The 72,089-nt window shown below is 37.5% G+C and overlaps 1 protein-coding gene across 3 annotated transcripts; it reads left to right on the top strand.

Annotated features, from left to right (window-relative positions):
• The first annotated feature begins 12,273 nt into the window (after positions 1–12,273).
• Positions 12,274–71,127, top strand: ERCC6L2 (ERCC excision repair 6 like 2). Of its 3 annotated transcripts, XM_009471728.2 has the most exons (19): positions 12,274–12,753; positions 16,128–16,552; positions 19,924–20,043; positions 21,501–21,694; positions 23,888–24,049; positions 25,285–25,492; positions 26,920–27,060; positions 28,652–28,765; positions 30,262–30,381; positions 36,649–36,720; positions 37,880–38,025; positions 43,046–43,141; positions 44,518–44,617; positions 47,581–47,733; positions 48,866–48,946; positions 50,290–51,487; positions 52,204–52,358; positions 67,725–67,909; positions 69,902–71,127. In XM_009471728.2, the coding sequence occupies exons 1-19, from the start codon at positions 12,735–12,737 to the stop codon at positions 70,869–70,871; spliced, it is 4,659 nt and encodes a 1,552-aa protein (XP_009470003.1). In that variant the 5' UTR covers positions 12,274–12,734; the 3' UTR covers positions 70,872–71,127. The 3 variants fall into 3 exon arrangements, with proteins under 3 accessions (XP_009470003.1, XP_087597521.1, XP_087597522.1); XM_087741395.1 differs by lacking the exon at positions 16,128–16,552 and having other exon boundaries at positions 12,275–12,753; XM_087741396.1 differs by lacking the exons at positions 12,274–12,753; positions 16,128–16,552 and having other exon boundaries at positions 21,529–21,694.
• The last annotated feature ends 962 nt before the right edge of the window (positions 71,128–72,089 follow it).

The following is a 72,089-nucleotide window of genomic DNA, read 5'->3' as shown; positions in this document are numbered from 1 at the left end:
CTGGTCAAGTTTTAAAAATCTCTGTAACAATTACATTTCTAAAATTTAATGAGATTTGTCATCTGGGTAGAGAGGTCAATATAAGCGGCATTGTCAAAGGAAAGGCAGATAGGAGGCAGTTCATACACTTGTTGCTTGGCTTCTGCTAGTCAGCTGATAGCTGATATTATTATGGCCTACAAAGGAGCTGGCAAGAAAGAACCTGGTGAACATATCAAGGGAAAAAAACACACTTCGTTAAGTCTCCTGTTTCCAGAATAGCTTGAGAAAATGGAAAAAGCCCAAGATGGTAAACAGAATATTCATTTTTCAACTATTTTTTCACTCATGAAATGTAGTTCCACTTCATGAACTGCATTTTCACATTAGAGATATAAGAAGCATATATACGTAACTGGCCCAGATTAAGAAACTTTAATTGCAGACCTCTTTCAAATAAATGTAAATGACCTAGATGGATTTTAACTAGAATTCAGTTTATTTTTGAAGGCTGAATTCAGATGGGCAGGTCTGTTTTTGTTATGTACTGTCTAATCCTGCAATTCTTTCACAAGTCCATCACTTTGCCTGATGTAGCAGAGTTCATTTAGAAAAGCATCAGAGCAAGAAAGCATCAAACACTACAGAATGGATGTCAGCGTCTCTAATGAGGTTGTAACATGCATAATTCTGTGGATTCATACAGATGTACTAAGACTCTTCTAAATCTAGCTAAACATAGATTTATAAGCAAATGTCATAGAAGAGGCAAAAAATGGCCGTTTGCTCTGTTTATGGTTTTCATCGGAAATAAAAACATTATAAATGTAATATATTATTATCATATCTTAGAGACTGTAAGACATCTGGACCTCTGAATGTGCCATTATAGCAAAAAAATACATGAAGGTTTATTGAGTGGGTGGCTGGCATGCCAGTTGTCTAGCAATGGAAGACAAAAATCTTTCTAATGCAGTTTTACCTGCATATTTTATTGCACTCTATCAAACACATCTGTCAATGAAAAACCCTTACATTATTTGATATAATTTAGTACATTACATCAGAGGCATTAACATAGTTAAAGACCTCTCCAAAGCAAACAGCTTAGACAAAATTTGTTTTTCAGACTGATTTCATTGCTGTTTAAATTGGTACCTAGCCTCTAAGTATTAAAGAAAAATAGCTTAAAATGATAGAAAGAAATCTCAGTATAGAGGTAAAGGCTTACATTCGAATGACCCCAAGAAAGAAGTTGTACATAAGCATGGTAACTGTGGTGTCTGCATACCAGCACTGCATCCAGCAATACTTAGCAATCCAGCACTATATATTCTTGAAAGGGTGAGTGATATCAAAACCGCTAAGCATTTCAGGGATCCAGTAATACAGACTGATTTCTTCTTATTTCAGATGTGGTTTGTTTAACTGACAAATTGGATTTTATTTCCTAGTCAACTATATTTTTCAATGACCGATCATCATCCATCCCTGAAATAAATGTTACCTGATTAAAGTAGTAAAGGTTAAAACATTTAAAACACATGCCGCAGATCTCAGAAATCAAGTCAAGATGTGTAAGGGTAAGAATTATTAGAGGATTTATGAAATTCGCCCCGAACAAATTAATTCATCAGTTTAGCCAAAGGCCTGTCAATGAATTCAAGAGCTTTTCAAAAAATGGAACATCTGTTGCATATTTAAAGGTTCTGTTTATATGTGAACGTAGTGGATTATTCTTTCTGAGGCAGGATACACAGTTTACATAAACGTATTCAGAAGTTAATTTGGAATTGCTCTCATGTCCTTGAGGATCAGGGGTAAGCCATGGAGGATTCCAGCAATCACTAGTCTTCAAGTAATTGAGGAGAATTAGATCTTGAGTGAAGCTGCAAGATACATCCATAAATCTGGACAATGACATTGTCAAAACAATCTATTACCTCACAAGAATTAATAGAAGCCTTCCTTTTTTTTTTTTTTTTTTTTTTTAAGGAATCAAGATTACATAGCTTTTTAGAAACAAAGTCTAAGTCTCTCTGCCTTCTGTGGTCTTTCTGAGATGACGCAATAACCTAGGTTCTCATGTGTCCTAATATTAAGTACTGACTAACCTCATTGTGTTTTAGAAAATCACCCAAGCTAAGGCTTAAGTCCACTCAGCTAAAAGAATTTGTTTTACTGTCTTTGTTGTGAAAGGATGGTACTGATCAGAAAATGTGTGTTAAACAAATGTTTAAGCACTTAGTTTCTTTCTTCTGTATATCTAAACAAATATTCTGTTGTAAATGAACGTCCCAGATTCTGTAGAAAACTGACTTGATTGTGCTACTTTGCACTAGCTGTATTAACTTCATATACACGCACGTATAAGTGAATATAGCCACCTACTAACTGAGAGTTTTTAATCTTTCTATATTTTGCCTAAAGTATTCTTAGAAAACATTACACCATTAAACATGAATGCAAATGCTATTCATACCATACAAAAGACACAGATCCTCAAGACAACAATCTGGTTTAGAAGACCTCTCCTCTGCCTCATTTTCTGTGGTGGCTGCTGCTATTCCATTGATTTTTATGGCTCCAGTAGTTGTATTAGTTAGATGATAAACACCAGTGAAGTAATAAAAACAGCACAAACAGCACACCTGTCTTAACACAGAATTATTCCCTCTCACCTACACACATAGAGCTGGGTACAGGTGGCCAAGAGGGCCAATGGCATCCTGGCCTGTATCAAGAACAGTGTGGCCAGCAGGACCAGGGAGGTGATAGTGTCCCTATATTCGGCACTGGTGAGGCTGCACCTCGAGTACAGTGTTCAGTTTTGGGCCACTCACTACAAGAAGGACATCGAGGTGCTGGAGCGTGTCCAAAGAAGGGCAACGAAGTTGATGAAGGGTCTAGAGCACAAGTCTTATGAGGAGAGGCTGAGGGAGCTGGGGTTGTTTAGTCTGGAGAAGAGGAGGCTGAGGGGAGACCTTATTGCTCTCTACAACTACCTGAAAGGAGGTTGTAGGGAGGTGGGGGTCAGTCTCTTCTCCCTAGTAACGAGTGATAGGACGAGAGGAAATGGCCTTAAGCTGCGCCAGGGGAGGTTTAGGTTAGATATTAGGAAAAACTTCTTCACTGAGAGGGTGGTCAAGCATTGGAACAGGCTGCCCAGGGAGGTGGTTGAGTCTCCATCCCTGGAGGTATTTAAAAGAAGGGCAGAGGTGGTGCTCGAGGACATGGTTTAGTGGTGGACTTGTTGGACTCGATGATCTTAAGGCTCTTTTCCAACCTTGACGATTCTATGATTCTATTCTATGACAAGCTAATTTCTTCTTTAAGGAAAAAAAAGATATGCAATATGAATGACTGGCTGTGACAAGAATGCTCTTGGGGAACATTTTTTCTGCTATTTTTTTCTCTTTTCATTACACCTATGACTGCAGATTTGGATTTTTTCCTTGTCTTTTTTTTTGGTGAAAGTCAATGGACTACATTTGTCAATTGGCCTGGGGAGTCAGTTACTTGTGCCTTACACTTGCAACCCAAGACGTACAGGGACAGAATCGGCCCCTCGGACTGACCCAGAAGGGATGTATGAGTTTGAAAAGGGCTTAAGCTCTGAACTGGCAGTAGTCTTGAATGTTGTGGGAATACCCTGGCAGGCCTGCACAGAAGAACAAGCAATTGAATGCTGTATATTTTTGTCTTTCTCTCTGGCTTTTTTTTTTCTTTTTGGCTTTATTTACTTACTGTCCTTAAAGCATGGATCTTCTTTGGTTTTGGAGGGCAAAATGAAGCATTCAGCATGAGAGAGCACCACACTGAACAAGGCAGGTGCATTGCTCAGTGCTGCCCTGTGGCAGTGTAACTAACTTCATTACAAGTCTACTTAAAGTCAGCAAGCAATCATCCTCAGAAACAGAAGTATTCTTCCAAACTCCAATAAATGCTTCCCTTCTTTGGCCCTGGTCTGTTCCTTAAAATGTACTAGCAAAACCAGTAATTTAAAACTAATTTCATAGCAAATATTACCAAAAAAATATAAATCTGTTCTGTTTAAAAATAAGAAAAAAATTAAGGTTGGGGTCCAATCCCAGAGTAAGACTTAATATTTGGTTTTTATTTGGTTTCAAGAATTTTTTTATAAGGAAGCCTATTACCTGTCTTTGAGAAAAATTAAAGCTAGAAAACACATGTATGTTTTTAACAGTAACAGTAATTCCTTTTGTAAGCCATATTGTTTCTTTCTGTGGTTTATAATAACTTATTCTATATGCTACATCTTGAAAACAATCTGGTATCAACTCAGAATGTACTGGATAAGGTGTATCACAGAAAATAAGAGAACACTGCTGTTCAAAGTAACTAAGAATTTACTTACAGCTGAGGAAGCTATGGATGTTTGATTTGGACAGTAAGATTTAGGTATTATGGCATATGAATCAAGTTTACTATTCTGTGGCTTTATTAAGTTTTAATTGCTGATACTTGCCTTTAGAAGCCTTAATTACAGACTAGGAATGGGTTTCAGTTTGTTTGGGGGCCAATGACACAGCACATGTACATGTATGTGTACAAACTGATAGATAGGCCATTTTGAATAAACCTAACAGAGATGTTACCTACTACAATGATCAGATACCTGACAACAATTTTAAGTGATATCAACTCAGTAATACGCATGCATGGCAACTTAATTTTTCATTTAATATACAACGTATTTCTGACGATTCCTTTAAATTAAACTAGCTTTTAATACAACTGGCTTAATAATTTCTTTGATGCTTTAGAAATCATGCAATGGTAGATCTCCTATTTTATCTTCGATGTTATTCATAAGCAAAGACTTGGAAAAGTCTACCAGTAGTTTTACAAGTATTGTAATGTGCTGCTGGTGTCAGAAAAAGTTTCTTTTTTTTTTTTTAACATAACAGTGATCATGGGGCAGGGGCTCAGAATTTCTCTAAATCAAAGATATACTTCGCAGTGCCGCTCCCATTGTGTTGTGAAATGCATCTGTGCTTGGGTTACTGGTTTAATGTATTTGTTATATTGAGAGCTGATTCAGCAGAAATAATCTCTGACATACTGGTCCCAGACGTTTGTGGTTTCTGGCACCAACGGCAGTCTGATCCTCCTAGTAAAAGAGGTTAACTGACTTCACAGTTGGGGAAAAATCCCCCAGGAACAAAAATATCCCTGCCTTCCACATGAAAACGCATCATTCTTACATGCTTTAGGGGAACTGACTGGTGAATTGTTTGACAAGCCCCCAGTTTATCTTGTCTAGCTCCAGTTTACATCTTTAACATATTTGTACACAGTTACAATATTCCCCTAAAAGCTGCCACTTCATCAAGTTACCCTATTTTGCTAGATGTGTTGTATAGATAACACAAAGAAGAAAAACAGGAAATAACTTGTATAAAGCACTGCATTCTACTCACAGTATTGCAATGGGATTTTTTTGTTTAAACAGGAGTTGTATCTTCTTAACAAAGCTTGAGAATTGCTTCCTAATACGCCTTTTTGTGTGAGTATGTCTCTGCGTGTTTCTTCAAAAGTGTAATAGATCAGGTTATGGCTCACACAATTAATGAGGTAAATTGCTTAAAACAAGTCAGAAAGAAAAAAAAAGATTTATCTTTAAGAGGATAACTACATAGAGTTTTTCTTTATTTTTGGATCATCATAGGAGCCTAGCAATTCACAGCTGGCATCACATTTCCAAGATGACCCTACAGTTTCATGTGATTAGAGATGCTTCGGCTAGGTTGGACCTGACGATTAAGTCAGATGGCTGTTTAGAAGGGTTGTGTATTCCAGGTTTTGTGGTTTTAGTTATGAAAGTTGCATGTTCCAGTCTCCCACACCAGAATACATTTGCATCTTACCTGCTTAGTATCTTTGCTTTAAATCATGACTTTCTTATCTCTTGAGGATAGCTTGCCATGTTACCCCCCCAAAAAAGAAAACAAAACCTGGTATTTTTCCAGTTTTAGGCTTTTTTTGCTCTCTTTCTGCGTGTGTGGTGCTTTTAAGTCTTTCCCTTCATGCTTTGCTGTCAATCAAAACTCAAAAATGTGAAATCAAACCTGAGGAAGCAAATACTTTTTATTTTTTCCTCAAGGAAAAAAGGGATTACGGGAACCAAACTCAACTGTAATCTCCATAAACCATTTCTATGACTACTACTCCTAATGGAAAGCTCTGTTCCATTTCTGAAATAATTTTTATTTGTAAAGTGAAATGTGTAACACATAATAAAAGATCCTCTGAAGAACAATTACGCTGATTTGGTTTAACCAGACCCAGAACATAACTGAGACTGGTCCACAAGCCTTTCAAATGTTCACATATTTTTCTGAAACATTCAAAACTGCTCTACACAAATATCTGCTACAAATCCAATGGAGCTGACAAGCCTCATTATCCAGTTCCCACTCCAGGCAATCATGAAATCTGAGTGTTGCTGACATGATCCATTTATATACAATATTTATTTAAGGGCAAAACTTTACATTTTCCTCAAGTCACTCTTTAACCAGACACTCGAAGGAAATGAATCAATACTTTGTAACACTTGTGGAATCAGTCTCTCAGGTTTATTCAAGTGAAGTAACACATCATCTGGCAGACAAACTTTAAAGGACAATTTTGCAGCAGGTTATAAGAATTATACTACCCTGGCTTCCAAGAGTTAGTAAGATTTAGGACTGGCTAGACTTTTTCTAAGAATGAGTTAACAATACAAGAGATATCTGATTTATTGAGTTAAACTCTCAAGGTGTTATCTATTTTTTATGTGTTGTGCACACGTTTAGGTGTTGTGCAGCACTTCCAGACATCCCTAGTTAGCATTTTCAAGCTTTTATTTTATGATTGACAATACAAAACAGAAGAATGACTCGAAGATCTTACAAGTCATTAAGAATAACAGGAAGATGAGATTGGAAATATGCATATAGCTAGGTAAGCACTGGTGCCATGTCTTTTGGCATTGGGCTATAGGACAAATGGGACTCTGGCTAAGCAATCTGCCTGGCATCTAAAGTTCTTAATTTTTAAATAATAGACAGCATACGCAGTTAGCCAGAACTCAGTTTGTCCTATATACTTTGTCAGAGAATCACAGAATGGCTGAGGTTAGAATGATAGAATCATACAATAGTTTGGGTTGGTAGGCACCTCCAAAGGTCATCTAGTCCAACTCCCCTGCAATGAGCAGGGACATCTTCAACTACATCAGGTTGCTCAGAGCCCTGTCCAACCTGACCTTGGATATTTCCAGGAAAAAATTTCTTCCTTATATCTAGTCTGAATCTACACTCTTTTAGTTTAAAACCATTACCCCTCATCCTATCTCTACAGGCCCTACTAAAAAGCCTGTCCCCAAAAGATGGAAGGCTCTAAAGAACATCTAGTCCAACCTCCAAGTAGGGTCACTTAAAGCAGGTTGTTCAGGCCCATGTCCAGTTGGGTTCTGAATATCTCCAAGGATGGGGATTCCATGACCTCTCTGAGCAAACTGTGGCAGTGTTCGACCACCCTCACAGCTGAAGAACTTTTCCTTATATTTAAATGATATTTCCTGTTTCAGTTTGTGCCGATTGCCTCTTGCCTTGGGCACTACTGAGAAAAGTATGGCTCCACCCTCTTTATACCCTCCCATCAGGTATTTATGCACACTGACAAGGTCTCCTGAGACTTCTCTTCTTGAGGCCAGGCAATCACAGCTCTCAGCCTCTTCTGGTACAGTCAGACGCTCCAACCTCTTCATCTTCATGGTCTTGGACTTTCTCCAGTATGTCCATGTCTTTCTTGTCGTGGGGAGCCAGGAACTGGACATGGTCTCACCTGGGCTGAACAGAGGGGAAGGATCACCTCCCTTGACCTGCCGGGAAATGCTGTTCCTAGCACAGCCCAAGGCACTGTTGGCCTTCTGTGCTGCGGGGTGCACCACTGACTCATGGCCAACTTGCAGTCCACCAGGACCCACAGGTCTCTTTGTGCAAAGTTGCTTTCCAACTAGTTGATTCCGGCCTATACTGCTGTATAGGGTTATTCCACCCCCGGTGCAGGACTTTATTGAACTTCATGAGATTCCCACCTGCCCATTTCTCCAGCCTGTTGCAGTCCCTCTCAGATGGCAGCACAAGCATCTGGTGTGTCAACCACTCGTCCCAACTGTGTATCATCTGTAAACTTGCTGAGGATGCACTCTGTCCCATGATCCAAGTCATTAATGAAATGGTCAGTATTGGCCCCAGTTTCAGACCCCAAAATACTGCACTAGTAATGGGACTGCAGCTGGACTTTTTGTGCTGCTGGTAACAATCCTTTAAGCCCTGAAGTTCAGCCAGTTTTCAATCCACCTCACTGCCCATTTATCTACCCCATACTTCATCAGCCTCTATTCAGAGGATGTTATGGGCGAAAGTGGTGAAAGCCTTGCTGAAGTCAAGACAAACAACATACACTGCTCTCCCCCAGTCCATCAAGCCAGTCATTTCATTGCAGAAGGCTAATGAGTTGGTCAGGCATGAGTCTGATCTCCTGAAGCCCAGGGTTATGATTCTGCTATTTGTCCTGTTCCCCTCTCTCAAGATCCTGGACTCCACCATCTCACGGTCACTATGGACCAGGCAGAGCTTCAGGTATCCCTGCTGCTCTCACATAAAACACCAGTTTTGCTCCCCACTGTCCTGGCTCATCCTTCCTGGCCCAGGTCTGTCCACAGCAGCACTCCAGTCATGTGAGCTATTCTGCCCCTTCTCCATGATCCCAAAGGGACTAGCCCTGCAGTGGCACACAAGGGCTCAAATGTCCCTTCTTTGAACCCTGTGGGGTGTACATTAGTGTACACACACTTCAGAGCATCGCTGGTCTGATTTCCACAAAGAACTCTCAGAGCCTCTTGAATACTGTTAACGGGTAATGTGTAAAGTACTGTGGCAAATGAACTGCTGGAGAGAAAAAAGGCCTTCCAAAATGCTAATTCAGTGCACACTGCATTACCGAGTTCCTCTCTGTAGCACTTTTAATGCTGCCATGCTTAACTAATATCACTGAATTGAACCACCTCTTCTTTCTTCTAGCATAGAATTAAACGACTGACTAGCATTTTCAAAAATTCTAGGCGCCTGTACTTTCCATGCGTTTCAGTTAGACTTGCAAATGCTGAGTGCATCTGAGAATCACTAGCATGCCTTGTTTTCAGACATACTGATGTGCAGGGTGCTGTAAATGTAACTAAGCTGCCCTTTTTAGATGCACATCAGTGAATTTATCTCCTCTCTCTGTCAAAGAAGAGTGAGCAGGAAGGCCACAATCATAGAATCGTTTAAGTTGGAGAAGACCTTTAAGATCATCAAGTCCAACCGTTATGTTGTAACCAATGTTACATGTCAAATGCTTTCAGGGATATAGCACATACTTAAAAAGTGCTTATCCCCATTATACTATTCATTTTCGTTGTTATCTGAACCTAACACTTCTCTTATGAAATCTAAACTAGGTCAAATATGAGCAGAGTTCAAATTTTCATATGGAGTTTGGATATACTCAACTTTTCAGTAATGGCAACAGCTTTTCAAAGTGAAATCCTTTTACAAACCTTTCCCTGTAGAAACATGGTGTGAGACATTTTTGACATCCTAGCAAATAACTTCTACCCTGAGCTAGAAAGATTTCCTGAAAGGACTTCTATATGTCAAAAACTTTCAAAGATACATGACAGAACAAAATAATTCTCTGGCCTCTAAAAACATTTCCATTATGGGCCTCGTCCTAATCTCAGTGGGCCAGCTTGTTTTCTAGCTTTTTCTCAAAGCGGTGTAAAGATACAGAAACCTCTTGTTATCTGCCAGAGGAATTTTAATGACAAGAGGAAAACTACCTGTTGAAGTGCTAACCAGCTGCTCCTGTTAAAGGTGTGTTCTTCCCTTTATTCTCTCTCCTTAAGGAAGGAAGAGCTACAAGACTGTACCTAACTGTAATAGGGACTCATCCTAGTGACTCCACTGGGATTTTCAGGTGCAGTTCTGTTTCCAGCTAAGCTGCTGAAGTGTTATCACTGACATAAAAGCAGAACAGGATCCTTGGAGTGCAGGCAGAATTTTACTGCCTGTTTATTAGAAAAATTAAAAGTGTTTAAGCAAGACTTTAATCTGTTTCTTATTTCCTTCTATTGTGAAGTCATAATATTGTATTTGTGACTATAAAATAACAGCTATAGTCTGCATGAAAGAGTCCTTATTAAGCACAAATATCTTGGTAAGAATCAAATGCAAGATAGTATTCATTAAATAAACACCTCGTGGTATGAACACACACTTATCTTCAAACACGATCCACTTTAAAAGCTTGCCTTAGAATCAGGGCCTATGTTCTTAGCGATTTTTCTAAGATGCTCTGAGGGCTGAGGTGTATTAAGTATCTGAGGTCACGGTAACGTTATATTGTGTTTATTTTGCCAAATTTTAAAAATCTGAAATGTCATCCTGTTTTCAGCTTTGCTTTTATAATGGTATAGTTCTTGTCACATTCCTTTGGAATGAATGCAGTTAAGTGCATGACAACATGTATATTTTTAAAACAATGTAATCTATTGGTTCTATATTGCTCTTTATTTTTGAACAACCTTCCCCAAAATATGTGGTGCCTGATATTCATGTAGTTTATTGTTGCTGCAACTGTATTAGTGCTTTTATGTCCCCTATTCTCTGTTTACTCTAATATAACTGGCTCATCAAAAACCATACATCTTTCATTAACTTCTATTATAACAAAATTCTAGCTAAGAGCGCACAACTTAAAGAAGCAACTTAACATTCCTCCAGGTTGCTAAGTCTTCATTACTCCCAGAGCAGGCAGGTAGCTGCCTGCATATCAGCTGCATGCAGAAACAGCACGTAGACCCACATATTAGAAAATTTATTGCCTTGCCTTGCCTTGTTTCTGAAAATATTGTACGGTGTAGAATTTTGATCAGCCAGTCTATTCATCTTCATTGTACCAAATTTTATTGCGCATGCCAAATGGATCATGTTTTTTTCTCTAATGCTTAATCCTCCTTAACATGTCATTAAAATGATTGAAGTTATCAGATAATTAGAAACGAGAGATTCATCCCAAACTGATGTCTCTCCTGCATTAAAAAAGTAATCAAATCTGCTCTAAAAATAGATCTTGCATGGCATTTACACACTCTTTAATTTTAATGAAACTACTTAGCACTGCGCTATTGAATGCATAAGAAAGCATGTTGTCAAAGTAATAGCAAGCATCTGGGAACTCATGCCCTTCATGTTAACGTTCTATTAAGTTGCTACCGAGATATGAAGTAACCTGGATAGATTTCTTGGTGGGGCTGAATTTTTTCAGCAAGAATAAGATGGGTGTTACTGACTGAGTTTATTATTTGCAAAGTGCTACTGCATCCAGTTAAGCTCTTCTGAAAACAGGCAGAGGTAGAACAAGGTCCTCTCTCACTTCAGCCTCTTCCCCAAATGTTCCATCTTGCTGCACGTCTGGTTCTTACCATGCTCCAATGGCCTCACTGCAGCTGACTCCTCTCGTACCATGCCAGCTGCAAGGCCGCTGCCTGCCAGAGCACCGGTTGCACCTTCCATTGCACTGTTCTCCCTGCTTCCTTAACCGCACAATTTCTTAGGAAGTAACTTTAGGTCCCTTTTTTGCCCCTCCTCTACAGTTTGTGCTACAAACAAGGGTCGCATTAGGAGGAAACACAGTTACAGCATAGCCAGCGTGGGTCAAGATGCCCCCACTCCGGCTGGAGTAGCGATGCTCCACGCGGGGGCTACATTCAGGGCCAACGCCGCACCGTTCGGCCGCCACAGGCCTGTACGACACGGCCGCCGGCACCAGCCTCCGCCGCGGCCCTGCCCCTGCGGAAGCGCCCTGGGTTGGGTGCGCCTAACACGGCCCCGCGGCACCGCCCCGCCTTCCGCCCAGCCCTGCGCTGCGCTGCGCTGGGCTGGGCTGGGCTGGGCTGGGCTCTCCCGGGGGCTCGCCCCGCCAGCACCACGGCCGCCCTCAGGCCCGGCGCCCTCCGGGCCACAGCACCACCGCTACCGGCAGCGCCGGGTAGGACCGGCCCCGGCCGCGTTGCGCGCGGCATTTCCCCGCCGCGAGGCCCCACGCCCAGACCCCGCCCCGCCCCGCCCACCTCTCGCGACACCAGCAGCAAAGCTCGCGATACTTCCCGCTCCTCCCACTTCACCGCCGGCTCCTTTAAGAACGCGGTCGCGGCGCGCCGCTGCTCTCGCGATAGCCCTCCCCGTAGTGCGGCTGTGGCCGAGGCCGCCGCGGCGGGGGCGGGGCCGGGGCCGGGGCCGGGGCGGCACGCGCAGGGGGCCCAGGGGCCGGTCGCCCCCGTCCCCGGGCGCGGTTGCTGCCCGCACCCTGGCGGAGGGGGTGAGGGGAGGCCGCTCGGCCGCCATCGGGGCCGGCAGTGGGGCTGGGGCGGGGGCGGGGGGTAGGCGGCAGTTTCCCTCCCTGACCCGCCGGCTGCGTGCTCGGCCGCCCCTGGGTCTCCTCACCCCCGTCCCCGCTGGGCCTTGCCCGGAGGAGCGTCTGGCCTCCACCGAAGGGGTGTGGGCCCTAGAGCGGCCCGCTTCCCCCCTTCTGTGGCGGTAGGCCCCCAGAGCGGCGGGCTCGGCTGGCCGCTGGTCCCCGCCTGCCCCGGGCGCCTCTCCCCACGGGCTCTGCTGGGCTTTGCACGGCCAAAAGTTAAAATGTGTGATGATGTCCCAGGTAAGCGTCTTCCGTGTGTCTTGCCAGAGCGATGTTCAGTTTTGCCCAGGTGGAAAGCGAGAGCAGGTGTGGAAGTTAGGAGCTGCTTGGTAATTGACAGTAGGAGCTCGCTGGCAGTGCCTCGTGTGCCCATCTGTGCGCCACAGTGCTGCGAGGCCTCGCCTGACCGCAAAGCTGAGGTGTTTGAATGTAAGAAGTATGGTGGCATATATGTTTCAGAAATATTCAGGGAGAAAACTGTTTTTAAGTGGGTCCTGTTTATCAGAACCATTGAGTTTGTTTCTTGGGACAAGTGGAAACGTGGTTAAGTGAACTCAAAACATCTGTTTTGGAAGACAGCGTTGTAGGTTTTTTTAGCCTCTTTTAAGAACAACTTTGTAGTTAAGCTTTGCAATTTAAGAAGGGCGGTGGTTTTACGTCATCGTATCCTTGAATTTTGCTGTTGCAGTCATTTATTGGAGTGTAAAAAAACCTTTGCGCTCTACATTAAGTGGTCAAACCTCAATAGTTAGAAAGCATTCATGGTGCGTAATATATATAATGGCACATTTTTTTCAACTGTGATAAAAGGGGTAAGTATAGCCAGGCATCTTAAATACCAGCTTTCTTCATTGATGGCAAGTGTACTGTACCCGTGCTAGGAAGCCATACCAGATAATTTTCTTCATTTGTAAAGATGGTACCCTACATAAATTATAGTTCTGGTCCAAAACCCAAGAAGTTAGTGAATCAGTCTAGTTAAAGTAGCAATTCTTGCTTTGGCTTGTACAGCATTATTTTCTGGGGTTTTGTAGCAATGGTGTCCTTAATACCATTGCTTTGCTTTTCTTTCCCTTTTTTTCTTTCCGTTACTTGTTTCTCACTAGGTTTGCAGTTTGGTAATACTGAAGCTGTTGTCCAGTGTGATTTATTCCACTTTGCACCTGGAACCCTAACTCTGACAAGTCATGTGCAACTCATTAAACTCAAGTAAATGCTTAGTTAAAAACCAAGGCACTGCCATCTTAAATCATAGTTTTAACTTGAGAGTCTTTAAACTAATGTCCCATGTCACTTCAGATATTACTGTAAAAGAAAGTAATTACGAAAATGCTCTCTCTTATTTTAAACTTTGTTTTGCATATTTAACAGTGTGGTGTATATAGCTGGTTTTGTTTTTTCAGTCTTGCTTCTTGATTTTGAGAAATTGCTCAAAGACTTAGATGCTACTGGGAGAAGTTCACGTGCACATTTTTTTGCATGGATTTGAGCATGTGTGAGAGACAGTACAAATGCCTTAAAGTTTCAGAGATGAGTTATGTATGATTTGTTGAATATACTGTCTGTACTTCACCCTGTACCTCAAAAAGATACATTTGAGCTTCAGGTCTCTGAGAAGGTCAGTGGGAATGGCTGAAGGTATGGAGCGACTTATGTACAAGTCACAGGGTGTGGGTTGAACTTACCAAGGATGATGGGGGGGGCGTTATGAGAGAGATCTGCAAAATGATGATTCTAACGGAGAGGTCGTGGTTTATGATCTTGTTAGCATAAGAACTAGTGGGCCATCAGTTTAGGTAGTGGGATCCAAGTTCATAGCAGGCAAAAGCTTTTCAGGTATTAGCAGACCTGAGAAATCCGTGGTCGGAAGTTGCTGAATGCAAGAAATCTGCATGTGTTGAAGGCAGACTGGAGCTACTTGAAAGACAGAGGTCCACTGGGGTTTGCTAAACAGACAAACCACACCTGGCCCAGGAAATATCTGTAGCTAAAAGAATAGTTTGAAGACAAAGAATTTTAGAAGAGAGGTATTCTGTATGCTTGTGCTATTTTTATTGTTACCTGGATGTCAACTTATGGCCACTGCTGGTTGCAGAATAGTGGGCTCCGTGGATGATTTTGTTTTCTTTTAGTGTATATAATTTAATTAATTTTTAAAAATGATGTATAATTATCACTGATCTAACTAATATGTTTTGGAGAATAATCCTGTGAGCGTACACTTCCAGGACCTCAGGAACTAGTGAGAAGAACCTATCTTCTCCATGAGATTTTCGCACTGACACATAAAAATGGGGGAAGGTGGAGTTTCTTGCCTTCAGGACTTCCTCTTTTCTTTTCCTTACCTCTGAAAAGTAACTGGGTTGATGTGCCCAGAAAGGTGTACTACCACTGATCATAGTTACGAAGTACGAATACTTGCTCTGATGCAGGATTCAGTCTCGCTACTTCCCATAAAAACCTTAGGTGCCTCTCACTGCTGCTGCTAATGACATTCTCAGAAGTACCAGAACTTATTCCAACAAACAGATATGAAACAATGAAAGTTCTGAAATAAATTGTGTATGTTCCTCTCTTTGTTTTGGGACGGCTTAGCAGGGGAATGTTGGAAGTTGTTTCCACAAACGTAAAAGGCAAACACTGCCTCAGTTCAGATCTGGAAAACTGTGAGTGCAATTGTTATTTACTAGGTCTTTCTGTTTTTACTATGAAGAGTGAAGGCCTTGTTTTTTCTGATAGAGATATTTTGTTGTTTTTTTCCATGTCAGTATGATGTGGATTCTTTGGACTCTGATACACTGCTGTTCTTATCTTCCTCTTTCTCTGTTAGCAACATACATACCATTTAAAAAACTATCTTTGTGCATGAAATGTAAAACCTGAGATAGCTGAAAATGAAGCAGTTCAGTCATCTCTGTTGTTAATATTTGATATGCTCTATTAAGGCCATAGTGAGACCACACAGAGGAACAGATTTTAACAGTTCCAGACTAGACAGGTATGTAAGTAGTTCATTAAGTAATTAGCCACTTTAATGAGCAATATAGGCAAATGTTATGCTACTAAGTGTTTTTAAAGTACACTTCTGTTGTTTCTAACATAAGGTTTTTTATCTGTTCCAGACTTTGTTAGGAGAAAGGTGATGTTTTTCCTATGCGATTATATTTGTAAAACAATTTACTGACACTGCATTACTAGATTAGGTAGATCAGAAGTGATTATGTACAGACGGCCTGTTTGACCAGTTCATGTGTTAATTGGACACTAAACTTACAGGCATCAGCACATCAGTGTTTGCCTATGTGAAGCCACTGTGGAACAACTTAATGTATCAGAATATGGCTTTTACGTGAAATTTTCTCCTATAGACTTTCAGATATTTGAAAATAGCAGCACTTCAGCAAATTGTAATTTAATATCTAGCTCAGGATTTGGTTCTAAACAGGAATCAGTATCGTAATTCTAGTGCTACCTTCAATAAAATCTTTTATCTTAAGTTGTATGCATTTTGTCACATAAATTTATATCCAATGTTTTATTAGCGTGACAGAATGAAATACTTTGCCCGTTTGGCTAGCTTATCACTGTGTCTGTTTGTTTGGTTTTTTTTATAGATAATTGGCATATTGGGGAGAAATGCCTTGCCCCTTGTCCTGAAAATGGGAAACTTCATGAGGGAACAATATCCTCTATTGAAAAGGACAAGAATGGAAAATCATTTGCTGTTGTATCATTCTTGGAGTCCGAAGAAAGGAAGATACCAATAACTAAACTTTGTAGAGTCGAAGCCACTAGAGGACCCTGGAAAAGCTTAATATTTCATGATAGTGATCTGGAAAAGCCTTATTTTCCTGACCGAAATCTTCCATCTCCTGCAGTTCCTTTTAAATTATCTGACAATGGCGATTTTATCCCATATACAATTAACAGATACCTGCGTGATTATCAAAGGGAAGGAGCCCAGTTTCTGTATGGACACTATGCTAACAAAAGGGGATGTATTCTTGGAGATGATATGGGCCTTGGAAAGACAATACAGGTATTCTTTTTGATTGCTATATTGAGAGAATAGATAACTTTTTTGGCAGTGTGTTTTCTGTGAGGTGTAAATCTTTTTTAAAAATAATGTATTTAAGAAAAGCCACCTCAGAGAGCTTAACCTTCCTTTTCTGTTGTGGAGTTGGAGGAGGGCAGGACGTGACTGTCCAGGACACCACTTAGAGCCAGGAGCCATTGCTGTATTTAAGATTCATTTCTGACAGGCCGCAAAACTGGGATGTGGCCCCTTTTAGTGCACAGTACAGTTACTGTAGTTAAAATATTGGTATTCATTTTATGTTGAATGTACTTGGAGGATTGCTACCTGTGCATCATGGAAGTAATTTGCACTGGAGTATGCTAAAACTACTTACAGCTCTTATTTGACTGCAGCTTTTTAAATATCTTTTTTCCTTTTCCCATGGAAGCCAGCAGTTTGACTGTACTGGGAACGAGAAGCAGCAGATACATGTACTCCCATCTCTGAAAGAAGTGCTTAGATGTTCCATGTTATTTTTATCACTCTTTTGGAAATACAACTTGGGTTGATGAAAGGGAAAAAATATAGCTGGATTTTTCCATTATGCTTTGAATCAGTGTGGCCCAAATGATTTATTTATTTTACTAAAATTAGGGTGGTTTTATGTTTGAAAATTCTCTTTAATCTGCCTGGTTTTAAGTTAGCAGCTTGAATCTTACGGTGGCTAGCCTTTGTCTCCCTTTCTTTTCTCCCTCCATGTGTCAAATGCAAGCTCATTCCTTCACTGACAAACTCTGGCTGTAGCATCTGTTGCCCTTCTATTTAGGAGAAAGTTGACAGACACCCATCAGTGCAAAGAAGTATTGTTCTGTAGCAAACTTGACAAGAGGAGTGAGTAAACTGAACTGGCAAAACTTCTCTGGATAGAGCATTTAGAGGTGCATCATGGCTTTGTGTAGCTGCTGCTGATCTGTTAACAGACGTTTATCAAAACTAAACAGCATCCATTTACCTTACATTTTACCTAAGCTTGGCCGTGTTTCTTGTGCATGGCAGTTTAAGAACTCAGTAGTTACGGAAGTTTGTTTCTGCTCAGAACTGCAAATACCTGATTTCATATAGTAAGAAGCATCTATATAAGGTAGTGGTAAACTGGGGGGAAGTGTGTGTGGGGGGTGGGATTGAGTTGTCTTGCTTCCAGCTCTTGTATTTTTTGAATCTTAGAACTGATTCTGTAATGACCTGGTCATGTTTATCACATAGTGACAGTGTGTTCTTGTGTGGAATTCACATCTGATGGTTGTTTCTTTTAATCACAGTGTCAAGTTTGCAGAAGAAAGGTAGAAGTTTTGAAGAATATTTTGTGCATTTCTTATAAAAACAGTATTTATGTTTTTGTGAGTTCAGTATGGGAAAGGCGGTTCAGTGGATATGAAGTGAAAGGACTTCTCTTGTTTAGAAAAGATTTAGTGTGTATGAAAGAATAAATATTAGTTAAACTGCATCAAGTAGCAAGTAACTGATTTAGTCTTATAGAAAATTTGTCTTATGTTTGTTGGTTAGCTGAACCTTACTGTTTCTGAATTATAGGTTGATTTATGAGATAAAGACTTTTCTAAAAACTTTTGCATTTTAATATTCTTTATACTTCTGAACTGATTTTTGCTTAAATGGCCTGACTCTATGGCTCTTTCATTTCAAGCTGAAGTTGAGGTGGAGGCAAGGAGAATGTTGTTTCTTAACGTGATTGCAGTAAGTTAATGTTTCCTATTAAGGCCTTTAGGTTCCTTCCTTCTTTATCTGGAAGAGTCAAAGATTTCTCAGCAGAGTTGCCCTTTTACAGCCTTTCGCTGTTGTTACAAATTTGTGATGCATAATTCTTCCAAAAATGGAGGATCTGGAAGACACATGGAGATTTTATGTTCAGTTGAATTTTATTCTTATTCTTGAAAGGATTAAAAAAAAAAAATTAAAGTCAAACAACATGTGCAAACTTCAGTTCCTCTTAGCCTCAGTTTATATGAAATATTATGTATAAAAATGTTTGGTTTTCTTCTACATGTCTCTTTCCCACCCTGCAACCCTATATATGATGTGTTTCCTCTCTCTTCTGTTCATCTACCTTTACTCTTCTCAGGTATTTTTCCTGCATTTCTGCACTCCCGCTGGTCCTTTTCCCTGCATCGTTAGAGGGAGAAAGCTCTGGAAATTTCCTGGTTTTTGGAAATCAACAGATGGCAGCTTTACCTCTGCCCTGCTATGAGCAGCTGTGCAGCAGCTGCAAAAGGAAGCGGCTGGAGCTGCCTGCTCAGAGTAAAGGGGGTCTGTTGAATTTTTAAAAGAAGGGCACCTCTCTGATGATGCATCTGGTTCTTGCTGCTGCATAGCCCCATAGATACCAAGTGGGTTTTACAGATTTGAGTGTACAGATCTCTCTCTGCCTTCTTCCTGTTTTGGATTACCATGGGAGCAGCTTGGAATAGCCTGTGCTGGGATGTTTGTCCCCACCATGGTGTAATTATAATAAGTGTCTTCTCATAATCAAAGGGAAATCACATTGACTGGTTTGAGGCAGATGAGAGAATGGTTTTAAACTAAAAGCGGGTAGATTTAGACTAGATATAAGGAAGAAATTTTTTATGTTGAGGGTAGTGAAACACTGGGACCGGTTGCCCAGAGAGGTGGTAGGTGCCCCATCCCCTGGAAACATTCAAGGTCAGGTTGGACAGGGCTCTGAGCAACCTGATGTAGTTGAAGATGTCCCTGCTCATTGCAGGGGGGGGTGGACTAGATGACCTTTAAAGGTCCTTTCCAACCCACACTATTCCATGGTTCTATGATAATATAGACCCAAACACAACAGAAAGAACTGGTTTTGAAGTTAACAGCAGCAATTGGAAGGAATGGAACATGCAGGAAATGACATACTAGTAAAAATCTGACCTCTAGTTTAAACCTCTTCTCCCTTTTGCAGAAGTAGTGTTGGGAGTATAGTTAGGAAAGTGTCTCTTCCTTCTGTTTTCTCACCCAAGATTCAAGTGTCCTCCTGAAAATGGAGGCAGATTGCAAGGCATGCTTCTCATCTCCTTGCTGGCTCGTTCATAATCTCTTCTGTATTTTGGGGACTTCTCCACTTAGAGGGTGAAAGACTAAAGTAGAGCAATTAATTGTTCTTATAATGAATTCAGGATTCTCCAAGGGAAGGGGTTCCCATTTTAAAAACATTGATTTAAAACAAAGAAACAAAAAAACCCCAAACCAAACAAAAAACCCAAGCCCCCTTTCTAAATCCCATCCAGGATTTTGTCCTAAATGTTTATTTTCAATGGAACTAATTCACTTTCTGTTGGCATATTTGTACATAATCACTGGGATTTGTTTTCTTTCTCAAGGTCATTTCATTTTTGGCTGCAGTGTTGCACAAAAAGGGAACACGTGAAGATATTGAAAACAATATGCCAGAATTTTTACTGAGAACAATGAAAAAGGAATCAAAGTGTAACCCCAAGAAGGTACAGCCTCTAGTGATACAAGCTTAAGGATTTTGGTAAAAGGCAATACTTGGGTTTTTTGTTCATTTGTTTGCTTTAGGAGTTTATGTATATTCATTTTTAATATTCAGCTACTTAGGTAGATTAGGGGTTCATGGCCTTCCTAGGGGTGTTAGGGAAGCCTTCAGTTTTCCAGACTGTCGTAGCGCATTATTTAGCTCTTATTGTCTATTCTGTTCATACTGTTGATCTGCTCTAACACATAACATTTGGAAATGTCTGGATGAGATTTGTAGCTAGAATACTTTGAAGAGCCTGTGTCATTGAGTAGAAAATCAGTTTTGTGTGATTGTGTTTCTAAAGTACAAAAAGCACATGTGTTTATGTTAACATGATATTTAAATAATTAAGGCAAATGCATATATTTTGAAAATTTATTGCCAATATCCTTGTGACCTAGCATATTTTCTCAAATGACTGTCATGTCAGAAGCAAAGCTGACTGATTATCTAGGTAATCAAGTACAGCAAATAAAGATACCTGTAAAAGTTCTGTGTGAATGAGAGAAATCTGAAGATAATTTCAATTTTACTCGTCACAGGACCTATGCAATTTCTGGTTTTGCTGTTTTTATTTTATTGGAATAATTGGAATATTTAACTGGCAGAATGGTTCATATGACACTAGCTCTGTGAATAATGGATACAGGGTCCTCAGGAAAGACAGGCAGAGAAGAAAAGATGAAGGGATAGCACTTCATGTGAAAAAAACCAGGAATGCTTCTGACTGAGAATAAGAGAAGAAGAATCTCACTTTGAGGACAATTAAGTATTGGAACAGGTCACAGAGAGAGGTTGTGGACTGCCCATCCTTGGGGGTTTTGAATACCTGAGTAGGGAAAGCCCTAAATGTCTGAATTCAGTGTTGCCCCTGCTTTGGCCAGAAAGTTGGACTAGAAACTTCCTGAGATCCCTTCCCACCTCATTGATTTTATTATTCTATGATACTAAATGAGTTGTACGAGCCATCTTAAATTTTTAAACCCTTTCAGGTCTTTCTGTTTTGAAGTAATATATTGACTAGACCTGTGAATTGAAGGAAGCTGCTTGCCCTGTTTATTCTTTTGTTTTCTCCATCTCTAAAACATTTTATGGTACACAGATACAGATGCTATAACAAAGCAAAGTGATAGTATCTCATGTCTTATTGCAGTTGTTAGACTGAGTAGCACTACTCTGGTATCTTTTATAATATTACAGTATTTTTCTTCTCTACTATTTACATAATCTGAGTAAACGGATTACTTTTGAATTTGTATTGCCCCTTCAGATATTTTCTATACTGTGCTTTGAAGCGACAGAGTTAAACAATTCAAACTACAAAGCACTGAAGTAAATCTCAAGATTTTCACTTTTCTTGTTGAGAAAGTGCTATGTTCTAGTTTTTCTGGTAATACTATAACAGCTATTTGTTTTCAGACTTTCCTCATAGTGGCCCCTCTTTCAGTGCTGTACAACTGGAAGGATGAGTTAGATACATGGGGATACTTTAAGATCTCTGTGTTACATGGCAGTAAAAAGGATGATGACTTGAGTCGCATCAAGCAAGGGAAATATGAAGTTGCCCTTACAACGTATGAGATACTTCGCCTGTATTTGGATGAATTTAACAGGTACTGATTTTAATGTATTTTTCTACACAGAATTTTGACTGTCTGTCTAAGTTTTGCATTGTTCTTTGCAAGTACTTACTCTTTCTGTGTAATGTACTTCCTGTTAAATCCAACGACTCATTGTGTTGAAGATGAGAATCCCATTGAACTATCTTTGGAGAGTTTACCGTGTACTGTCTTTGTAGTGGGATGCTTGGGAGAAGTTTGAATAGTTTTCATAAAGCTAGTTTTTGCTGTTAAATGGTTCATTAAGTGTTCACTAAAAGTTGCATGAATTGCCTGCCTTAAAACTGGTGGTAGCTAAAAAGATATGCAGAAGATATTTCTATCTTTCAGTCCAATGTAAGGAGAAAAAAAAAAACTGGAATTCTTAGCAAATTTTCAAAAGGTATTTTCCTTGTTATTTGCACTTTTCACCAGCTCAAGGAAATTCCTGAGTCCTAAAAACAATGAGATATGTGTATATGTGTCTCTGTGTGTAATTTTAAATACCTGATGGGCTTACCAGAATCAAGGTCTTTCTGTCAGCAGATTGTGTTAGAAATCCTACTCCATTTGTTCCATAGCTGTCAGCATTTTCAAACTAGGAGTGTTGCCTTTCCTTTGGCTGTGCTCAGGAGTACTTAGCCTCTCATCTGATCCTAGTGGTCCTCTTTCCTTACCTCATCTTTGAAGCAGGGTACAACTTGCAAGAATAGCTAGTAGTAGCAGCCTGCCCTTAGCAGCTGGTGTTGTCAGTGGCTCTGCAGATCTTGGTGTTGGGAAAGGTCCAGGCCCCAGTGAGTGTCCTGGTGTTCTGGACAGCCGTCACCAAAACAATCAGATCTCCAGCTCTGTCAGTGGTCAGGTCTGAAAAAGAAGTGCAGATAGGAGAAGACTAAAGTAGTTGTGTTCCAGTACCCTAATTCTTGCTGTTGACTTTCTGAGGAACTCTTCAGGCTTGGTCATTGAACAGACAGTGATCAGGAAATAGGTGCATGTGCAGAGCAGGTCTGATGTGTGACTGACTGCTTGCATACACATTATTTCAGCGTATAGATTTACCAAACTCTTCTGCAGAGCATGTGACTGGATGGGCCTATGATCCTCACACTGGGAGAAGCTATGAGTCTTGCTTAGCTAGAATGATGGATTGGCTTCAAAAACTGGTGTTAAATAATTAATTTTCACTAATAAGAATACGTAGACTGTTATGCATGTAAATCAGCGTAATGAGAGATTAAGTTGAAGGATCTAGGGTCATCTGTTAGGATTCTTTCAGAAACTCTAATTTTTCGCAGATGTTAGGAATGTAAGGGACTCAGATAAGAATGAATGTATTTAGCCGGCATCAAAAATGCCACAAAATCAGGCTTCAGATGAGTCAACTAAATGCAGCTTACTCAGGAGAGAGGTTTCCTTCTAAACATGTCTGTTTCAGCTTTTTGCTGCTTGAAGTATCATCAAAGTGGATATGATTTTGTTCTGAAATATTCATTCCTATATATAAAATGGTCTCATAAAGTTAAATCTCTTCCTAGCAACTTGATGACTTAAATTAGTATCACAGTATACAGGTCATTCTACCTCCAAGTTTTGTGCTTGAACTGTCTGCAAAGTATCTTTTGGTCCCTGCTTCTAGATATGTTCCTAGTCACAAAATCACAAAATATTAAAAATCCTCTGCCATATTGGTATCATATAGATATTCAAGAAGTTGAGTGGTGCTTCCATGTAGAAAACCATGTGGACTGAAATGCTTTCAGTCTACTTCTGGTTACACTGGATAGGTTTTGTGGGAAAAATGATGCACACGTGTGTTGAACATGTTTCAATAGTTTACCTTCAGAGATTTATTTAGTTTTTCTAAATCTTACTTATGAGTGGAATGAGTGCTAGTGCGATGTGCTGGATTGATTGCTCCAGAGATTGAAAGCTGCATTCTTCACACAGAGCATTTGATACAGTTAACAGCAGTTAATTTGTTTGGCTATATACTTTAACCGTTATATTCAACAATGGCAACTGAATTTACTAAACAAACAGAATATAAGGAACTGAGTAGTATAATACAATGTAAGACAGGAAAACCAAAAAGTAGTAGTGTCTTATAATAATCATGGCCACGTGTATGGCTGACTTCACTTTGCATGTGTATGTGGGGTGATGGGTTAAGTAGTTTCAGTTAATAGAATATGTCTTCTTGATCTGCAGTGTAGAATGGTCTGCTGTCATAGTGGATGAAGCACATAGAATCAAGAATCCAAAGGCTCAAATAACTCAAACCATGAAGTCATTAAAATGCAGTGTTCGCATAGGCCTAACTGGAACCATTCTTCAAAACAATATGAAGGAACTTTGGTGTGTTATGGACTGGTAAATAAAATATCTTTTTTTACTATTTAAATGCCTCTGTATGTTACCCATGCAGTAGGACTGGGATAGGGCTGGATGATTTGGACCCATCTGTGTCAAAAAACCAACACCAAACCACAAACCTCCCCCAAAAAACCAGCAATGTTTTGTGAGCATGTAAATATGTTTTTCCATAGATGTACTGGAGGTAAGCTCCTGGTAGGTACATCTGCAGCGTGTATTTTGCAGTTATTTAGTGAATTTGGAGCTCCTCTTTGTCATCTGGCTTCTTTGGGAAATTTGGGAAGCAGTTAAAATTATTTTTTTTTCCCCTATGTTTACCTTTCTTTTTTAAGGACACTGTTGTCTTCTTCGTCTATCCTCCACAGTAGATTGAGAATCATTACACAGTTTTGAACAGCATTGTGCCTTTGCTCTGTCCAATATGTGCAGGTCGTTCTGACTTACTTGAAGTTGAAAGTAATAATAATTTTCTGTTTTTCAAAATGCACAAGTGCACATATTTGGAAAGCAACAGTCTTGTCCAGGAAAACTTCTAGTGGAGAGGGAGAGGTGGAGATAATCCTAGATATAAATCTAAACATAGAAGACTTAACTGGGGATGCTTTACAGAGGAGCAACAAAGCAAACATGCCTTAAATACAAGGAAATACAGACTGAATTGAAATATCAGGAAAGAAATACTTTTAACAGTAAGCTTAGTGTTGCATCCTATGCTGATATTAATAGATTGTTCCAATATGTAGTGCTGCCAATGATTACCAAATTCTTTTTCCTATTGGGTTTCTTAAGATTTTATTCAGTGAATTGCAATATCTGCATAACCCGATTTTAATAAAAACAATAAAAATTGAAAAAATGACTGCTTAGCTTCCAATTTAGGCTCCCGAACAGTAGCAGCCTTGTAGTTTAGAGGTTCTATATACTTGTGACTTCTATTGCTCAGCTAAGCTTTCGTTTTTCTGGAGGTGGCAACCCTTTCCTAAGGGGACTCTTAATATTTGAGGATCACAGTAAGTAACTGAAAAAATGACATGACTGGAAGTAGTGTATGTTTCTATTTATATACACAATTTTTATTAATTTCTCTAGTGATTGTTAATTTAAGATCTCTTGCTGTTAGCCAGAAACAATTTATGGTATGCTTTTAATCAATGGAAAAGGATAGACTGCCTTGGAGTAAAGAAAATGCTGTTATTCCTTCACACCCCACCCCCCCTTTTGTTTTTTACTAGGGCTGTACCGGGACTTTTGGGTAGCAGACTACATTTCAAGAAGAAATTTTCTGATCCAGTGGAGCATGGCCAGAGGCACACTGCAACTAAAAGAGAGCTAGCAACAGGTCGTAAGGCCATGGTGAAGCTAGCAAGAAAAATGTCTGGCTGTTTTCTGAGACGTACCAAAGCGCTTATCAGTGATCAGTTGCCAAAAAAGGAAGACAGAGTAAGAGCGCCTGCACGTTTCAAATACAATGCTACTGAATATTCTCTTCTTTTTTGTTTTTGTTGTGTTTTTTCCTCTTTCATCATGCCTTTAGTAGTTTATGGTTTTCTTTTGGACTTAGGAATTTAAGAAGAATCCAGAGCCTTGGAAAAAATGCACATGCAGTAGTGTGCTTTGTTCACATAATTACTATGATTGCGTGTTGAAATGGAGTTAATCAAGCATGAAAATGCTCAGCTAGACTTCTGACTAGTGATTTACACGTCTATTTTATGTGCACTTTTGTATTTATCTGTGCAAAGCCAATGCAATGTATGTAAATCTCCTGAAATTCTATGCAGGACTTCTGAATTTGCAGCTTGACACTTTGTACACAGAACAGTATGCTTTTCATTTTTAACTCCCTCATTTTTGATCACTAAATAAAAGAAAACCCCCAAACCTAAAGCTGATTGTTGATAGGTCTGTAATCCTTGTCATCTGATGGTATTGTAAACATTATATAAAGTGATGATACTTACGACTGTAGCTAAGAGTTCTGATAAATTCTTATTAGATATATTTGTGCTTTCCTTCTAAGTAGACAAACACGTTAGTTTGCAGCTGGTTTTGTTTTCAAAATTTGGTATTTCTTCTTCATCCTTAGTGTATAATAATGTCATCTAAACTGTCTTCTGAAGGAAAGATTAACACAAATGTCAGTCAGTTGCTTTTCTAAATCTAGCAGGTTTTATTCTTTTCATTCTCTTGTTAATGTGAGTATATGTTCAAGTTACTGCTGTATTATTATAGCTCAGCATGGTGCTGGTGCTGTGTGGGTGGCCTAGGTTAAGGAATGATCTCGGGATTTCTGTCTCCTGCTGCTTAAGACTAAAGATGTCATGGAGATGCCACCCGTGGTCTCTAAGAAGAGGGATAAGAGTTTCGGCCATAGCACTGTGTAGATCCTTGCCTTCTCATTGCTTATTCTGTTTGTCCTGCCTGTGGTAGTGCCCTACAACAGCTAGTGCCTAAAAAGAGGAAAGAAAGGGTAAATAAAGCAACTGGCAAAGCAGAGGGGAATCCTTAAATTACAATTATGCATTTATTTCTCTCATTTTTCCCTCTTCCTCCTATCTCTCCTCAAAAGTGATACTGAAAGCTTTATAGAAACCTAACAGCACATTGTTGTAGCTTGATATTGATGCTCATAGAATTTTGGGAGGGAATAAAATAACTACACATACATTTTTTGGCTACAATTTCATACTACTTTGGTGTCAAGATTCAGATTTTTTCATTTGGTGGTAGAATAATTTCATGTAACTATTTCAGCAAATATATTCTTGTTTTCTACTTTATTTTCAAAGTTTTATGTTTTTTGATGCAGTGCTCTTTGCTTTTCATTGTATGCTGCACATAATTGTGGTTTGGGGGTTCTCTTTCAGATGGTGTACTGTTCCCTGACCGAATTCCAGAAAGCGGTGTACCAGGCTGTGCTAGAGACAGAGGATGTAAGCTTAGTATTACGAGCAGGAGAGCCCTGTAGCTGCAACAGCGGCCGTAAAAGGAAGAACTGTTGTTACAAAGTAAGAACTTGCACTGTTTGGATTTTAGAACATAGTCTTTCTGGTTTGAATGGTAGGTAGGTTTTCTCAAGACACTCTCTGCAAAAGAAGAGCTGATTGAGATGGCTGTGTGGTTGTAGGCCACCTGTTTGGGAAATCCCGACTGGAAACATGGGCGATTGCATCACAAGCACGATGGAGCTAGGCACTTTGGGACTACAGCAAAGCTGCTCTGCATGTCCTGAGCAGGTGGTTGTTATTTATGCAGTAAACTCTGGTTTTGTTGTATTAATAAGCGCACCTGTGAAACAGTTGATGTTGGCATGGATATCTTATTGGGATGTTCAGTATGTGTCAGGCATGCTGCTCCCATATGCCTGAGGTGGTCAGTGCAGAAGCTGCAAATCAGAGGCATCCTGGACCCAGCAGGTCGTTTGGGCTTTGCTTGTGTTATAACTGCGGTTGGATTGTGTCTCTCTGTGGCACTAAACATGTGCTTTGCTTTGCTTCATTGAAGGGAGAACTCCTGACAGTAGCCATACAGCACAAGCAGAACTTTGTTCATGAGTAACAGCTCTGTAGCTTTCTTCTATCGTCTCTGGACTTCATTAACACTTGATTAGTCTAGCTTTGTATTTGCTTTGTCCATATCACTCAGTAGGCTCAGATTGAGTATGTCTTTTTAACATTTAGAAGCATATGTCTCATACTTGCTTCTCCCTATTTTCTTTTTGGCCTGTTTTGATTCTTGTATAGTGTTCGGTTGTTTTGTTTTGTTTTTTTTTTTTCCTCCTTCCAAATGATGTAGCTTATTCAGTCTTCTGCATCTTTCTTTAGAAACAGTCACGCTATGAGCCTGTTTAATACTCCATGGATACTAGTGTTAGTTCTTTGCAGGCTTCTGCTTCTTATGATATTTTGTAGAAAAAAAGTAAAATGCTGTTGAACTTAACTCACAAAGGGCATTAGGCAGGCCTGCAGATACTTAGGTGCTCTTATGGACTGTCTTATTCCAAGGTTAGCCATGAAATTTAGTAACTTGAGAGGGGAAAGGAAAACAAATATCGGTCGAATCAGCCAACCGTAACCAGAAAAATAGCTGATGCTGTTGCTGCTGCTGCATTTTAGAATGTTTGAAGTTGTTTGAATTATGTTACTTGAGATGTTTATAAAACTTTATACATTTCTGCTGCAGAGAAAAGTAAAGTTAGCAGTTGTAGGGTAAGAAGTCACTCAAACAGCTCTGGTTTGATTTACTTTTAAATCAGTTGTAAAGTTACTGTCTTTTTGTCTACCAAGGAATTCTTGGTTATCTTAATTTCTGCAGCTATCACACTATCTGAAATGTTTAGCAAACTATGAACGTAACTGTGGGTTTTTTCTCTTTTTAAGAAGATGTTTTCTGTCAATAAGGTCACAAAGTTGAGGAAAAAAACCTTGCTGCATTTTGGTTAGAAATACAGTATGCATCTCTTTGGGATCAATTATTGTACTACTTAGAATTGCTAATGCATTAAACCTTGTAAGAATAGCAGTTGTTTTAGATTATTTCTTATTTTCAGGAGCATTTGTTTGCATAAACATTCTTTCTTTTCTTTTTTTTTTTCTGTAGGTAAACGCTCATGGTGAAACAATTAAGTCACTGCGCTTCAGTTACCTGACAATCCTACAGAAGGTTGCAAATCATGCTGCACTGCTGCAGACAGACAACACTAGCAAGCAGCAGGTTAGTTTCAGAAGTATCTAAAAAATACTTGTGGAAAATGGGATGAAAACTCTTGAATGAAAATTGCTGCTGGCCTCATTTTTAAGTCTTAACTAACTGAAATTAAGATATTTTTCAAAATTCCTTTTCCATTCAGTAATTCAGAATGTAGCCCTTATTTAATAGAGATGTTACACAACAGTCTGTTCATTTAGTTGATGCATATCTGAAAATAAGGGTGATAGAAACATTGGAGAGCTTTAGGGGGAGGAGTAATTTTTAGTGATTTCTAATAATGCCATTTCTGTTCCATTTATGACAAGTGCCTAGTAAGAGGAATGTCTTTGTGCAAATAAGTAAATAACAAGGAATTTTCCTCTAGTATTTTATATTCAGAGCTGAGCTTCTCTAAATAATGAGAAACATGTTTTAGTAGAAAATGCACAAGGGGAGAACAGTATCAGTTTATCTTTTTACTGTGGTAAGTAACCTACAAGACCCACAAATGGCAGAATTTTAAAAATGCTTGTATGTGATCCTTAAGATCCAAAAATGAGCAAAGGGATTTAGGGATGTTCCCACTTTCTCTCAGAAGCCACAAGGAAATGGAAATGAGAAAATCCTTGCTAATTTTGGCCAGTTTGTTCCATTAAAGCAGCTGTGATTCTTAGAAAATGTTACTGTTAGTGTCCAGGGCCTTATACGCAGTAAATACCCAAATGTTTTCAGTGTTGGGTTTTTTTTATGTTGTGTATGTAGTTTTTGTTGCAAAAACATTTGAGAGTTTAAATAGCCACTGAAATTACAATATATGAGTATATTGAGACTCAATATCTTTTATGGCATATGTAATTATTAACCTCTCCAAAATCTACTGAAGAAACGGATATTTTGTAGTATTTCTTATCTTTAGTATTAAAGTCCATCACGTGTTATTCTTAGGTGAGAGATGAGATCTTTTCTGCTCCTCTGGAAAAGTAGACTTAAAGGGTGTGGTCACATTCAAGTTCAGAGCTATCCAAATTCTAGCAGTGGAGCTTTAATGTGGCTTTTGAACAGTTTAAATGCATTTCCCATCCTGATTTTTGTTATATTGGTGGGTCAACATGTAACTCTCACATTGGCTTATCATGCCAGAGGGTCAAGAGAGATGCTGGTACACAACGGTTGAGTAATGCAAACCTCAAGTCAACGGAGTTCTTGAGACTGACAATTCTGGCCAGTCCTATTGCAGTCTCTGCCCAGGAGAAAAAGTTTGGGCATCTCTAACTCTAGTAACTGGAATCCATGGTTTCAGATTAGGATCCTCTTTCTTTTTTAAATGAAGCAAACCAAAACACACAGGACATGTTTTATCCAGTACTTCTGTAGCGAACCAAATAGCACATAACTCTTTCTGTTTGAGTTACTTTGGCAGATTACTTGTTTCAACCTGTTTAACTCCTTGTATGGCTTACTGGTATCCCAGTGTAGCTCTAATTTTTAATGCTTGTTCAAACTTTCTGCTTTTCTTCCAGGAAGCACATATCAAACGGGTGTGCAGCGAGGTATTTTCCAATTTTCCCGATTTTGTGCAGTTAAGCAAAGATGCAGCCTTTGAAACAATTTCAGATCCAAAGTACAGTGGAAAAATGAAGGTAAACTTGTTCTTTAGAGGAAAAATAAGTAGTAGTAGTAGTAGTAATAGATCTGCAGCTGTAGTATTTGGATATAACAAAATGTACACCTAATAGTTGTGGGTTTTTAAACATTTCTGTTTATGGTGGTGGTATCACAGCAGAAATCTCCTGTCCTGGCTCATGGTGCCTCTGGGCAAAGACTGGATGAGTGATCTGTGATGCTAAGATATCCTAAGATGTTAGCTTCACATGAAGTGACGGTCATGGAAATGAACCTTGCAGTCAAGGGGGTTGGAGTCATAATGTTATGACAGGCAGTTCCATGAAACCATCAACTCAGTGGCAGTCAGAAATGTTTGGGGAAGGAAAAGAGAGCCAAACAAAATCCTTATGGACTTAGCGATTTGTGCACATCTTCAATATTGTGGGTAGTTCCAGTCCCTCCTCTCAAAAAGCATGTGGTAGAACTTGAAAAAATTCAGAGAAGGGCCACAAAGGTGATCACTGCTGTGGGACAGAAGCAACCAAGTAGGCTGGGACTCTCCAATCTGGAAAAAATGTCTTAGGATGAATGTGAGAGGGACAGTCATGAGTAGCATGGAACTGGTGAAGATGTACTGAGTGCTTACTGTCTTTTCTAACCCGTTGGACATCAAATGAAGATAATGGGAGCCGGGCTAAAGATGAATAAAATAAACATGTTAAGTGTAAACCTGTAAAACTCCTTTCCTCAGAAACTGGTTTCAGAGGGGAACAGGATGAATAACTGTAAAAGATGTCTAATGTAACTAATTAAAAAGAAAACCATATTAGGTTTAGGAGTGTTCCTGAGCTGAGAGTAACTGGAGGGGAGGAACTATGCAGAATGGAGTATACTATATTTTTGCGGTCTCTATAAATCTGGATATTCACAGTTGCTGGGGGGGAGACGGTGGCTGGGCCACATTTTTTGTAACAGTAATGGTTGTTACCACTTTATTGATTTGTTATTATGCAAGCAACATCTTTCTTTTCTGTTATTATGTACATGTGAGAGGCCTGCATATTACCTTTGTTACATACACTTTGTTATCTCATGAAAGTCAACTTTATTGTTAAATTAGCTATCAGCAAATATTTAATACACACCTGTAAAAACTAAGACCATGATGTTCAGGGGTGCTTATGAAGCTCTTCTTTTCTTGGTTAAAACGAATTTTGCTTTCTCTAGAAATTTCTCTTGGAGCTATTGCATACATCACTCCAGCACTGCCTTACAACATTTCCATTATCTGTTTTTTGACCCAGTAGTGAATAACACAGGCAAGCAAAAATGCCTGAGTTAAGGCAGAGGTTCCAACATTTTGTGCCTTTAAAGTCAGCAGCTTACGGAGCTCCCTGTTGGGAGGAATCTGTTCAAAACTGTGGCCGTAAGTCTGAGTTGCTTCTGGGACAGCATAGACTGCAGCATCTTCTCAGGGGTGCAGCTGGCTGTGTCTGTGGGTTGGGTGTAACCTTGGCTGGTAGCAGTAAGGCCCTTCTCATGCTTGTGTGCAGTGGGCCCTGGGTGGTAAGGAAGAAGGTCCTGCTATATTGCCATGTCAGAGTAAGAGCATAACCAAGGTGGCAGGAGAGCAGAGGCTGTCATCTTTTTAAGTATACTGAGCTTGTGCTGATGGCTTGATACTGATGGGATGTCAGGCAGGTTGAATGTTTCCTTTTGACATTGAGAGATCCACATGGTTAGAAAAATGAATCTCTGAGCTACCAGTAGGTAAGTGCCAGGCCAATTTACATTTCTGGGTAAATTGCCCAAACATAAATAGAACCATAGAATAGTTTGAGTTGTAGGGGACCTTTAAAGGTCACCTAGTCCAATCCCCAAGTAGAATGAGATGAGAAATACGTGATTAAAAATAATGACCTATTATCAAGGTGTTTACTGCTGTTTTTTTTTTTTTTTTTATTGTTAGTGAATCTAATGCTCATCTTCATTCTGTGTCACTAGAGACTTTCCTGATTGTGCTTTTTTATTTAATTTTTGATCTTTTAGCTTGTTATCAGTCTATACTGATCAATATTCCTGTATTTCAAGGTATTTTTTATATAGATTGAAGATAACTGCAAAAAAAAACCCCCAAACGAAAACAAGACCAAAAAACCCCACAGCCCGCCCAAAAAACAAAACCCAAATCCTAAATAAGCAATATTCTTGAAAAGAGCCTCGATATGGAGAATTTCCATTTTTAAAAAGTAGTACAGTGTATATCATGGGAAACTGGATTTTAAAATCCAACTTTATGTTTTTGAAGTCGTATTTATATTGCAAAATGCTTCTTCAGTGTGTTTGGTAGATGAGAAATAAGTGCAACATAAATTTCCGTAGAAAAGTAATAAAATAAATAAAAATAAAAAAAAATTGCTATAATTCTTTCACAGAACATTTTATTACTCTGACCTTTTAAAGTCAGATCAGAGACTACAGTGCAGTAGTAGTAGGCAAAGGTACAAAGCAATATGGACCTTTCTTTCCTCCAATGTAAGAAACTATGATCTGGTATTTTTATGAGGGGTTCTGCTTGTTTGGTTTGTTTTTTACGTTATGAATTATAGAGTAGAAGCATTTTCAAATGCTGCATTCATGCCAGCCCAGTAGACTTATAGAATATTTTTCCACTGATGACCCCTGGTTTTGTATATATGATGCTTTATTTTAGGAATCTATAGTGTCCATTTCAGTCCATTGCAAACTGGATAGAATTTATCTAAGAATTATTGAAAGAATTGCTTACTTTGAGGGAAATTGGTCTGATTTCTCTTTTAAGGGGAAGTTGAATTTTGTGGTGGTTCATGAAATACATCTTAGTATAAACAGAATATTCTGAACTGTATGGTGGTATCTCTCTGCCTGGAAGGAGGAGTTTTATGTAATGGGCCAAGTAGCCATTATTGAGAAATAAGTGTTTTTTGAGTCCATTAAATTTCATTTCAGAATAATTGTGATGCCAAATTGATTCATATCTGTCTGGTATTGTGGTGGCTTTTTTTTTTTGTGCTGCTGATTGCATTGGAGGTTTGTCTTGTGAGAAGAGATTCTCTCTCTCTCTCTCTCTCTCTCGTTTTCTGTTCTGAATTTTAAAACAGAAGCTGTTTGGGGTGATTTTGGTTTTTATGCTGGGAAGGAGAGTCATTCAGAAGGTATTCCATTTAGAAGGTCCTCTTACCATCAGAAAGTAATCAGAGGAGAGTCATTAGATACTAGAGCTTGGAAACTACTTTATATGTTTTTAACATGTTTATTTGGAAATAAATGAGACAAATTATAGTAAAATATTTCTAATAGCCATGTCCCACTGTAATACTTTTCATTTTCTGTTCTATAAATAAATTCTAAAAACTAGTTGGAACACTTTTGTAACTTTCATCTGGTATTATAGACTGCATAGGTATTATTTAGTCATTTAAATTAAAATTTAGTACAGACTACCCAGAAATTTTGGCACAGGTGACTGTTCTTTTGTAGATGAGCATATTTGCAAAGGAAAAGTTTGTGGCATTTATTAAAAATTTATTCAGGATGGGGGCAAGGCTGGGGTTTGATGATGAAGTTCACAAGCTAAGCAGTTGTAACTGTTTTGAAGGGTTGAAAAGGTTAACCTATCTGCTAAAATATCTTCTGTTCTCTCACCAAGCAGAGATAAAACACATAGGGAAACATAGCTTTTTGTACTGTGGAATATGCCTCCTGCTACCAGTAAAACTAGAATTGCTTGAATGGAAGTCTGAGAGTTTGTGTCCTACCTTGTGCTGTGGCTGCAGTCATCTCTATGTGTTTTGCAAGCTGTAGCATTTACAACGTGCCACCCCAGGTTTGCTGTTCTGAATTTAAGATTATAATGAGCCTGGAAAAAACAGTTCCTGTAATCCAAATGTACACTTATAAGCCTTGATTGTATACCTATGACTCTAATCCTCGTTGTGGTGGGAGGTGGGTAATAACACATTGATGTGATCTGAACTTCAGCTGTTTTTGTGGAATTACTCCTTCATTTTCAATCATACTGCAGAACATAAAGTTTTCAGAAGACTTTGCTTACCCTTTCTATTGCAAGGTGAATTTCATGCCTAGATTTTTAACTTTCAATAGTTGAATATGTCAGAATTGAAGTGAAAGGAGTGTGCTGCCTTGTTTGGAAACCACCCTTTTTCCGTCACAAAGTAAGAAAGTGGGGACCTGCAAAGTGTAAGGACAAGTGATTTCATTGCTTTTTAAACACAAAGATTGGTGATTGTTCACACAGAAGTATTGGGGACTGCTTGGAAAAGAAGTAAGAAAAATGAAGGTTGTTTTAAAAACCTCCAGTAATTCTTGTTACTACTTTTGATTATTTCTACAGTTCTGTAAAAATTCTGGCTCAGGGAGACTCTGTATGCTTTCTAAGTGAAAAGGGCTATTAAATGTCTGGGTGTTTAAAATAACTTTTTTTTTTTTAAGTAGAGGTATAATATTTCCACAGACATCCATTTGTGGAGTTTTGAAATACTGTTCTTAATTAATATAAATGCTTTAGGAATAAGTATATTGGATTGATTTATTTATTTTGCCTGGAATATTACAATTATTTGAGTAGAAAAATGGAAGTCTATTGGAACACCTTGCAAATAATAGTAACTTCCCTTATTAAACATAACCGTAACCCAGGCAGGCGTGGTTTTGGAGGCTTAAAAACATTCTAGGCTAGCTTGGACATCTGTATGCAAATAAGGTGTTCTCAGATATGAGCGGTAAAATTTCATCACAGTCAAATAACTCACAATACGTAGTAATGGGGAGATATGCATTTAAATCCTTTTGGGACTCTTACAAAGAGCATGTTACTTTTGCTTGAGTATGATCAAGTATTTCTTTTTCAGACTAACAACTTTCAGGATAATACTCCGGTGTGCAAGCATAGCATTTATTTCTCTTTGGTGCAAAACCATTCATTACTTTTCCCTGTTCATCAGAACCGTTCTTTACTCCAGAATACCGAAAATCCCAATGAGCATAACATTGATCCATTTTGTTTAAACAGACTGGGTGGATTTGTTTGTGTGTTCTCCTATAGGAAATTCATTATTTGGCCTATACTTTACTCCAATAATAACAACAATAATACAGTAGCCAAATTCCTTCTACTTTAAAAGCATGTCACTGTTTTTCTTCTCTTTCTTAAAGTGGTTAAATAAAATGCAAATGTAAGTCATCTAGCTCTTGTTAAATTACCCGATGTGGATTTTTTACCCAATAAAATAAATCCTGGTTTGTATGTTGTTGTACAATGAAACCAGGCAAAAATTACCTTGTTTATACCTTGTTTTCACTTGTAACTGGCTAATGTATACAAAAGGGCTTACAAATGATGTAGCATTACTATTTTATAATCTAGATACTATCCAGAACTGTAAATTTAATATAAACATTCCTCATTATTTGCTTGTCAAAGATTTGTTAGGCTTTTAGTGAAATCAGTGTCAATTAACAGTTTATGTATTTATCACTGAATAAATGTAATTTTTAAATATTTATTGCCCAGTGGGAGAAAGCTACAGACATGGTACAGAAAATTCCTCTTTCCCTTTTGAGTATTGCTTCTGCGTAGTACTCTGGAGCTGCTGTTGCCAGATGTGGACATGCTTCTTTTGAAAATAACAGTATCACTATTATACACAAGGATCTGGATTATTTGCTTCCCCACCAGAAGAACATTGTGTGTGGGCGGATTATTGGCATTTCAAGGTCTGTGCAGAGTCTGGGAAGCCGGATCCTACTGTAAACAGAGCAACAGACAAGAGTGGGAGCAGGGAGGGGCATACATCTCACTGATTATTTTAAGAAGACAAGTTCCAAGAAGTTCTGAACTCAGATGTAGTACAGAAAACTTAAACAGACCTTCCTGTTTTCAGGGGAGTTGTGTGCAGTTGCTAAATGCAAAAATTCACAAGCTGAGCTAGCACATGAGATAAGTAACGTTTTGTTGCGGTCTATGCACTGACACAAATAGCTTCTGAATTTACCTGTTAGTAGTATGATGGCCTTTTTATAGTAGGGTTTCCATGTAGATCATTGAAAAATGCATAGGTCTGGCATCTCCATTAGCTTTAGCACATTTATTATGTTAGTAATGTTTTTTGCTATACTTCTGTTTGGCTTTGCAAACAGGTAATTACAATGTAGCCTGTTTAAAGGCTGAAAACACAAGAAAGTGTGTGTGAGATGAGCTGTAAATAAAACCTCTTCATTTGTATTCTGTGGTTCGTTTACAGGTCCTTCAGCAGCTTTTAAATCACTTCAGAAAAAATAAGGATAAAGTTCTTCTTTTCTCCTTTTCCACAAAGGTGAGCTCCATGTGATTTTTGTCAATTAACTCCAGCAGTAGGTTCTGAAGCTTAAAGCACTGAGGGTGACAGTGTAAACCACATTTCCTTTCTCCCTGTACTATGGGAAATAATGATGAAAAGGACGGTGTTACCATATTCCAGAAGCATGTTGAAACCTTATGTTATCTCATGATAAAAATCGTGATGGCAAAACAGATGTAACACTGCTACCTGCCTTAGGGCTTTTTAAAATTGTTGTATTACTTCAGGTGAAGCTAGCTCATACCAAGTTCAGCTGTTGTGTCTTGAGTTAGAGCAGTGCCACGGCAAAATATGACTGAAGTATCATACAACCTTTGTGTTAGCACTGAAAGTAGTTAAACTTTCTCTTTCTACTGGCTTTTGACCATCACCAGTGATGAAACTTCCAACCTTGAGATTTATTACACCAGTTGGTTTGAACTGGAAACAGTGTTTAATTGGAGCAAGAGCACTTTACTTTTAAGGCACTTGCTAGAGTACTGTGTTTCCTGAAATGATGCAAACTGTAATATGGTTTTCTTTACTTAAATATTCGTAATGATAGCATTAAAAAGTATTAAAAAATAATAGTGAGTGACAGTTCAGAGTCTTAAATATTTAATAATTTTGTGGCTTTAAGCCAGACTGCAGGTTTAATATTTAGATGTAGTAGTAAAATGTTCACGTGTGTTAGGCTGTGCTTCATGGTGTTCAAGACCAGACTGACTGCTGGTTACTGCAGTCTCTTTCGCTCTGTCCCTTTGAACTTTGACTGTGCATACCAGCCTGTTTCCTGTACTGGCTCTGGTGCTCATTTACCATACTTCAAGTCATTGTAACTTGCTACGATGCTAGGAAATAAACAGTTTGCCTGCCTGCTTATTGGATTGAACTGACTGAGCATCACTTAGAGGTGGGACAGGCAGCCAGGGTTGGAGGATTGAATGAGACCACAGCAGACCAACGTTAATCACCTTGAGTGCTCTAGAATCCCAGCTAAAGAGTGTCAAGGATGTTGATATCAAAATGGGGAAGATTTACTCTGATTTTCAATGCTTGGACTATTGAAAATATATTTGAGAAACATGGCCTCTGTGATTATGTTTAATTAAAAAGATAATACAAGCACTTAATCTTTTTTTATTTTTCCACCCAGTTGCTGGATGTGCTGGAACAGTACTGTATGGCATCTGGGCTAGATTACCGAAGACTTGATGGAAATACAAAATCAGAAGATAGGATCAGAATTGTAAGAGAGTTCAACAGCATTCAAGAAATTAACATATGTCTTGTATCTACAATGTAAGAAAATTTAACTTGTAGTCTGTTTCACTCTGCCTTTCTAGTGTTTAGTAAACAGGTTACTCTGCATTTTACTTGATGACCTCGTGAGGGGTTACTTTTTTGAGAAAGTGAGTCGTTCTGTTGTCTGTTAGTAAACAGACTCACTGCTGTGAACTGAAGCTTCTTAAAATATCTGAAGACTTCTTCCTTTCCCCTCTCCTCTGCTTTATGAGGATTGCTAAGATCTGAAACAAGCAAGTCTTCTGAATCCTACTTTTAAATTTCCACTTGCTATACAAGAGAGAAAACATGAAATGCTGTATTGAACTGAAAAATTATCTCGTAGTAGTTTATTAACCACGTTAATTACTGTATGCCTATTTAAAATAATTCAAACAATCCTTGATTGTCTTTTAAAAATGAGTTTGCCTATCAGATCTGCTTATCAGTTTATGATGGATAGTGAATTCTTTTGAACTAGAGCAGTATGTTCAACTAGAATTAATGAAAATATGATGATCATTCCTTTCTCTTTTTTTTTTTTTTTTTTTTTAAAATTCTGGTTACTTCCCTGTTTCATCTTGGATGAAGTTTGCTACCAGGCAAGGGCAGAAAGTGAGCAAAGAGGAACTTTAATCTTCCTGCACAGAGGAAAAACTCAGTGAAACTCAATGAAATAAGCAAATGTGCTGTTCTTGCCTATACGATCACTTTGGTCCTTCTTTACTGAAAGTGTGCATGTTGGAGTCAGATAGGAGGATCCACACTACCTCTGTTTAATTAGAAGTTAGACATAATCTTGAAGACTGTAACAAGTGCATGTTGGAACTGTCTTTGGGTACTCTCTGGTGCATGTGGGCAGGGTTGTGAAGAGATTTGTTTTGTTGGTCATGCTCATTTGTTTGTAATCTCTATCAACTGTGGAATGTGGCCATCAGCTTCCCTAGGACCTTCGTGGGTCCCTATTCTTTGTCGCTGAAGACAGCAGGGAATTACTGCGTCTGTAGCATTAGGAAATGCTCTCTAGTTTGTGCTTCTATCAGTCTAGTTTAGTTGCATAATTATAACCTTTTCAGTTCTCTTCCATTAATTTACATAAAAATAAAAAAGAAGGTCAGGTAAACAGAGATGGACTTTCTGCTATTAGAGCTTGTGAATACCTCTGTAGTGGTGAGCTTTCCGTGCCTGCTGGTGGTGCTTGAGATGAGAGTCTTGATTCTGTTGTTCCTAGTGTTTCTCATTTTACTGAGTAAATGGAAGGAACAATGATGGAATTGCAGTCAATATAATCAGTTTTACTGAGAAAAACAGGCGGTGCAATTCTTTGTGTAGTTTATCACAGATAACAAAGTTATCTTCTTGCTTGATTGATACACAGTAATGGAAGCAGCTTTAATTGTGTTTATCTTCTGGAAATCAGAAAGTGATTTATCCCAGATTCATCCTTCCTCTTACTCATATTTCAGGCATTAGGACTTCACAGTATATTCTTTATTTCTCAACACATAGTAAGTTGACAGAATTGGGTCATTTTCTTCTGTCCATACTTTATTGCAAAATTTTTGGCCAACTGTTCTGTGTAGTCAACTTGTACGTTCTGAAAGTCCCATTGCTTGAAGAGCCAAATGTTGATTTTCGCTGAAAATACTTGCACAGTCTTTTGGCTGCAGAAATGCGTTCTGCAAAGGATGAATTCCCTGCATAGTGATCTTGAGTCTGCCATTATATTCCGCTGGCACATTTAACATACAACTTTAAACAGGAAGCTCCAATCTATAAATTAGTGAGTTACAGTGCAGACAGTGGTGATGACTTCACTGTTAAATTTACAATGTTCCTGTTATATTCCATATTTTTTATACCAGCTAAATGCTGTTTCTGCCTGGAATTGCCTATGTATAGCTCATAGACATTTGGAAATCCTGATTTTAATTGATTGGTGATTTTTTTGAGAAATAGATACTTAAATAATTAAAAAAAAAATCTGTATCTATATAGCTTAACAGTCTTGCAGTTAATGTTAGTGTTAAACATAGTCATATAGCTATCCATACTGCTTTTATGGATAGCTATGACTAATATAGCCATATGGATAAATATGTTTTATGGGTGTTGAGAGAAAATACGATTGATTTCTTCAGAGCTGGTGAATTCCATCAAACCAGTAGGTATAGATTATGAATTTCAGCTTTGAACTTCATGGAAGAATAAGTATACATCTGTTGGAACTTCTAAGGCTCATGAAGTAAAGTCTATTTCAGAATACTTCAGTCCTGTGCTGGTGTTGCTGGGAAAATGTATGATTGTTTGGAGGAAAGGAAGGGAATTTTTGGTCATGCGTAGAAACATTAAAATAATTGCTGGAGTTGCTATAAGTTGATAGGAGAATGTCAGAGCTTGCAACTCCATTGATGCTGCTTAGCCTGAAGAAGGGGAGCTGCATATGTACAATACTGAAGTCTACGCAGTCCTGTTCCATTGCGGTATTCTGGAAGAAATGAGAGCAGGAAGTGTTCCCACCTTTAAAGCTAAATTGCTGTTCTCTGGGTTTTCCACACTAGTTTTTCTCTAGATTAATTCCTTCAGAATAATAAAAATCTATTTCTGCTTCTCAGTTTTCTTTGTTATGTAAAGAGAAGTGCTTAGATGATGAAGAGATGATGGTTACAGAAATTCGTATACAGTTTTTACTGTGATAGGTAATAGTATGCACTTCCATTCTACCTGCAGCGTTCTCAGTTACTGTCTGTTACTGGACTGCTGTCCATTACTTTGTACTTTTTCAGGGCTTCATTTAACTTGAATTCTTCACAACTGTGTTGTAAATAATTTTTAATCTGCATGTAGTCACATTCAAAGAACTCTCAGCCACAAGATCTCACTGAAACAGAGACCATACAAACTATAAAAAACTTAACCTCAGTAAATAGAATTACATAGTCACAGCTTTCATGGAAACTTTCCTAATGCAGTGTTGTTTTGTAACGTCTGAACATTGTGGTATTAAGTTGTTAGTGACAGGGTATAAAACCAAGCCATTTACTTAATGCTGTGTGCAGTTTTAAATAAGATGATCTTTTGAAAATTGATGTTTGTAACAGAACTGTTATGGGAGATTTCATACAGGGCTCTTCATTTAAGCTGTAGTATAGTCATTTGCATGGACCATCTTGCAATAATGACTTTAACCTCTAGTTAAAATTATACTTAAAATGGAAGATAACTCTTTACAATGCACATACAAACTACTGCATTCATTCTGTCCATGAAGGATATGGGAGCCATTCTTTTTCTGTTTTGGAGTATCTGAATTTTTGTGGCATACCTAAAAATATTGAAAGGTAAAATCTTTATAAAGCTAAGTATCCTGTTTAGCTAATTTTCATAGTCTGGTTTACTGACAGTAAGTCTTTGCACTGAGGTTTAATTCATATTTCAGTTCCAAATACTGCAATTTTTTATGAGAAAGCATTTGGAAAAACATGTTGACTTATGTTTCAGTCTGACTGCAAGGTTGGTTTGGTAAGATGAGAGGCTGAATTCTGTCCTCACTAAAAAGAAATACACCAAAATTCCAAAATACAGTAAGGTATTCTGAAAAATACAAAGATTTTTATTCAGCATTTCAAACTTTGAGAGCGCTCATCCTCCGGAAACCTCCGTTAATATTGGCAGGTTCCCACATCCTCTCCCTTTCCAGATTTAACTAACCCAACACCACACCACACCTGGAAGGAAGAGGCCACAACTGTATTTACATTAACAGGGATTCTATGAAGACCAAAAGGTGGTGGAGCTCCATAAGCTTTTGGTTTCTGTCTCCATTTATTCACATCCCTGGAAACTTTACCTTTCCCACTGCTTTAAACAAGGAGAATATAAAGTAATCTATTAAAACCAGGTGCTTGGTAAATTAAATGGGTTGACTTTTTCAATTTGTGGTACTTCATTCAGAGAATAACACACTTGAAATTAGTGCTGTCTATGTCAATGTAAAGAATTGTTTTAATAGTTAAATTAATAATAGTATTTGGCATGTGCTTATATAGGAACTTGTCTCTTTGTGTAGGAATACTGGTTGAGCCAGTTGAAAAGAATTTTCACTATTTGCTTGTTTTGCAGCTAGATGAGAAGTGGTGTTTTCCTCACTTTTGTTCCTATCAAATCATCCAGCTATGCACATGCCAAACTCCAAGTAAACTGAGTAGTTTTGTTAGACTCAGCAAGGGCATTAGTTAGCTACCTGGGGTTAAACATATGCTCAAATTCATTGTTGGCTTGTAGGCTTTACCCACAGTACAGCTGTTGAGTGTTTAAGACAATGTAACTGGTACCCCTGTGACTCCTTTCCATCACAGTAGACAATTTTCTTAGTGAGTTTTTTCCTTGTAATGATAGGTGTGAATGTTGCTGATACGCAGCTGTGTGGCCAACTATATTTTTAACAGTTGACTTACATACTGTACAAATATACTTGTGACAGTTGTTAATTCTTACAGGTACGACTTAGCCTAGACGGTGACCATTTTACCGGAAGCTGCATAGCGTTATTGTCAAAACTATGTTCTGGGGTTAGAGGAAGTAAAATTTAATGCAGACTTTTTATTTAAGCTATAGTTTTCCTGCTTCTATAATGTTAACTGGCACAAAAGTGGTTATAAATTTCAGTATAGCTGTTGAGGGAGTTGGCTTGTGGGGGTATGTGGGTATGGAGGGCCCAGTGGGTACGAAGTAGCAATCAGGACTTTTACTATAGTAAGGTGATAGCAGTTGGTTATGACTCAGCTAGTCATACAGTTTGTAATCTTCTGGCTACTTAGGTGAGACAGCTGCATTTTACACCAGTGGTTATTCAGGTACTTGGTGCTTATTAACACAACAGTAACACAAAGCTGTACCCCACTATTTTCAGTATCTCTATTGTGCTCTTTTTTATGTTGGGAAACGGTATGCTAATATGGACCTAAGACAGTGAAAAAAAATTGTTCTGATTTTCTTACTGTCAAATAGTTCTGTTTTTTCATTTTTATGTTTTTAGGGCTGGTGGACTGGGTCTTAATTTTGTTGGTGCCAACGTTGTTATACTGTTTGATCCTACATGGAACCCAGCAAATGATCTTCAAGCTATTGACAGGTACCCTCTCAAAATACAGAACCTGATCCATGTTGTACTCTTCTTTTGCTTTGATCCTGTAATGTAATTCTCCAACTAAACTTTCCTAAGGGAAGAAATTTTTTACATAGTCTGACTTGTCCACAAGACAGTAAGAAATGTCCAGCTAATTTATTTTTTAGCTTTGATGTTCTTGTTTTTAACCCTGAATTTTACTTCTTATTTTCCATTTTATTTTTGTGGCACTGTGATGGTAGGCTCATAAAAAAAAAAAAAAAAGCCATAGTTACTGTAACTTTTTGTGATCTCTAGAACACGCGTGCGTGTGTGTATAGCTGGATGGCATTTTTCCTGTGTTTGTCAGGACAGAGTATGTTGTAATTGACCCTAGTTCAAGTGACGATTTGAATTCCAGAATCCTTAAAGAAAAACATATATGTTCTTTTGTGCTTCACCCTTGTGGAGATTAGTGTCATTTCAGCACTCACTTCCATCTCTGATATTATGCCATTGGAGGATTTCCAGGAATCTGGATTTTTCTTTCAAGGCTCTTTGATCGTAGGATGTTTCCCTAGGAATTCAGGACAGACTCTTGAATAGCTGAAGTAAAGAATATTGGAAGCCTTCAAAATTCAGTAGATTTATATATTTTCGTGAGCAGAAATAAAATTGTTTCTGTTGCCCCATCCAATTATGTAATTCCATTTTAAGGGTCTTTCTGACTTCTAAAAGGTGTTTATGTGCACCTGCTCTAGAGAAATACGTGTATCAGAAATGTCTGTTGTTGAAAGGGGCTGTCTTTAAAGAATCCTTGTAAGACCATATTTCTATAAATTGGTTCAAACCCTCTTGAATTTTCAAAATATAACCTTTTGGAAGTCTCAGGATTTGCCATTTAGATAGAACGCTGCCTGTTGATTAGTTGTTCTTATGTTCTAACTTGCAAAGTGCTTATAAAGTTAAAGAACAGACTACCCCAAGTAATCCATGATCTAACTCCTATATAATGCAAATAGGAGAATATTTTGTGCAAGAGCAGATAGAGATGGGGGGTGGGGTGGAAAACGTGAGGAAACATAGTGGAAGATACGTTTTTGAGAGAGACGGGAGACAGGCCTTGTGATACAAATTGAGGAGAAAGCTTTTTCAACTGGATAGGCCTGGGAAGAAACTTGGAAAACTAAGGCTAAAGGAGAAGGGAATGAAATACTGAGGAAAATTTAGAAAAGGGGGGGGGGGGGAAGCCAAACCCCCAAACCAACCAACTCATAAATTATTTAGAGTAGTCCTGTTTTATTGGAATGCTTTTTTAATTTATTTATTTTACTACCCCTAAGAGCACTCTGTTTTTTTACTGATAATAAAATATGTTTTTTAATATGCCACTGTCCTTGCAGAGCTTATAGGATTGGCCAATACAAAGATGTTAAAGTGTTTAGATTGATATCCTTGGGAACTGTGGAGGAGATGATGTACTTGCGACAAGTTTATAAACAGGTAAAGTTCACAAACTGTTTAAATTGGGAGCTATTTTTAGCTCTTTCAATGACTGAAAGCTAATCTAGCCTATAGCAAAATTGTCGTTTACGTTGGTTTTATTATGTATGCTGTTGCTGTTACCTTCACTCATTAAGCAGAGATACATCATGTAGCAACTGTCAAAGAACAAAATAGAATGATATCTGTATTCAAGTTTTTCTGTAACTGTTGCCAGTTTAACTATGCAATATATGTTAATCAAGTTATGCAGAGAAGAGAACTGCAAAAGTTGTAGTTAGTATCTGCAAGCACTCTGATTCAGGCAGCTTTTTCTTTTGAAAGGTTGGAGAAAGAGAGCAAAAATGTTGCTGGTGCTCTAGAAGAAAAGCAAGAAGACATTGCTACTCTGCTGCCTTTGAAAGCTTGCTTGTAAAAGGAGGGTGAAACAGCTTGTAGGAAGAAAATCAGTGAGATACAGTTGTCCTGAAGAATGCATTGCATAGAAAAGGCAAAGTAGGTCACCTCAGTGGGCAAATGATACCATATATTAAAGAAACCTTTATGAAATTTGATTAATTAACCTAATAATTTCAAATTTTTGCCCTAAAATAGGAAAAATTTGGTATTGAGTCCTCAGTGACATGCACCCTCTTGTAGCTGGGTTATTTACAAGGAGAAAGTTGGAGGCTGAATGAGTGGGAAATGCAGTAGCAGACAGATTGTCATTATCCTCATACAGATTTAAGTAAGTGACAAATAAGAATAAGGTCCTAAAATCAAGTATTTGGACACAGTATCTGATTTCACAGAGGAGATAGTCAGAAACCCCACAGCTGGAAGATCAAATCTTGAGCTGCTCTCACTAATGTGTATGATCTGCTTTAAAATGTTACTTTCAGAAGTGTATCAGTGACTTTATCTCACTTAAATTCAATGTTTTGTAGAAGCCAAAAAATGAGTTCTGTTTAATTTTGACAAAATGATCTAAATAAGAGAAGAGGAAACTTATTAAGAAGAAATTAAAAATAGTAGGTGATGGGCTGATGTGCTCACAGGTAATTGGGCAGTTTTCAGAGACTCTGTATCAGAAGCTCAGAATGAAGATGATGTTGTTTTAAGAGTCGAAATCATATACTAATGAGACAAGTTAAATATAAAACACAGTAAGTCGAAAAACTGCTTTTGAGGGACAGTTGTCTAAAAAAGTAAAAGCTAATAATTTAGTTTTTTAACACATCAGGAGCAGGAATTGTATTGCTCTATGGGCATTACTTTAGCAAGGTTTACAAGAGTGTTCATTGCAAAAAAACCCACTTGATTTATTCTTTATATCCACATTCATGGAACTGCTTAGAGAGCATCCTATTCCAAAGTTTCTCTTGTGTGAAGTACTTTTGAGGATTCATTTCAACAGCAAGTATCAGTAGGAGAGGTCTCTGAAAGGCTAACAAAATTACACAGACTGTGACCAGCTATATTCACTAAAATCCTGAAGGAGCGAGTGATGCCTCGCAGAGGTCTTTGGAGTTGGTGATCTTCTAGATAAAGAAGACCTGGATGGTATGGTCTGTTTGGATTTCCAAAAGGCATGTATAAAACTTCTTGAAAAGCTCTTGAGTTTGTCGTGTGGGGATTTTTTTGTTGTTGTTCTGTTTTTGTTTTTTTAAGTTGACTTGTGTTTTTCAAGTCAAATAAGAAGCAATACACAGAGTAATTTTAAACCTGGGATTTCTTTTTTTTTCAGTCTACACTTGAATTGCATTCCCTGCTATTGCCACTTGAGCACAGTTAGGGAATTTTCAGTAAATTGTGAAGAAAATGCCTTTATCTGCTGTTGCAAATTCAGAAACCATGAGTACATGTGGACGTGTGGCTTTTGGTGAACTATACAAACATGCTCTCAGAGAGCTAAATATTGTCATCCATCCTTTTCACTAAATGAATTCATGTGATGAAAATGCTTTATCATGTTCGTAGTGTATTCTTACTGAGAGATCTATTTCATTTTAAAATTGCTGAATTTTTTTATTAGTAGTATTTGGTTGTCTGACCTAGCCATATGTGACTGAAGAATCTGATATAAATAAAATTGAAATCTAACATAATAGAAACCTGAATAAGTTATATATGTATCCTAAGTATACTTCTGTAAATACCATGCATAATTCAAGAAAGAGTAAACTGTGCTTAGCTAAAGTTAAACTTGACTGTACTGTTACTGGCCTACATAATTCGAGATGTGCTGTCTAGGAAAATGCATGTTCAGTGCTAGAACTAGAAGTGAGTAGAACTGAAGAACTACCAACTGCTTAGACAGTTACAAAAAATATTACAGGTCTGGTATCCATAAAACCATGGTTTTGACATTCTTCCACTTAAAGTCAAATATACCAATTATTTAAGTATTGAAAATTTGCAGTCATTGGAATGCAGCTAAACCTGCCTGGCTTCAAAAATGTTTTAATTCTGCCTGAGAAACTATTTACTTGTCTTTCCTTTTCACCTGGAAGATTTTTAAGTCTCTTCTGTTCAATTTATTTAGCAAGAGTGCATGATAATTAAAATATTCAGAGATCAGTAGGAATAATCTTGTGGCTTTTATTTTGTCCTTCCCAAGTAAGCATGCAATGCAAAGGACTATGAAAAAAAATAGTAAGAATTTGGTATTGAGGAAAGATGAGCAGTCAAGTTATAGAGGAGTGTCAGTAGTATGTATAGTGGGTGTCTGATATTAGACAACAATGAAGTAAAAGACTTGAAATATATATATATATTTTTAATTATTCAGTAAAACCAAGCAGGTTCATATTATACCGCAATCTATTATACCAATATCTGCCAGGGAAATTAAAACAAAGTATCCTCCCTTAGGAATTTCTGCCTGTTCCAACTAAAACTGTGGATATAATGTGGATGCCAGGAAATTCTGACATGTTGTTGGAGCAAACACTTCTGAAATCTCTCGTGTTGTTCTCTTTTAGCAACTTCACTGTGCAGTGGTTGGAAGTGAAAATGCCAAGCGGTATTTTGAGGCAGTACAAGGATCAAAGGAACATCAAGGAGAGCTTTTTGGGATCCATAACCTTTTCAAACTTAGGACTCATGGGTCCTGTCTTACCAAAGACATCCTGGAGGTGCGAAGTCCTACCCTTTTACTTCTGGATATTAGTTCTACATTTTTCCTTTCCTCATGAGATGTTTCCATTCAAAATTATGACAAAATACTTTATAAAACAGAGAAACTTGTCTGTCTATGCAGTGGCTTAAATGAAATAGGCATGCTAATTTCTTGCTCTGATGTAGACCAGATAAATTTCCTTAAATCAAAAAACCGAAAAAAGTTTGAATTATAATTTCCAAAAGTTTCTTAATGTATTTCTTTTCTTAATAAAAATGCCATAACTTATTTTTCTGATACTTTCACATATTGTCAACTTTGTGCACAGGTACTCTGAGCTAGTGGTGAATAAAAGGTGACCTTTTAAGCCAGAATTCTGATCATAAAGAGATTCTTTATGATCATAGTAACCTTTGTATAGTACATCTTGAGATTTCAAAAACTGTTTAATAAAATATATTTTATGCTGGATTTAAAAATGTTACAAGGTGGAAGTAAGTAACTACAGCTTCATATTTTAAGATTTGTTTCTTAGTTACTCTAAATAGACTGTTGGCCCAATTCCGTAGCATATAGTGCACACTGGTTTTAAGTATATGCAGTATTATACCTTTTTCTGTCCAGCATGTTTGCTGCAGCTAACCTGCATCTTGGAATTTATTGCAGCTTTATTCTGGGTTTCTTTCTGTCGTTCCCTTTATCTTGTTATTTTGCCTATAGAGGAATAAGCTGGGGAATGTAATATAGCAGTATAAAGGCAGCATAGCCAAAAGAGTTATGTGGTGTAAGAACATGTATTTTGGGGATACAAAGCTGAAAAGTTCTCTAAATTAAATCTAAATTAAAATGTGGTGTGTAATATGAACATTGTAGCAGGTATTCTGCTTTGGAAAAAAGTTTAAAATTATTAAAATACTGTATGCTTGAGATCCTCCCAATTTATGCAGTATGTTACTTCTCCTGCAGGTTATGTGTTAGATCAAAGAGCAGTAAGTGCCAAAATGTAAGTCTTAGTCTGGACTTTGCTGATTGTACTTCTTGCGCTTATATCTCTGTAGACAAAAAGGAAAACTATTTTTTTTTCTGGGCTTACCTTTGTTAACTTGAACAGAAACAGTTTTTATTCTATGCATTCTTGATTGTTTTAGAGGGAAGGGCGAGTAGAAGCAGGAGTCATGACAGCAACTACATGGCTAAAGGAAGAGACTCCTTCATGCAGCTCAGAAAAGGTGAGGTGTCTTTGTGGACTATGGACCAGAGCATGATGGGTCCCTCTAGTTCCTGATACTACAGTGGCAAATGTGGACAGTATGTTGTTAGGCTGGTAATGCTTTTACCCTAGATTGCACTTGCCGTCTTTTTCTGTCTGCTTACCCTTGGTTTTACATGTTGTAAAGCATTAGATAATGTCATGCTGTCTGTATTTAAAGTGGAATATTCTGAAGACCTAGTAATAGGGTATTCAATGACCTTTACAATACTTGGATATCCTCAGTCCAAATGAAGGTATTACTTACATGCTGTTACTACAGAGCAATATTGTTTACCGAAGCATTGCTCTGTAGTTTGTCTCACAGCCTTATGATAGGATATGACATGATATATGATATGACAGCCTTCTGATCAAGAAGTCAGTTGAGAATCTAACACCTACTGTTGTTTAGAGGATTTTCATTAGGGAATTGTGGAAAGGAGTACAATTGGTTTAGAGGATTGAAAGCTTGCTTCAGGCTTTTTGGACTGCTGTGGAAGACACAGGCTATTTAGTTGATGTAATCAGACAGTGATTCCCACCAAATCAGTGGTCTGTTCAATGCTGGCTTTTTTTCTTTTAAATAAGGTATGTAATCATTTCCTTCTGGAACAGGATTTCCCCCCCCCTGCCCACCTGTAAAGGCTGGGTTTAATAGGAGCCTCTAAGCATGAAAATATCATTAGATTAGATCACACTGAATGCTACTGAAAATTAGCTGCTGTCTCTTGTTGGAGGTTTCTGTGGGTAAATGTCAGTATTAATTTAAATCAGTATGCTATCACATTGGTCATAACCTCACATTGCTAATACATATAATTGCTAATATGTACTCATAGTTCTTTTAAACTATGTTAGCCCCCATGTACAAGGAGGTTGACCACCACTGGGAGATTTTTGGGTTTTTTATGAATGTCATTACACACTATTAAGGTTTGAATTGTGAAGTCACTTTTCAAACTACCTTTGACAGATGAAAAGTTGCAACAAGACCAGTATAAACTAGAAAAATATGGGTGTGGATTGTGAAGACATAGGTTTTAGCAGTGTGCAGCATATATAGTCTCAATTATATATCTTTGGTTATTTTCATTGTTGTTCAGCTAAAAATTTTGTTCTGCCAAAGACTTTCATATAATTTCTCTTTATGATTTGTTTTGTATTTGCTTTCTATTTATGTATTGTAATACCATTTTGTATATTTTTTGATTGAGTAACATAATCAAAATCCACTTTTTTTAACACTGCTTTGGAATTAGGTGTGTTCCATATATTATTTATATTTTAAATACCTTTGCTGTAAACTACTTTTATTTTTAGTATGAACAACCAGACTGTAAAGAAGATAAAGATCCTGGAAGGATTCAAGCACAATTAAAGAGAGAAGGAATGCATTTTTGTGATGACTTTAGTGATGATGATATTCTGGAAACTTCTGTGAAAAAATGTGACAGAAGGAAGCCTTGCAATGCAAATAGTTTAATGGTAGCAAAGGGACAGCTTTCCTTAATGCAGTGTGGATTCTCTAAGTTGTTGCAGAGAGAAATTGAAACTACCAAAGAAGAGTATAATTATTATAACTCTCATCATTCAAATTCTGATGATCAGACTATAAGAACAAATGTAAATAGCAAACATAGTGATTTTCAGAAATGTCAAAGCCATGTGCGTGTTTTGGAGCATGGGAAAGCTGCTCAGTCACCAGATGGAACTGATAAACAAGGTATGCGTAGTACAGACTGGCTTGTTTTATCAGGCTCTGAGGAGGAAGAGGGCAGAGAAAACGAGGATCAATGCATTTCAAAGCAGAGTGATGTAGTCATTGAAACAGAATGGAGTTCTGAAGAGAATGATGATATCGTCTTTCCAACCCAAGTTCCAGCATACCAGCAACCAGTGCTTACTAAAAAAGCTGAAATTTACAGGTCAGCACCTGAAAATTATGAAGAGTTAGCAAAAGAAAAAGATGGGTTGGTATTTAAGGGAGACAGTAGGCAACTTGGATTCCATAGTACTGAATCAAATTTCAGCAAAGTCATGTCTTATGAAGACATCAAGAACAGCACAAGAGATTTGAAAGGGGCAAGTGACATAAGTGATGAGTCTGATGATATTGAAATTTCCCATAATTCTGAATCAAGAAAGTTAAGAACTTTCAGCTTTCCGAAATGGAAAGAAAGACCGACCCATAACAGTGGACTAGGTAGCGTCTCCAAATCTCTGCTACAATCAAAGAAGCCCGATAGAAAAGAAAAGGAAAGTGATTCTCAGAATATAGATGAATTTTCATCTTCTGAAGATAACTTACCAGTTGAGAAAATTCTTACCAGAAAGCAAAGCTATAAGTATAAAAGACAGAGAGGTAGAGTTCAGTTGGGGTCTAAAATGCTTCATACTATTCAAGATACCTCTGTTGCACAAATGAAGTCTAGCAATTATGCTGCGCGTAAAACTTCTGCAAGTAAAACTGAATTTGAACATCGAGAACAAAAACTGGAATCAATGGACAGATATTTAGGTAACTAGTCACTTTGATTTTATTTTAACTACAGTAGTAACATACGTTTAATTTATCATTGTTGCAGGTTTTAAATCCTTCCTGCACTACGTGTTTTTGTTACAATATACCAATAAATGCTTTGCTAAATTATTTAGTAACGTCTTTCTGTATCTCTCTTTTTATGTATTAGTCTTACTTTCCTGTCTTCTGAGGTGATGGGTTGCTTTGTAATATTTTGTTAAACACTTACTGTCCATTGAAAGATGCTAAGATTGAAGATATATTAAGAATTCACAAATCTAAATATTTGAACTGTAAAACCTTAAGTCTTGACAGGGCTGTTAAGTTTGGGTTTTTTTTTCATGTACATAAGTTTTTATTTGGGTGATATGGGCATTTGAAATACCATGTAGAAAATTTGATTCTGTTAGAGACAGCTTTAAACATTAATATTGCAGCCATTAAATCATAGATGCTTTGAAACTTCTCCTTTGTCCATCTGAATGAAACCACACTGAAATGGAAGCAGTATTAACTTTCTGGTTAAATCTGAATAAGTCTAATGATTATTGTTCATTTCATAGAGCTGAGAAACTTGGTGCTGCATGAAATCATAACAAATTTTACAACTTTCATGTAAAACTTTTTTAAAATTACAATATCCTTCAGTGCAGCTGTGTACCTTCAGGGTTTTGGAATATATCTTTGATTATATTTTTCTCCTAATATATCAGATGGTGTTCAAGAAGTGGCATATATTCATTCAAATCAGAACGTGGTTGGATCCAGCAAGGCTGAGAATCACTTGAGCCGGTGGGCAGTGCGAGATGTATTTCAATTGAAGCAGTTTTCCCAGCTCCCTGCTAATGTAGCAGTCTGTAGTGCCAAGGTAAAGAGAAATGTTTGGGAAATGTTGTTTTTACTGTTTTTATCCTCATTTTTCATCTTAAAAAGTTCTAACAAACTTGTTTTTCTGTTAATGGCCACCATGAATGATCAAAGCCACTGAGGATGGGAGGAAGAGGCGGCTCAAATGGAGATCTAATAAATTACTTTTGTGTTTTGGGGTTTTTTGTTTTGGTTTTTTTTTTTTTTTTTTTTTCCATTGGCCAGCTCTGAAGAGTTGGGAATTAAGCAGCAGATCATCCTCTGTGGGGTTTTTCTGAGAGAAATGGTAAGATTAAAGATTGGGTGTTTGAAATAAAATTCTGTGCCATCTTTTTCTGATTTGAGGCTTGAAAAAACTTCAGTTTGTCCTGGATCCAGTTAACAAAAATCCAGTTGCCACAGTACATGCCAGAATCTCTGTGATGTAGAAAGTCAAACATTAATCGGTTTGCAGATTTCTTTTGGGGGGTGGGCACATGCAGTTGCTATAATAGGTTAAAGTAATGGTCATTATTGTCTATGCTTAATGTCTGAAACGTAAAAGTAGAGTTTACTGGGAGTGCTCATTTGCAGCAACAGATACACTTTGTGCTTTTTGTTTGTCATGCATCTTGTTTAATTACATTTGGAATACATACAAATCTGGAATAAATTCAGGTACAGTTTCCAGGTTTTTGTTCTTATTTACATAGTGGTTCTAATCTACTCTGATTATCTGGACACTTTGTTGTTTGCCTTGTAATAAACATTTGCTGTTTCCTGGACTGATTCTTAAGATAAACCACAAGCATAGAATAAGTAATTGGTGAATGTGCAGTTTAGTCTTTACAAACATACTAGCAATCACTATAGAAATTGTAGACAGAAAACTATGTCGTTCTGGGGTGTTGAACATCCGTAGTGGCTAAAAGAGTTTCTTCCAGTGTGGTTGATGTACTGTATTTAATTAAGCCATTAGCAGGGATGCCAAAGAATTTTTGTACTGGGAAGATCAAACCAGGACAACCAGTAGAAGTGAGGCTTTTTCAATTCTAACACGTTTGCATTAGAATGTCTCTTATTAAAAGAAAAGTTGGTCAAAAATACTCAAGAATAGTGTAGAAAGGTCCTTATTTAGTGGCAGTGGCTGGCAACATTAATAAAACTAAATATAAATGAAAAAAAACTTTTAAGAGGTACTCTGAATAAATGTCTGTTGATCCACGTATCTTCAAAACTAGTTTGTGGGAGTCATTTGTATTGTTCATGTAACTTACATCTCATTATTTAGTCTGTGTGACTGCAACTATTAGAAATTAACCTGTCTTGATTAACTTGTCAGTCAATTTTTCTAAGGTATGTATTTTTCACTCAGAAGCCACAGTAGTATTGAGTCTCTTGTAGATTTAAGTAGGAAGAAAAGCATCAGTAATTATGGAGGAGGCTGCCTCTTCCTTTGCTTCCTGTTCTTTCTTTGCCATAGAAGCACTAATCTAGAAGTAATCCCTAGATGGCTGCGTATTCTTAAATGTGAAGCTTTGGATTTCTTGTGCTCATCTTAAAAAGCGAGCTGCCAGAGCTTCATAGACAACTTTGAAATATGATCTATTTAGAATGTTACTGCTACTATTTTCCTTTCTTCATTATTTTATTTTTATTTTAAAAGGCATTCTATGAAAAACATGATCATTGTTGCTCGTCTGGCCATTAGTCTTTGCTGGTCATTTTTCACTTATTTGCTATCAGTTTAAGCTAAGACATTCACTATCAGAGCAAATAATTGTGTTATAAAGAGAATGTTCGTTTCAGATGAAGTTTAATAAAAAAGTTCTTCAACAGGTTAAGGTAGTATTATGTTTAATATTAAAAATACAGCTGAACAGTTCAGATTTCCATCATTATTTTTGGTAAAAAAAATTATAGTATTAAATACTGGAGTGTTAATTTTAACCTCATAGTTATTGAAAGAAAAACAAACCTTTTGTCAGCTGAAATTTCTCACAGAAAAACAAAACTTTTGTGAGCTGAAATTTCTCACTGATGTTGCTTTCTAGCATCATTGTTCTAACTGTTTCTCAGAAATTGTGTAGCTGTTCCTGTTCACTCTGGGTATCAATGCTCACATTCTTTTACAGTGCATTTATATTGAAGCTTTATTTAATAGCATCATGAAAGCTCCTGAATATTGCCCTGATAATATTTATGTCCCTTTTTAAGCACGTTAAATCAATATGTGTTATTTCTAAGGAGGAGTGATCAAAAAAGGACCTCTTCCTTTCATTTCATAGATAGGTCTCTTTGGGACAAAAGTAAAATATACTTTGTGCAGTTCACTTCACCTCTGCCAACTGTTGTCTTCCTGCTTTGCGGTTTTGCTCTGCAATCTGTCTATAATAATGCATTTCTGACTTCATAAAGTTTAAATAAATTTTTCAAGAATTGACTAATATCTCTGGGAAAGGGATGCAAGAACACTTAAAAACTGACAAAGTATTTCATTGAAGTGGATGAGTTGTAAGTTGGGAAATACAGCTTTTCCTGCAGATCTTGGTTGAAGACTGAGTAAAACATTTTTGCTTCCTTCTTACATATGAATCTACAATGACAGGTGTAACAATGTTATAATAAGAAAAAAGTAGTAAGTAATAAGCAAAAATAATCAATTAAGATAACCTCTTGTAAGAACATTGACATTTTGTTTATTTCTTGCTATTGACTAGTCATCTAATCACATTTTGGCTTCACTAAATTCCGGTGAACTACATCCTAGCTAATTTATGGAAATGAGGTGAATATGAGTAACAGCAAAAATAAGTTGCTGGAAGGCAATATAGAAGTTGAAGTTTTCCTGGTTTTCTACCTGCAGTAGATAAAAGGAATATAAATTAGGTCTTTTAGTCTTTCCTTTTGTTGCTGAAGCATGGAGATTAATGGAGTTACTCGAGTTGCAGAAACTGCTTCAAACTGGAGCAGACCGCAGAACCCATGAGGATTTTTCCTTCAAAGGGAGAGAGGTTGCATGGGAAGAAGATCCTTGAAAGCCAAGGTAGAAGGGATGGGAGGCAGGGAGTTTTGTTCCACAAAAGAGAACTTTGAAGGTATGTAGAACATCTTATTTAAGAACATAACTAACTAATGAATAAGTAAACTTGCATTTAAGTTGGCTAAAAAAAGTGTAAGATTTGAACTTTGGAATAAGAAAAGATGTTTGTCTTGGTGATAGTCTCTTTCCTTAATTTGACTTAAGATCTATGTTAGATCTGGACTGTTGGCACTAATGTAATTCACAGTCAAGTCTTTCTTAACCTTTTAAACTGTAGGTTTCAATCAAGCCTATTTTTTTTTTATCCAGTACTAAGTCAGTCTGTCCTTAATGTTACCTGTACTAGTATTCATATACTCCAGCTACCTTTTCTCTGAAGTAATAGAACATATTATTTTAACCTGCTAGTGTTCTGTACCATTAAAGGCTTAAGGGAACAAAATCTTCGTTCTTTTTATGGGAAATAGGTCTTGCTATTATTGCTTGCTTTGTGCTCCAAGTTCCGTAACAGTCCTGGTACATGGCTTCAAGACTGCTGCCGAGCCTTTGACTCCTCTTTCTTCTGAGGTGGTAGGGAGTGCCGTCATACCCTGTTTTTGTATGTTTTAAAAGGGTTGTGGAAATTGACTAGTTTAGCTAGAATGTTCACCTTTATTATCCTGAATGCTTATTTAGTGTGTATTCCCATAAATTCTATGTGACTACCAAAAATATAGTTAGATAACAGCAATCAGAACATGAAGTCTGCTCTCAAGAAATAAAAGTAGAACATGAGAGCTCTCCTACAACTTACCAGCTATGAAAGGTGAGATCAAATCTAAAAGTAAGAAAAGTAACAGTATAAAGTATGCATTAATTATACAAGCCAGAGAATAAACCATATTTTGGTTTAATATCATTACTCAAAGTAAGTCCTGTCCAGCGTCTGAATTAAAGATAGTTATTTGAAGATTGTTTGTCTATGACAATAATAGAAGCAAACAAATATGAAAGGTTTTATGGCATGATCCTGAAGAAACTAAAACAAATTGTGGTTTTGGGAATGTATTCCCTTTATCACAGAAGTCCATGGGATGGCATAAAAGTGGAAGAAGATTCTGTAGCTGTAGGTGAGCTGGAGTAGCATTTTCAATGAAGAGAGATACTGTTGTCTTGTTATAGAGGGAGCTTTCATAAGTAGTCATCTATAGTAGTGGATATCTGCTTATACTTTATTTTGCAAGTATAATCAGGGAGGTACTTAAAAGACTTTTTATAGATACGGTATTTATAGGGATATCTAGAATTACAGTAAAAATATTCTAACTTAGTACCAACAGTTCCTGAATTGTACATGTTATCCTGTGTCTGAAGATTGTTCATACTCTGACTGTTGACCACAACTTGCAGTGTCAGATCAATGTAGATTTTGAGAAGAAAGGACAGAAGAACAGTATGATAATGGTCCCTCAAACAGTTGATGTTTCTGGTAGTGGTGCTTATGTGGAAGGCACTGAAGCATCAATAATTAGAAGTGTTTAAGAGCTTCAGTAATCAAAACAAAGCCAGGGATTTTTGTTCCATGCAGAAGTGTGGCAGACAGCTGTTCCTGAAGACGTTTTGGAGATACAGATTATACATCTCAACTTCCTCTGTAGTTCTAAAAATGTATTGTGCATCCCAGAACCTAAGTGTCTCAGAAAGCAGTCAAGCATCTCTTTTTTGCACTGGCAATTTATAATCTTTCATAGCAAGTCATAAGCACTGAAGCAGAAATTATGGTCAGTTCTGTGATGCCATGGTGCGGGGAGAATCACACCAGGCTTCAGTATTGTAAACATCTGAGGGTAGAAAACGTATGTCATTTAGTGTGACAGATATCCACTGCATTAAAAATTACTGGGCTGGTCTTTATTGCTTCCTTATGCATATGACTACAAAATACACTTGATCTGCTATTTTATAGATAATTAGTAAAGGTTTTCTGATCTTCTATGTAGAAGTCTGAGTGAAGAAGATTATATTAGAAATCAGTCTATTGGAATAAATAACTTGGTTTTCCTGCATTATTTTGTGTGATGTTTTTAGGCTGATTTAATGACATGGAGTCATCTTTGTTCTGCATTTTAGTTTCAATTCAAGTCTCCTGTTTGCACATGTATGCAAATAGACTTGGTTAAAAATTGTTTTTTATTAAACAAGCGGAAGACTATTGTCTCTATTACCTATTATTGCCTGTTAAGAAGATAGTTATTCATTTTCTTTTCTGTTTATCTTGTGTAACTACAGAAAGAAGGATATTGAAAACAAAAGCTTCTAAAAGAAAACATGTGAATTGAACCTGTAGACTGGACATGGTGGACTTTCAAAGCTAGACTATAATTTTCAGAGCAGACCTACAGGTATTAGCCTTTTAGGAAAAAAAAAAAGTATTGAGTCATTCATGTGATATTTCACTCAAAATTATGCTGGCATTATTAATTTGGGGGAAAAAGTGAAAGTGTTAACATTTTCTCTAAGACCTTAGTCATCTACTAAGTATTTTTAGAGATTTTGGGTTTTATTGACCCTTTTTTCTGCTGAGTTCCAGGTTCCAAAGCAACCTGGTTGATTTTCAGTGCAGGAGCTTGTTACTTTGTTTTTTGGATAACTTCTTATTTGTGAAGCTTTTTCTTAGCTACCGTAAGAAATAGAAGCCTCCCAGAAGCAAGAGTAAATCTTATAACGTTTCTAGCATATTTTGAAGTAAATGACAGCATTCCTTAATTAATTTATGTGTTAATTGGCAAAAACAACCTATGTGAAATGTTTTACATAAGTAGAGAAGTCTGGAATAGGCTTTATGTAGTTCCTATAAAGCTGAATTTCTGAAGTTATATGTAGTCAATAGGAATCTTGGGGGGGGGGGGTTAGAGCATGGGGAAGACTTTGGAGAAGGCTTTTGGAGGCTTCACAAAAAAAGACAAAAAATGGGAACAGGAGATACTAAATTTGAAAAACTGATGATGTCCCACATCAGAGCTAATTTGCACTTTTTAATATATGGAAAAGTATTAGTCACAAGAACTTGTACTGTACCTGTTGAGTATATGGAGTCTTTTTTTTTTTCAGTCAACTGCATGTTTTCAACTTAAGTTTACTTAAAGTTTTACTGAAAAGAAACGTACAAAGACAGCCATTCAATTGAGGATTAATCACTATGGCAACAAAAATGTGGTGACTGAAAAGGGGGAGGATGTATTCTCCCCTCAGCTTCCTGCCAGCTGTCATATTCAACCTCTGCGGCATGAATTCAGGCCAAAATATAGACTGTGACCAGCTCTAAGAAACTATATCTGTATTTTTATAAATTGGTACAAGAATCGCACTATAAAAGAAGACTTAATCCTCTGAATTGGATGACAGACATTTGGCACTCTTGCTAGTGTTTGACAGAGAAATAACGGGATGCTTTGTGGTAAAACCTGGATTAATGGTAAACCCCTCTTTATGTTATTGCAATCTGGTGTAAATGAGAGAACTAAGCATGCTGTCAGCCTATGAAAAAACATGCCCTTTGTATCTCCAATGCAGATTTAAGTGCTGTTGAGAATACTGTAAATACAAAAGTTGTGTTATTAAGAACTCCTCTTTATCGTATTTGTATTACACTGACATTTTGTAGATTATTTAAACAAAGAGTTTCTATCAGTTATAGTAACTCCGCAGTGTGTTTGCACAGCTTTCAAATTCAACAAGTTTAGATAGTTGTTTACAAAGAGTAGGCTTTCGGGAGATAACATTCCATTATCCTTGCTCTTCTAGGATGGGGAATGCTATTCAGCTTTAAAATAATTGTTCCCAAATGATAGGCCTGTAATGCTGCTTTATTAAGTTTACAGTTTCAGCTTACAATGGAATTAACCATTTCAGTATGGCTTTTTTTTAAATGCGGTGAGTTCGTATGTGGCATTCTGTGAAGCATGTAGTTGCATATTCATTATGGTGTATGTGCATGGCTTTCGGTTTTGGGGCTGTTTGGTGGAGGGGTGAGAGGGCGAAAGAAGATAGGTGCAAGTCCATAGGCTTCTGCTGGAATAAGCAATTACCTTAGCTTTGAATTCTGAGACAGGCTAATTATCTCCTCTCATCCTCAATAGTAATAATAACTATATTGATTTATGGTCAGATTTTTGGTGCAAGAAAGTGATAAGACTTATAGGCGTTCTTTTTGTTAAAGAGTCAACAAATTAAAGAAAACTGTTCCCAGTGGGAAATTCTTGCTCTGCTACCTGACTGAGAAAAAAACAGACTCGGAAGTAAATGCGAAATAGAGAGAATACAATCTGTCTTCAGTTGACTTAGTAGTCAATTCTCCACTACCAAGAAAAAGATTAGAGTTTATGGAAAGTCCTTGGTCTCAGTTTATACAAGCAGAAAAGCTAGATAGGACAACTGGGGGAAAATACCTACATATTACTCTGATAAAATTTCTTTACTTTTATCAGCAGGTATAGCTGAATACTGGTCTTGGTGTGGGCAGAATATTTTGGAGGAATAATTTGGGCCCAGAATAAGTCTAACATTTTTTTGTAGCTTGAAGAATATTTCAGCTATTGCTCTCCTGTGATAAAATCAAATGTTAGATACCTTTGTATTGAGAGCCAACATCCTGATTAGCTTTGTTTAGTTCAGAAATTTTGAGCATAAACGTGACTGTCCTACAGTATTCTAAAATTTTAAGGTAGGTTATCTTCATTTTCTAAGACAATTGAGGTACTGACTATTAGCTATACAATTACCTCTAATTCTCATTCTACAATCCTGTTTTGTTAGAACAATAGACAAATTCAGTCTGAGTAAGACTGCTTTTCAATTAAGAAGGTCAAATTCAGAGGGAAAATTAATGTCCACATCAGAAATCATTCTGAAATACGATAAGATTCAGGCTTACTTCAAACTATGGCATGTGTAAGTCACCATAACCCTCTGAAGTACATAGTTTGTTTAGGAGTGTATCCTTGTAAGTAGAAAAGCAATTCTGGTTTATTTAAGAATCAGGTGAAAGTAGAGACATTATTTGATAACTTTTATTTATTATCTTGACCTCACTTTAAGAGAAACTACATGAAGTTTTAAGTCGATGTTGTTATACTTTGTCTTTTTGGCATGCAGAATAACTTAGGAAGAAATTCTTGTTTGACCTGTGTATGTGTAAAAGAGAGAAGAAAACAAGACAAAGAACAAACAATCAGGTAGCAGACATTCCAAGGTACATATGTCCTGACAAATAGAGGAAACATAGGTAAAATAAAAGCAGTATCTAAGAATAGCATATGTTCAGGAAAAGCATATAGAAAGGTCATAGTAATTCATAGAATCATAGAATCGTTAAGGTTGGAAAAGACCCTTAAGATCATCGAGTCCAACTGTTAACCTGTCACTGCCAAGTAATTCATACATATTATGGGAAAAGCTCCCAGGGAAAAAAAACAAGGAAAATTATAAGGGGGGGGAAGATCAGCTGAAATAATTTAGAATTGTAATTTGAGTAGGTAAATTCACTGTAATGCAGTATCACCTGATCAAAATAATAACTATCATCCAAAACCCACTGGAATGCACAGTATATCTGGAAAGCCATGTGTTTTCTCAGGTTTTGAGGGGAGGGGGAAAATATAAAGTAGAACATGGCATAAGGGTTTGTTATTAGCTTGCAAGCTGTGTTTTAAGAGGACAGTCATAGTGAATTCACTGTTTCATGCTTTTGTATGACTTAGGTGACTGCAAGGAAGCTAGAGCTTTGAGAAGGCCTTTTTTGTTTGTTTTAGAAATGAAAACAAACAATGAAACTGTGCAATGGAAAGTATCCTGGATATCTGGCAGCAGTGGTTTCATACATACCTGAAGAGAAAAGCCTGTTAACAGCTGAAAAGCTGTGAGTGGGAAAGTGAGAGGGAGTTGTTGCGGACTGGAAGTCAGTATTCAGGAAGATATTTACCATAGTGATTCTTTGGGTAGTCAGGCAGTAAGAGAGGAAGATGCTCAGACATAGTACAACTATCGCTGAGGAATAATTATGCAAATGTATTTTCAACTTCAGATTCAGGCTTTTGAAGGAAGTTCATTATCCTCTAAGTCTGCTGACTTGAATTGCCACAAACATGTGACAGCTTAGAAAAACATGTATTGCTGAATCTCTGTTTCTCTTTTTTTCTCTACTAATCTTACTCCTAGCCTCTGCTCACTTGCTCTCCCATACATTTTCATCTTCCTGTACTTAAAAAAGTGAACATTGTTCTCTTTTGACTTGCTTGAAGGGGCTAAAGAGAGGAAAAGGGGAGTCACAGGCTTAAGGTGGCCAGTCGTCTCAGTCATGTCTGAGGATGCTTATAATGGATTAGCATTCATTGCTCCAGAGTGTAGAGCCACCTTTTCATGCCTGTTGTAGGAAGAACAGATACTGAAATTTTGTACTGTCAAAGATATGCAAAAATTGGTTTTGGTAGGTATATACTATTTTTAAAACTGGTGTAACTATGCAGCAGGAGACAGATTGTCACATGGAGCTAACAGATCCAAGAGTTGTTGCAGATTCAAGGTGGAATCTCCAAGTAGAAGTTAGTGCTGCATTGTGGGAGTTAAATTCTTGCTTGATGCTCAGGTGCATGTCTTCATTCTTCTTGAAGAGTGTTACTCTTTAATGTGAGCTGGTGTGGGACTCTAAATGTGCAGATGCTACCATTTTTGCTGAACTCTTGATTACAGCCTGCATGTAATATGTAACTCAAAGAAATGGAAACTCATTTTTGGTATCCAAAACTTGCTGTATACTTTTAAGAATAAGAGACATACATAACAAAAGAAGTGGTGGAGGAAAATATCTTCTGTGGTAGGAAGATAAAACGTTTTTATGTTGAAAACCCCATAGACTAAATGGAACATGAAAAGTGAAAATAAATGCTTTCTTTGATGTATTTTTTTCATGTGTGGTAAGAGTCCCTAGGTTTTCTGAATACTACTTAAACTATTTTCTGCACATCTACGTAGTAATCCCTCTTCTTTCCCATTGCAATATATGGAAAGCCTCTTCAGAGTAAGTGCAGTAAACGAAGAGGGGATAGGATAAGAGAACAAGCATAAGACGTGAAGGAATGGCTGCACTTTTACATGTTATTTTCTCTAGTTTGCAATAGCACTTCACAATTTCATTTTACTGTGCTTTCATCAACTTTATTTCTTTCCATTTACTGGGATGTTTTCTGTACTGTAACCTTTTCTCACATAACTTTTTGAATCAAAAAATGTTACCTTCTACTAAACAACTTGCATCTGTGGCCCTTTGTCTTATATGTATGCATATGTATGTCTTATATGTATTATATGTATTCTTTTTCTTTTGAACTTTGCAGATTTTCTTGACACTATGGAAGTGCATAAAGTTGAATAAAACAGTACATTCAGTAACTAAATAGAAATTTTTTGTCTTTGATATCGAAGGAATTATTTTGCTGCACCTTTTCCCCCCTGCCAAGGAACTAGTTTGAGAAAGGATAATGTGAAGAATGCAGACGTGTAATGGTGTTACAGATAATTCAGTATAGGTGCACTTAATTTATCAGATGACGAGTAAGTATGTGGTCAACTTTAAGTGAAACTTTTCCACTTTGAACAGTGGAAATTTCATAACATGCGCTGCCAATGCATAATGTCTTCAATATCGTTAAACATTTAGTAAAGACTAACTGCTTTCGTTGCTGTCAATCTTTCTGTAAAAATTCTTTTAAAATGCATATAGCAGATACTGTATGCTGTACTAAGTATTTCTTTAGCTTTGCATCATGTATTTCAGAAGGCTAATCAGAAGGTGTGCTATGCAGTGCATGAAGGATGTTTTAACACAGTATGTATGTATGCGATGGTATAATTTTTGGCAAGAATGCTTTTGGATTTCTATACTATGACTTTCGTTGTCATTCAGAATAACTTGTTCATAATCATGTATTTGAAACTTAAGCATATTTACGTTTTAAAGTGAGAGAAAAACATGCTAGTACTTATTTAGGCACTGAATGGAATCTTAATTCCAGGAAAAAGAATTTGTGTCGCTATTTGTGCAATTTGAGAATTTTGACTATATTTCTTCTCCCTGTGTTAAATTGGATAAGATTTTTCAGTAGTTACGTGGCTGAGCCATAAAGCAAAGCTAGACTTGCTATTTGGCAAAACTGTTGGATTTTTTTGACAAAAAAAATTTTACTTGTTCTTATTAATTCTCCTTTCTTTCTTTCTATTGAATCACTCTTTCTAGTCCTGAGATATGCTTATGGACTGATCACTATCATCTTTCCAGTTTTCCAATAATGATTTGAAAATGCTGTAGTCAGATCTTATCGTTAAAATGGTCTTTCAAGAAGTTCAGCAACACTTGTACTTGCCCAAGTATATTAATTAATATACAGTACTTTAAGTTAAATAAAGATAATGTGTGCTTCCAAATGCACAGAGTACTTCTTCTGTTGAAGGATTTTTGTTTCCTTTATTCTATTCTTTTGGTCATAACATTTATTAATTCATGAAGGGTCTGACATTCAATAATATTAAAAGATTGTTAAATGTGCTAGTATAAGTAGTGTAAGAACAAGAGTCAGAGGTTCCTAGCTGAGTCAAATCGTATTAATTTCAGTCTGTCTTTGCACTATTGCCTTATGCATATGGTATACTTGATAATTCAGATGAACAAGACCAGTGCTGTAAAGTCAACATGGGATTTCATGTAGGAGCAAATAATGGAACACTCACACAATAGTTTCATAGAGAAAGTGCTCCAGGAACAAAAAACAGAAAGCTGTTGAAAGGAAATGTTTATCATGAAATAGATTTCAATTGGTGAGTTAAAAGACAAACATTGCAAGAGAATCGGAAAGAAATCAGCCATGAGAGAGAAGAATTAAGGAAAGTAATACATGGAGTCAAATTCAAAAAGAAGCAAAATAGTGTGGATGTTGACAGTGCTGGAGTGTTGACTGAAGTTTTCACTTTTATTTTAATGTAATGCTAGTAGAAAGATACAGGAAGTATTTTCATCTATATGTGTGTAAAGCTTACCTCTAGAGCTCGTCTATGTATTGCTCAGAGTAACAAACTTCAGATTTGACCTTTAATGAACATGGAGACGTATTAAGAAAAACAGAAATAAGTGTTTTCATTTTACTGACAAGATGTTTATTGTTTTTTAAGAAGAAATTATTGGATTTGCGGTTCGGGAGGCTGGATTTAAGTTGTCAAACTTTCAAAAATGTTCACAAGTTCAACAGAGAGAGCCAGTTGTTGTGTTTCAGCCTAACTGGGTGCCATTTAATCAATTGACTTTGCTCCAGAGAGCTGAGCAGTTTTTCAAGAGCAACTCACAGTAGCCGTGGGCTTTCACTGGCATTAGCTTCTGCAGCTCTTGGGTAACTTATAGTAATTTTTTCTGCTTTCAGGAAAAACCTTTGAGTGGCTAATTTAGGTAGAAGAGGAGGAGCTCTTTGTGTGTATATGGTGGTATTTTGCTGTTGGTCTTTTGGGTTTGGCAGTGTGGGTAAATGTACTTAAAAGTTTTGTACTTACAGAACTAAATATGCCATTTGTGAGTTTATTTGCAATTAGAAGTACTTTTTACATTAATTCTGACTCTCTAAAAGACAAGCAATTTTACAGCTTTCAGTGTGTTTACAACATCTGCCTTTTTTCCCGAAGATATTTTTAATCATAGAATCATTTAGGTTGGAAAAGACCTTTAAGATCATCAAGTCCAACCGTTAACCTAGCACTGAATCTTCTGTGTTTGAACTGACGTGTAAACTAAAGTATGCCTCATATACTTTGGTCTTGTGTAATAAGAGGTAGATGGATACACATATATGGGGGTTTAAAATACTTTTAAGACAGGCATTGATGTGGTTAGGCTTGTATTCTACACAGGTTATGCTTGCTTGAATTAAATTATGCAATCCTGATTTCCTGACAGCGTAACAAATACGCTAGGTCTTATCATAATGAGATCTGAATACCATAACTATTTTTCATGAAAAAATTCCATCCAAATAAATATATTTTAAAACTAGCATTGCTTTCTTCTTTCAAAATACATTTTCCAAGTAAAGTTCTGTATTACCTATGCATATCTTAAAAAAAAAAAAAGTAAACATTTTAAATGCATATAGAATTAGCAAGATAACTGCAGAATATTTATGCTGTACATAACATCTGCTAATTCAACCTTAATTTTGTTACTATCATCATAACGTTATTATTGGGAGATAGGGTTTTTATCTTACTTGGGGCCTTGGTTTCAGTTTTGTGTAGTATAACTTTTAATAGCGCAGTGAAATTTTAGTCTTTGGAGTTGTGCATTTAGCTTAAAGAGTGAAAATTAATGTCTGTAAGTCCCTTACTATTAACATCTCTCTCTCTCTGTATGCTAGTTTGAGGTTACTTGCCAAAGTAATGGATTGAGAACAGATGTTAGATCCTAAAGCTCAAGAACATCGTGAACAGCCCATGGAAATAAAGGAAGTGGACGTGTATCAAATAGAAACACATTGGGAAGAAACATTGTAGTTCCAAAATCAAATTTTGAACTGCAGATGACAAAGTGTGAACACAGTTTGTGTTTTCATCTCTCAAGTAGTGTTAGTAAGGGAACTGAAGACACCACTAAGCAGTTATTCTTTCCCCTGATCTCATTTAAAAAAAAAAAAGAGAAAAGTAATGTTGCTTTTCTGGTTTTCCTCTGTCTTTCCCCACTCTTCAAACACATTCTTTAATTTTCATATTTTGCTTGGCTTGTCTTTTGGGAAAGGGGAAATTTTGACAAGAATTTGTGAGAATTTCTGAAAAATAACTAAGGTGTAAATAGGATTATGATTTTGTGCAAGACATTGACTGTCAATGCATGATGAGTTCATCTGTAACACAATCTTCTTGAATTTGATTAAACTATTAGCTTTTTATAACCATTATATTTAAAATTTTAACCTCATCAGCTTTAGTCTTATAAGTTTTATAATGAAAATATAACGTGTAATTTTTTTCCTGTTCATTTACAGGTAAGTATAGTGATACCTCTTCCAAAAGTATCTTTACAACTCTGATTTTGTGTGTGTGTGCGCATTAGAGATTGTGATATTGAAAAAAATGATTTTACCTTAACCTCGGTGTCTTTGAATAGTGTTGTGATTATTTACGGTTTTTAATTGAGTGTTAAATTGCTAAAGTAACTAAGAGTTCTGAATACGTACTGTGCAAAAATTGTGAAACATACATTAACAAGCAGGAAGCAGTGAATCCAAATAATATATTCGTCTTCATACATAGTATCTTCCTGGATTAATTGGCCAAGAGGGCCAATGGCATCCTGGCTTGTATCAGGAATAGTGTGGCCAGCAGGACCAGGGAGGTGATAGTGCCCCTGTACTCGGCACTGGTGAGGCCGCACCTCAGATACTGTGTTCAGTTTTGGGCCCCTCACTACAAGAAGGACATCGAGGTGCTGGAGCGTGTCCAAAGAAGGGCAACGAAGCTGGTGAAGGGTCTAGAGCACAAGTCTTATGAGGAGCGGCTGAGGGAGCTGGGGTTGTTTAGCCTGGAGGAGAGGAGGCTGAGGGGAGACCTTATTGCTCTCTACAACTCCGTGAAAGGAGGCTGTAGTGAGGTGGGGGTCGGTCTCTTCTCCCAGGTAACAAGCAACACGACAAGAAGAAACGGCCTCAAGCTGCGCCAGGGGAGATTTAGATTAGCTATTAGGAAAAATTTCTTCATGGAGAGAGTGGTTAGGCATTGGAACAGCCTGCCCAGGGAAGTGGTGCAATTGCAGTCCCTGGAAGTGTTCAAAAAACGTGTATGTGGTGCTTAGGGACATGGTTTAGAGGTAGACCGGGCAGTTAGGTTAACGGTTGGACTCAATGATCTCAGAGGTCCTTTCCAACCTTTCTGTGAGATGCTGTGATTCTCATTTATCTTTAAGACTAAGCTATTAACACAGGCATTTTCTATTTATAGTAATATTTGGAGGTTGTAACTGAGGTTTGAGTCCTGTGGTGCAGGATTAAGTATTTCTATAACCCCTGTTTATGCGTTGGAGACCTTAGAGATCTTTTCATTTAGCCTCACAATTAACCTGTTTGGGAAAAATATCCCACCTTCTTAGAGGACCAAGGCTTGCCTTCAGTGTCCCTGGAAGTTTGTGACTTGAGTAGGGAGTTTACACTGCAGCTCTGAATCCCATTCTTAGCACTCCAACCATTGAGTGCCAGCAAAGAGTGACAGAATTGAGCATAATAGAGCTTGTCACTATGTCCCAGACACAGCTGTTTTGATGATTTCCATGTCTTATTTTACTAGAAAAATGAAGAAAACCCAGAAGACACAGCAGAGAAGAACCTTATTAAGGGAGGGCAAGAAAAGTTGGCGAATAATAAGCAACATCACCTGTATGTTATGCATCCTGTGACCCAGAAAAACAAAAAAGTACACAGAGTAGGTTCAACCACCTTCTTGATTGGAAAGACACCCAAAGGAATCCGCAGGTGAGACTATTTCAGTGAGTTGGAAGTAAAATTCTAAGCTTGAGGCGAATTTCCCTGTGGGCAGTTGGTTTTGTCTTTGTTTCAACCATGCTCAGGGAATATTGATGATTTTCTGTGGTAAGAGCAGAACTAATGGGAAACTTCCACTCACACTATACAAAGACTACCGTAATTGATTAATAAAATGAATTGAACCCACAAATCACTTCAACGTGTTGATTCAATGTGTCATATATTACATAGCTGTGCAGATGTCATCACCACCAGTATTCATGGTATGTGCGCCATGCAATACTACAAACCAATGTTTAAACTGCATGGAATAAAGAAATTCTATAGTGTGAGCTTCTGACTGCCTACTGGTTTTGCCCAGCTCTCATCACTTTCATTGAAAGATTGTGTAAAAAAAAAATTGGACCTTGTATTTATTTTTTAACATGGACCTCAATATTTTTTTAATACTGCTTTTAATATGTTGTTTCCCCCCTCATGTTTGTAAAGGTAACAATTTTGATGTCTCCTTGTTTTCCCTTCTCCCCTAAACTATTGCTGCTATTAATATAAATACTTAAATTCCATTGTTACATAGATAGAAGTTCAATAACAATAGCCAGATGGTATGTGGAAATAGAAAGCGGAAAGCTATAGCTAACCAGGCAAACCTATAGAACTGGGATTTGGTATATATTTTTAATTTAGCCTTGAGACAAATTAATATATGAGAGTTGGTATCTAGGTAGTATCTAAGTGTTAAGAATCTGTCATATTAGCCAGCTGGCCTCCGCTATCCAAACTGTTATTGTTGAAGTGCCAGACTTGCTAACTGTTACAGATACTGAAAGTTCTAAATATTTAAGAGGCAGGCAGAGGAGAAGCCTTCATATTAAAAATACTCAAAAGTGTAGTCATTGTTATCAATAATTTGTTGAGTGAAAATTTTCAAAGGCAATGAAGTAATTAAGGATGTTATTCCAAAATCCTGAAGCCGTATCTAGCAAAAAGCTTAAGCACATTCACTCTTAAATGTTAAGCAGGTCATCTGTTAGCACCTCGCTCGTAGTTGTACTTCGTAGTACATCTGCATCTATTGTGCAATGAATGAGGATGATTAGGTCCCTCAGTTTGCAGTGTTGTAGTTGTAAGGCTGAGTGGGAAGCTGTCTGTAGTCACCACACACAAAGGGTATAGCTGGAGCTAGCCAAGCCAGTCAAGCAGTATTTGAGGCCAAACAGGGTTAAATCTCACTGCCTACTGGAGCTCTTGTACAGGAAAGGCAACATGCTTCATACCCGTTCTCTGACAAGGGAGCATAAACCCACCTCACCAGCCTTCCAGTTAGGTTACCTGATCCCAAACTATGGCTAACTTGATTAGGATGATCTCCTTTAGTTGGAGCTTGGCCTCTTAGCAGAAACAACTATTCCATAGCTCATTAGATAGGATGGAGGGGCCAGTCCCTGTCTCCTATGAATGTGTTTATCCAGCTTTTGTTTAGCAAGTCTTTTAAAAGGAGTTTGAGCAACTATTTTGTGTTTTTTGGTTTGTAAGTTTTGTCGTCGTGTCCCGTCCCCCTCCGTCGTCCCACCCACCCCCCCCAAAAAAAAAAAAAAGAAAAAAGAAAAAAAAAACCCAAAACAACAACAACAACAAAACCCAAAAAAAACCCCAACACTCTACAATCTCTCCATCTGCATCCTTCTGAACTCTGGGCCTTTGGTACAAAATCTGACCTACAGTGAAAGTCAGTAAATCTTTGGGTCATAAGCTGAGGAAATCACACTGGAATTTGGGATTCAGAAGTCACTTCAGTTCTTCTAAGGTCATTATTCTTTCTTTTCTTTGCTAATAAAAAAAACCCAAAGCTCCTAATAAGTTACTTCTAGTGATTACTTTCTGGGATATGTGAGGTACATGAATTGAATGAATTGCTTGAAAGCTGCTTTTGTTTCTAGTCAAAGGTGTCAATGCATTTTTCCTTCTTGATAATTACAGGACACAATTTGAGGAAATGGTATCCCACTTTAATATGGGATCAGTGGAAGAACTGGCAGAACATATTGTAAAAGCTACATCAGAAACAAGGCAGAAGATGTTGAAGGAGTTCTATGTTTCCAAGCATCCAGAGGTGGAGTCTTTCTTCCCAGTTGAGATACCAGCACAAGCTTCACATGGCTACGAGGAAAGAGAATTGGGTACAACACGCTCCAGAAAAAGAAAATCCATTGTTAATTTTGGAAGATCTAGATCTTCATCAGCTGAAGGCCTACTTCTGAGTGGAACTACAGAAACACAGAGCCAGCAGAGTTGTAAGGGAGAAGTAGAACAACTTCACAATGACTCCTACGTGCAAGATATGTGTGTTGCTGCAAAACATAAACAATCACACACTGTTACTACTCAACATATCGAAAGGAGAAACAGTCAGGCATTTGAGGATTTTATAGCATCTGGCTCATTAAGCAGAAAATCAGAAATAATTGAGGTGCTGTCTGTAAAAAGTTGTGAAGGACAGCAGGACTCCAAAGGAACACAGCTGCTAAGAAAAAGATCCCTGTCGCAGTCAGAAAATGGGGAGAGAAAAGCTCAGATTTGTAAGAAAAAGTCTTTTGTGGACTTACTTGGAGATACCTCTATTCTCAATGACCTCTTCAGAAATGATGGAAATGGGCCTACAGAATCACCAAGGAGATTCCCTTCAGGGCAGGTAGAAAAATCAAAGGAGAGACCAAAAGACTTCTGGGACATGCTGAATGAGCAGAATGAGGAGAGCCTCAGAAAGCTCACAGACATAGCAGTCATAGAGAAGCTATGTGAAAGAGCACTTCATCCCGCAGTGACAGAAGAGAGAGAAGTGTGTGAAAGTTCTCTTTGGAAAAAAAATGAAAATTTTCTGTGGAGAAAATACAGTCCAGATGATTCAGATGAATCATCCACTGCTACATCTTGTAATGTAGTAAAATGAAAGTTTTCTATGTGAGTTGCACTATCATTATCTTAGTTAAATATTAAAATATGCACAACTTCAGCAGTATACAGCAAAACTTGATACCTTCATGAAATTAAAGACAAAGTTATGAATTCATAATTATGATAATATGGATTTACATTTTACAGATGTTAACAAATATGTAATTACATATGTAATATATAGTATATATGTACTACATATTATTGTAAGCTATGATATATTAATTTTAAATTAAACTTTTTAAAATGGTCTGAATGCACTTTGCTTTCTTTCATTCCGATTTTATTTCTAGACTCAGTAGCAGAACTAAGTAATTTTTCCCCTTTTCTCCCATTTGGACACCCTCAGTCATGTCAGCAGAATCTAATGATACTAAAAGGATTTAACAATGATGCTCCACATATTTTCTGACCTACTAGAGACTCAGGGACTTCATGAGACAGGGATGAATTCTTTGTGTCTAATAACCTTTGGATTTTTTTCTTCTGTGATTTTGCTCAGTCTCTCTTTGAAGCTGTGGAGCTTCTCATTATCTTCAGTATCCTATAGCAGTGAGTTTCTCAGCTTGGTTGATGTGAACAAAAAAATTGCTGATTTTTCACTCTTTTTCGATGTAAGATCTACAGCACATTAAATCACCTTAGGTGTCAAATTTCATCTTTCACTACACTTTAGTATGAGCAATTTTGCAGGCATTTGTAGGGCCACATTTTTTTAAACTCAGGCGTGCATACTTAAAATCAGTGAGGTAACGTTTTTAGGAAGTTAACTGTAATCTTCTGTTGAGTTAGTTCTGCTGTTGACACTGAATATTACTGTTAAGTGTATTGGAGCTTGAATTCAGCTTCTGATAGTCAAAACGTTTGTCAGTCATGTTTACATAATTGTAATTCTTGCTGTGCTACATCTTTTTGCTTCAATATGATACTTTAATCATTTCTGCAGCAGGAACAAGCTATGAGTGTGTCTCAGGGACACTTCACCAAGGATGTTGCTTACCACATTTGAAGTACACAAATTAGACTAGACAGAGCAGTTAACGGCCTGAGGGCATTTCAAGAACCACAGGACCATAGAATCATGGAATGGTTTGGGCTGGAAGGGATCTTCAGCTATCATCTAGTCCAACTCCTGTGCCATGGGCAGGGACATCTTTCACTAGATCAGGTTGCTCAAAGCCCCATCTGACCTGACCCTGAACATCTCCACAAC

The sequence above is a fragment of the Nipponia nippon genome, unplaced genomic scaffold (assembly GCF_047370975.1).
Source record: "Nipponia nippon isolate SJK-2023a ecotype South Korea unplaced genomic scaffold, ASM4737097v1 scaffold_8, whole genome shotgun sequence".
NCBI classification, from domain to species: domain Eukaryota; kingdom Metazoa; phylum Chordata; class Aves; order Pelecaniformes; family Threskiornithidae; genus Nipponia; species Nipponia nippon.
The sequence above is the reverse complement of the archived record's forward strand: the minus strand, read 5'-3'. Positions and strand labels throughout refer to the sequence as shown.

What these genes read in the sequence shown, in the direction of transcription:
- ERCC6L2 (XM_009471728.2), top strand. An exon ending in GCCTTGGAAAGACAATACAG is followed by an intron (nt 16,553 to 19,923) that starts GTATTCTTTTTG and finishes TTCTTTCTCAAG; the next exon opens with GTCATTTCATTTTTGGCTGC. An exon ending in ATCAATGGACAGATATTTAG is followed by an intron (nt 51,488 to 52,203) that starts GTAACTAGTCAC and finishes CTAATATATCAG; the next exon opens with ATGGTGTTCAAGAAGTGGCA.